This window comes from Strigops habroptila, chromosome Z (assembly GCF_004027225.2).
Source record: "Strigops habroptila isolate Jane chromosome Z, bStrHab1.2.pri, whole genome shotgun sequence".
Classification (NCBI taxonomy): Eukaryota; Metazoa; Chordata; class Aves; order Psittaciformes; family Psittacidae; genus Strigops; species Strigops habroptila.
In genome coordinates this window covers 37,473,380-37,545,468 of record NC_044302.2, presented here as the reverse complement: position 1 = coordinate 37,545,468, position 72,089 = coordinate 37,473,380, and the positions used below count along the sequence as shown (strand labels likewise).

The window sequence follows — 72,089 nt, the reverse complement described above, 5'->3', positions numbered from 1 at the left end:
ACTCATGACTAATACGCAGCACATAAGTGACAAAAAAACCCAAAGAGTAGTATAAATGCAATGCAGTAAATCAAGACCAGATATAATACGTAATAAATCAATCAAAACTGCCAAAAATTACTAAATATAGTGAATTTAATTAAAGCCTCTGCTGTGTCTCTTGACAATTCAAGTATAATCATTAGCATAGGACTCCTGCTTTTTTTTTTCCCCTCTTATTTAAGCCATAGCTTGGCCTGCTTTCCTTTCATCATCAAGAAAGATCCATAAAAAGTGACAGGAAGAACAGAGAGCAAATACTATGGAAGAGGATGCCATGTCCCAGCTGTACTCAAGCTGTGGAAAACACTAATTCTGAAAAGGGTAACATAAAGTCAGACTCATCCTCTGCAGATAATTGGTAAAACTTATCTGTTGAGTAATATGTATATTTATGTTTTTAATCCTCTATGTCCATCTATTGTTCAGAGGCACTATCCAGGCCTAATCCACACCATATACTGGTGCACACCTGCCAGTCCCAAGCGGCAGTAATGCCCCACTCTGCAGCATGGCTTTAGTGAAACCCCTGGCACAGATGCAACGGAGTTGAAAGAGGAGAGCTTTTGCCAAATTAGCACCCGTTGTTCACAAAACCACGGGAACACGCTCTCAGAAAAAGGCAGTAGTGCACTTTGTGTCTGCTCCTAAAGCAGGCACACACAGATTAGGACTGTGCATGTGGTTAATGCAGGCTCTGTGGCGCAGTCAATGAAGTGAAGTATACAAGTCAGCGTTTTGCCAAGAGCTGCTGTGCTAAACCACTGTCACCACCTACTTCAGCCAGCAAGTCACGCTGTGTGGAGCACCTGCAGAAGCATGTATTCCCAGAACTGAAGAATCGTGCATTCTTCTCCTGTAATAAAATGTGAAGATGTCTCCAATTTACAGACTCATCCACCTGAAAGGGTAGCCAAGTTTTCAGACTCCTTCCTAGGAAAGTTGGTGGAAAAAAAGTTAATTTCCATTTTTAAAACTCAAATCTGGTTTCCAGACAGATACTACAATTGCTGCCTCCCCCGCTTCCCCCACATACACACACACATTCTTTTCCAAAAAACATTTTCATCCCATGAGTAGCATTTCACCTACTAGTTACCACTGTGTATGCTTGACCACATGTTAAGATGGTGCTTCTTGTATTAAGGTATTTTGCCTTGACTTATTGAGACATTCTAAATTAATCTGCTTTATGTCTGTCCTTAATAGAACAGAAATCTGCTACAAAACATCTTTCTCAACTGACTGCCTCAGGTGCTCTGCACAGATTCATGATTTAACAGCTCCTCCAAACAGACACGCATATAGCTTGTTTAATAGGCTTGTTCAACCCTTTGGCTTCTGTGAGGTGTAAGTGCATTATGGGGGTTTGTTTGTCTGGCTATCTTTTTATACAGCTTTCCAAATAATTGTCATAAATATCCCTACTTCCTTAACCCATTAATGAAATGTAGTAAATACCTAGTCTACCACTTCTATTGATTAAACAGTTGCTTAGGAAACACATAACCATTGCCACCCAATGCTACATGCTGTGGTTTTGCCTTCACAAAAAGAATGGAGATAGATATAAAAGAAAAACAAAAGAAAAACTCATATAAGTCACACAAGAATTTCTTTTGTCACTGCTAATGATTTTTCTTTGTCATGAGTTTTCTGAGGAAGGGCTTAATGGGAAACACATGGATTCATTATTAGCGAAAATCAACCTCACTTGACACACAATCATTTATTTGCTTTCTAGAAAAAGGTATTTATGCAGAAAAATTACACTCTGAGAGTTTTAATAGCCATCTTGCAATCCTTGTAATTGTAAACTGGATCCTGCAGTAAAAACAATCAACACAAGAGTGTTTTAGGAGCAAGATGAATGGAGATTACTCACACAAGAAGGGCTGGCAGCTATCAGATCAGATTTTCTTTTTCTCCCTTTCTTTTCATAAGTTAGGTAAAACCAAATAACTATTAAGTAGACTAAACATTTTCATTTATAATAGGAAACACTTAAAAGAATAATAGTTTCCCCATTAAAAAAAAACCCAAATGTATGGTAACTGCACAAAGTTCCTGAAAATCAAAAAAAAAAAATCCTATGAAAAGCTAGTAAAATATTAAAAATTTATTCTTTCAGAGCTTCATCTATTTCACATTCCCCTTAACTATTTTAGCATTATTTTATGAATATTTAACATTATAAAAACATTCTTTCTGTGATCCTGTTGAAATATTCAGCATAAAGAAAAATGTCATTTACACCAGATGATTAATGTCCAAGATTCCTAAATCAACAAGCCCAGAGACCAAGGAAGGTGGGTAAAAGTGAGTTGCAGCCTAGAGTCTGAAACAGGGTTGTTTTGTCCTTGAGAACAGCAGCACCAGGCACCCGATAAGGATGCTAGCTGTATTACATTTGAAAAGAGGAGGCATGTGTTGTGGCACTTTGTGGGGGAAGATGCGTGCGCAACATGATTCAGCATCACAGTGGCAGCAGTGCAAGGGAGTGAATCTGCTAGCTGAGCTGAACAAAAATGAACAATAGTAAAACAAATAACTCTTTTTGCAAAGGCAGGAGCAACTTGAATCAAACAAACCGAGTAGAATTAGAGCTGCGAGTGAAATATGCTGTTTAAAAAGACCATTCCTCTCTGGAGTTGGTCGTGGCCTCCCTTCTCACACTGCTGTACCATTACCTGGTTTGCTGGAAAGTAGAGTGTATTACATGCAGCTGTTGACAACAGCAGACAACACTAAATGCCCCCAATTATTTCATTGTTTATGAAACACTTGCTGGGTGCAGTCAGTGGCTTCATGATGAAAAAGCTCCAACAATGAGGCCCTGCCAGATTTCTGGCAGAGACACATCCAAACACATAAAAACAAGCTTAAACACTATCGTTTATACATAATTCTTTTTTGGCATGTGTCCTCAGTTACCACAATTTCCAGGCAGAAAACGCTTACTTCTACTTTTGTTCAATCTGAAATAATCTAGCCAAACGTGTATCTAATTCCCCTCCTCCCCCAGAAGAGAAACAGCCTTGTCAAGGGCTGTATGTATGTGAGTTTGAGAAATGAAGGTTTCCATTCACAACACAGCTACCCCAACTGGAGCAGCTCCTCTTGCTGCCAGATGCCTGCAGTCACAGCCCCACAGCTGCCCACAAGAGTCACAGGAGGCCAGGTCTTGACTTCTCAACTAGACATAGCCTTGACTCTCCTCTGACCACTGATCCTCTCCTTTTACAGAAACTCCTGTAAAGCATGTGCAGAACAGTGAGCCGCTTCTGTGCCAAGAGATGGAGTCGGTGCAGATGGGGGTGGAGCACAGCGCAGAGCCATGAGCACTTTGCAAAGGTACTCTTTGGAGCTGATTTATGGCTGGAAAGCCCTCTTGGTGCAAATAGTTCGTAAAGCATATGACCTAAGTACTTGCCCACAGGGCCACAATAATATTTATGTAACATGAATTAATGTGTTTCAACCTCTAATTCAATCTGGCTAGTGAATTCTTCTGGTTTTGGCAGATTCTGACCTCTGCAAAAAAGTACTGTGCTTACAATGATGACTCACAATTCTGGCTGCACTGTATTTTAGAGTCACATGCATCCTTATGAACAAAGGGTGCTATTCGTTGAGCAGCCATAAAAATATACCTCCAGAATATATTTGGATCACTGCTAATTGAAACTTCTTTTTTATAGAAGCTTGATCAAAACCAGCTGTGGTTTTGGAGTCAAGCAGGAACAGATTTATATATTATGTTAGAAACCTGACAATTTAAGCGAAGAGCAGCTGAGCAAACGCCTATAATAGGCTGGAGAGACACATATAACTCATGATGGCTTGAGAATTCCTCAGAAGAAAATCCTTTACTGGATGTGGATTTTTTAAAAGCATTTTTCTTTTCCAATTCTCTCTTCAGTCAAAGGCTATACTTAAGTAGTGCCCCAAATTCAGAGAGACTTCAGGAGTGCTTTTAAGGATGCCACAATCAGAGAACAAAAAAGTCAATCAAATCTCTGAGGACAACACCATTTTCTGTGCCTGTCTCCAACAAGTATGATCAGTAACATGCCTATCTGTATAAAATCAGCTGTGAGATGTACCTGGCCAAATAAAAATGTTGGAGGAAAAAAGCAGGTGGGTAGCAGTCCCGTGGTCTGTATCTTCCACAGCTATCAAGATCACCTGGTACTAGACTGACAGTTCTGTTCAAGTAGTGAAGTCTTACAGAATTCTTAACATCAAATCTATTCTCTTTCACCTATTATTGACTGGTGAGATGATTGTCTCCAAACCTTTCAGATCCAGCTGTGCCTACAGCAACTGCTCGTGAAGATACACACATTCATAATCTTCATGTCTGATTACTGCAGCTCATTAGGCCTGTGAACAAAGCCATATGCTTTGGAAAAGTTCCAGGTGCACCAAGCCATAGCAGCCTGTCTGCTTAGCATCCTATCACTGTGAATACCTGAGCTCCTCTGCGTGCTGATAGGCCTCCCTTCAGAAGCCACATCCAGTTCCAGATTCTTCTCATCACTTTCAAAGTCACCAACACGACCTACTGTGATGGCCCAAGCCGCAACCTGTCCACAAAGACTGAGTGGCAAGAGACTCCAAATGCTGGCTCAGACAGCTTGATTACTATGATGCTGTTTGTGATCTTTGCAAAAGAACAACTTTATAACATATATTGTGAGATTATCAGAAAGTTAATAGTTCCTTTGATTTTAAATGTTCTTGTTTTAGAAACACATAAAAATGTCAAAATGCCAATCATCTAGCGAGAAGAGACGAATCGAATGAAATAGGAGTTCCTTCATCCTGTTGTGAAAAATTTACTTATTCCACTGTCATTCACTGGTTAGTTCAGTTAAAAACAAGGTTGTATCAGGAAAGAAAAAAAAAAAAAGGTGTTCTCAAAATAGGTTGCGATGGGTCTGTTGCATTAGTAATCTCAGAAACCTCAGGTATAACCAGAGCAAACGACTCACAGTATCTTCTCTAAAATCAATGACCTAAGCTATTGGGTTAGTTAAAGCAATGAAGAAAGACCCTAAATGAATCCTTGACTAGCAGCTAGAAAAAGACTGTAGCAGGCAAGGTGCACAGGCAATGATTGATTTCTTTCCTGGTTAGACAAATTAATTTAGTTCAGAAAAACTGAACGCTCTTTTGGGTACATAAAATCATTCTCAGGTGAGAAAGGATGTATATTTTCAGGTGTTCTTTTTGAGTTATGCTTCCAATGTTGTAAATCAGATTGTAACCTCCCGCTCCACTGACACCAGACTTGTTTGGAAGTTGATCTAAAAAAATCAGACGAGTTGAAAAAATTACTCAATTGAAAAGCATAACACAAATAAAACAGCCATTAAGAAGAAAACCTCTCTGGTTGCTTGTAACATAACTAAGTTCTAAGCCCAATAGTGGCAGGGGTCTGTTTCTCATGAAATTTTACTCCAAGGCTGATAGTACCTTGTAAGAGTTTTTTGGGAATATTGTCTGCAGGCAAATTTAATTTTGTGGATGGATTCTGATGCTTTCAGTTACACTAGCAGAAGTAGTAGCATTCAGCTCAAGCAAGAATTTCTTGTATCCCTAATCCTTCACTCAAGGTCTGTCTCTGTATTACACTTACTTGTTCTTAAGCCAATGTTACAATGACATGATGTGGCCTAGTCGCATCGTCTGGAAGTTGTGACTTCTGCCATTTCCAACATCTTACCACACAGCACAGAAGCTCAAAGGCGTTCAAATGCAATCCAAACTTGTCTCTGTTTCTCATAAAATTTCTTGAATAGAATGGAGTGGCAAAGGTAATTGGTAGTTAAATTTCGTAACTTCTACTTCTTTCCCATAAAAACCATAGTTATGGATTTTTTGATTGATTTATTATACTCATTAACACTGGATTTCTTTAGGGAATATTAAGTGTAAGTTTTTGAATGCAGAAACAGACATTCTCAACTGAAACCAAGAATTGATGAAATTGCAGGTGTAATTGTCAGCATTATTATGGAGGCTGAAAATTTCATGATACTCATAACTAGTTCCATGTAAATATTGCATGAATGAAGCACAATGTAGTTCTTGTTTCAAAATAAACATGTCCTCAGGCAGGAGGATGAATGTTGAATTTTCATGGTTACAGTGGCTATACATTTCTAACGTCAGACATAGGTAATGAGTGAAGCAGTCACTATGACAGATTAAAATATGATGCTTTGCATCCCTTAAAGACACAGAATTTAAAACATGTGATGAGTGTCTCAATTTTTAAAAGCAATTTTTAACTTATACCATTAAGAAATGTAGAAATTAAGTTGGTTTGTGAGGCTTTTAAAAATCTTTACACATCAAGTTAATGGCATGTCAGGATTGAAAGGGAAAAGTGTCAGACTGATTTGATAAAAAAGATATCAGAAGTGCATTTATTGAGAAATGTATAAAGAATTATTTTATTTTATTTTATTTTATTTTATTTTATTTTATTTTATTTTATTTTATTTTATGTTAGGAGGGAAGAGGTAGAAGCAGGGTAGACAGAAGTTGTAAGGTGTGTAAATTACATTTATTTTGTGCTATAATCCACTGATGTTGCACTCACATGAAATATATGTATATGTTTCATATACATAAACATCTATATGTTGAAAGGGAAGATCCTATGCACTTAATTATTTGGAACCTCTTTTGATCTGACTAGAGCTTTTCTAGTTTCATAACCTAACATGCCAGCCTCTGGGGTAAAAACATGAAGGAAGAATCAAAATACAGTCCTTGAATTTTCAGTGAAGCAAATGGAAGAAAACCTATTATAAGGGATCACTACTTTTTACATCTTACATTACTCCCACATAATCCAGAGAGATAAGTACTCATTTACGAAATAACAGATCTTTTTACTGACAAATTTGCCTGCAAACTTGGGGACAAGAAGAGTTGGAAAAAAAAAACCAAACCAACCTTTGACTGGAACAGACTGAAGGCTGGACATTCACTGCTTTGTAAAGGGCTTCCAGCAGAATGCTAAACAACTTTAAATGCCCAAGGTAAGGAACCAAAGGTACAGCCCCAAAGCGTATGTTGCCCAGAACTACTTCCAGGCCTGGTGGACCAAAATAAGAATTATGCAGGTCCTCTTTTCAAGTTTGGCTTTCCGTCTTACCATTTGGCAGGAAGGCTAGGTAGACTATTCTCAGCAAATATCTCTGGGGTGCCAAAGCCTGTCTCTGCAGATTTGGATTTGTGGGGCAAGTCTGAGTGTTGCGATATTCTTCTCAAATGCTTCACTGAGATGCTGCACACACCTCAGAAGCTCTGTGGTGCCAGAAGGCATCCTGGACTCATCACTTATGCTCAAGTGACGCTACACAGAAAGATTCCTCACTTCATGGTATAGGCGAGTTATGGGACTTTTTCTTCCCTTACATTTTCTATTAAATAGTTTGATAACAGCTGATAGATTTTCTTGACAAATATACATAAGATCTACTTATTTATACCTGCTTTAGTAGTTTAGCAGATTGCCTGTTAATGGTACTTGAAGGTGACACTACCAGCTTTTTCCCTTTTTTTTTAACAGTGTTGAAAAACAGCTGACCTAGGCTGACAAAGACAAAGGACAAATGTTTCATTTTAAACCCATCAGTGAAAAGGCACCTGCCTTTCACAGAGCACACACATATCTCTTTTTTTCAGTAACATGGATTTTAATTGTCAGTTTCTCTCCCCACCCACTTCAGTAAAAGCAGGTCTAAAGGTACCTTCACAGAAGTAGATGGTACTTGAAAGCAAATCTGTGAGCATGAAGAGCCTGGTTGGGCGAACAAGCAGAGACGGAGACATCGTAAGTCAACCATGCCAGATAAACAGAACTACCAACACGGACCCAGCAGAATGTCAGTTAGTTTTCATATACAGCCTCTGCCTCTGCCTGAACACCCAGAGGGTAGAGTACAAAATTTAGGGATTGTTTGGCAGATGGAAAATGCCTGGAGAATGCCACCTGTACAGAGCAGCAGCTCTTTTTCCTTCATGCCATGTGTCATGTTTTTTGTCCCCTCCCTGCCCTACCACCCAAACAGGCAGCTTCCTGTAATGCAGAAGAAACAATTTGCTGGTATAAACAGCTCTGAAAATGGACTTTTAGCAACATAAACTCCAATCAGGCTAGGGTAGCATAGCTTGTAGTCATTGTCCCTCACAGTAAATGCAGGAAATCCATTATTCTCACTGGGTGCTGAAAGATAGTCTTCAGACCTGCATTACTGCATTTTTAAAGAAATTCTTTCCCACTACAAAATAAATTAAATTATGTTTAATTTAAATCCTGTGGTCTTTTCTGTGTTCTCACCTCACTAATTAATAGAAACCCTTTTAATTTTAACCTTATTAGTGAGTGATGAAAACAGAGACTTTCAGCAACTTTATTGCCACTGTATATACCAAGATCTTCACATTCTTTTCTGCCAACCTTTGGTGAGGGCTAGAAGCACCCATGTTTATGCTAGAAGAGCACACCACATGTTTACACTTGCTTCCACGGGAAGGGCTGAAAGCCAGATTCCTGGGACTGCTCATCATCCAAGGTCCCCATACCTGAGCTCCAGCACCCTCAGCACCCTCTGGAGCAAGGTTCAAGCACAAGCATCAGACCTCACAGAAACAACATCTGAGGCTGGTTACATCTCGTGGCTTTACCAGGGGCTCAGTGAGAAGGCTGTCATCCAGGACAGTGTTTTCCAGTCACTGTTTTGCCTGACTTAAATCAGGGTCATGGGTACACAACTGCCAGGATATCCTCCATGCCTTCAAGCTGCTGGCTCAATGTGATATACTGCCAGAGTTTTCTCTAATCACAAGCAATAAACACTGCACAAGATGCCCATGCTTCCTCAAGGTTCTTCATGTCTTTTTGTGAATGCCAGCTTTTTGCCGAAGTGACTGTATTCAGGATAGAGAAATATAAATTATTAAACATTAATAACACACATTAAAATTAGAAAGTAAAACATTTTCATAATAATATGAAAGACCTGACAGATTTTTTATGCATAATTTGAAAATTATTATTTTAAAACTCTTTATTTATCAAGATACATATGTTTATGTCTCAACTTCCTGATTATCCATGAACAGAGAAAAGTTTACTCTTCCTATTAAAAAACCCTTTTATTGGTGAAAGACTTCAGCCATTTTTGTGACATAATTTATTTCTCATAAGTTCTTTTTATCTACTATATTTCCCATATACTTTTATACATACATATTCCTTGATGGAATATAGGAATAGGAATATATATGTATTCCTTTATCTACTATATTTCTCATATATTTCTACTATATATTTTGGGAAATATCTACTATATTTCCCAAATCTGTTTGAAGTTCAGACAGCTCTAGACAGATGAAGTCACTGCTATGTATTAAAAAAACCCCAACTTTGAAATATAATCAATAGTTTCTGCATGGTTGAACAAGAGAATCCCTAAAGAGGAAACACAATTCCTCTGTGTTCTCCTGAATTATACTTTTATCTGCCTTTGTGACCAGTTTCAAAGTTTGCATCTTTGACTATGGGCAACTGAAACAATATTTCATGTAAAAAGTAAATCATCTGAAATAACATAAATAATTTCATCCCATATTGCTCAACAAATCATTTTCATGAAATGTAAACAATACACCTACTTTAGAAAAAAAAGTGCCTTCATAGATGATGTGGAGGCTTCTGGAAATTTAGGTCATTGGATATTTTCAGAGGTTTACTATAGGTCTTTACTACCCATGCTAACATAGCATTACCTCATCATCATCATGAATGCTATAACAAATTAATGTAGCCTATCCCGTATTGCTGCATCTCATACAAATTATTAACAGTATTTCCCTTTGTATTGCACATAGAAAGTACTTTTTTGTTTTGTTCTTGTATTTATTTGTATTAAAATGGGTTATTATTAGAAAACTTTCAAACAGGAGGCAGTTATTTGAAGGTAGTTAAAGATAACCATTTTTCAGGATGTAATCCTGCTTCAGCAGTGTCGGTGGTAAAGCTGTCAGGCACTTTATGGCAGTAGGACTCAGCTGTGACGAATCAAAGAAACTCCGAAGAAAGAGCACTCTGGACTTACATGGACAGGGCAGAATATGGCCTTTTGTGTTTAGATAATGACGTTGTGTTACAGCACAAGCTTTCACAATTGTAATTTCTATGCATACAGAACTACAAGTTGTTACCCACATGCACTGTGTAAAGATGTTCTAAAACCCAATAAATCTACCCACAACAAACAGTTTGTAGTATACCTCTCTCTATAAGACTGGTCTCTTCTTCCAGCAAAGGACACCAGCCATGCATTCCTACCAAGAGTGAACATGGTGGGTTATGTCATAGTGAAGCAGGGGAGATGCTCCTTTCCTCAGCACAGAGTGCTCCAAGAGAAGCTGTGCATTGTATGACAGAGATCACCACAAAAGTAGTTTGGTTTCCTGCTGGCTGACCAAGCTGATTCAAGACAAGTGACCCTTTGAAACCCCATCGAAAAACTTCTCCATGCAAGTTCTCTGAAGAGATATTGACCTACCATGGTCCTCTTTCACTCAGAGCCTACTCATTGCTGTACATGCCGAGCTTCCTGACCCCCTTTCAGCCTCATTCCAAGCAGCACATGCTGACCTCTTGCTTCATGTTCTTGCCAGCATCAGTGCTCTTCTGCCATTTCTGCTGCGTTTCCTTTAGACGTATAATAACATCTGACTGTAATAGAGCTTTTGTGGGTTTTCTAACTATTTGAAAGGCAGAATGTATTCCTGAAGTGTTTGTACTCCTTTATTTCTGTAAGGAAGCAAAACCTAAGCGGTGTGCTGCAGGTACGAATTGAGAAGACCCAGCAACCAAACTTTCTTGTGTGTTAAATCAGAGGTCTCAGGCTGTAAATGTTTGTCTTGATAAACATGGTCTGATTAGGGAATGCAGTTTGACTTCATCCACTGAGAATGTTGCTGAAGTTCAAGAATTCATGAGTTAAGAACTCCTAGCTTGCCCTACTACCTGGAAAGAATCATAACACCATTCCGCATTTCTCTGTCCTCTGCCAAAGTATTGGGCTAAGATTTTCACAACTTTTAAGGTAAGTTCTCTCTCCACCATCACTAGCAACCATGCCATTTTTCCTGTTTAGAGGTACATGAACGAAGCCTGCTTGGAGGCTTGGACGAAGCATTTTAATAGCAAGGTAACGTGGTAACATTAATGAAAGCTATACTGGAGCATGAATGGGAGAAAGTAATTCCTCCCTGCCTTTGGGAGACTTTCAACTAGCCTTCCCTGCAGTGTGGAGTTACAGACAGGCTTTCCAAGTAATTTTTACTTCTTAAAGTATCCAGATATAACACCTATTCCAAGCTACTTTATGGTCAAAAGAAAAAATCTATTTGAAAAAACAAGAAGGGGAAATGTGCAAATATTTAATTTATAAGGTTAGAGCTGATATAATAGGATGAGTTGTGTTAGTCTCATTAACAAAGAGAACTTTCTTTCTCCAAGCCAGCTGGAATAATAAAGGCAATTGTATGACAGTTTAAATGAAACTGAGCCATTTTATGTGTATTTTATTTCTTTCTCTAATACTTAATAGTCACAAGAATAATATCCCCCCTTGGTAAAAAAAAAATAACAAAAAAAATCAACAAACCAACCACCAACAATAAAAAAACCTGCAAAAGAAACTTGCATATCATATGTAGTCCTGACAAAAATGTCAATAAGGCTAAGTACTGCAGCTCAGGAGAATGGACATGCTTAAAGAAATTATTTATGTTTATGTGTTTAAAGCATTTACGGATTTTTTTTCTTTGTCACTGAAAACCAAGGAGACAAAAGGTAGGATATTAATTTGTTGTATCTTTCCTGAGTGTAATGTGGGTAATTATAATTAGTGAGGTTTTTATTTTTATGTAATAGTGTCATATACTGTTTAAAATGAGTGTTGTTTAGATCAAATACAAAGTATGACAAAGCTGAACTGTGTTAACATATTCACATACTACCACAGGCAGTTTCCAGAAATGTGTTTTCCATACAAAAATTTCCCTTTACTTCAAAAGGGTCGGGTAGTCTTCTACAGATGAGACACTGAATTTTTCTCTTGATTGTAAATGGTGCAGTTTCAAGGGCATGATGTAACATTGAGCATTTCATATCATTAAACCAAGTATGAACCTGTCATTGTTTAACCCCAACTGACATCAAGTACCACACAGCTGCTCGTTCATTTCTCTCCCCTCTCCCCCAGAACCAGCACACAACAAAAATACCACCCCCCCCCCCCCAGATTTGTGCATAGTTGTAAATTTGGAATTCAGCAAGTTTCATTAAAGAGGTCTTCAAAGTTCAGAAATCTACATATCCTTTCAGAAGAGTTATGGATGATTCCTGATCCTGTGTCAGAACTCATCTTAATATTTGAACGCAAAACAAAGAACAGGAAGTTTTGTTGCTTTTCAGCTAAAAGCTTTACAAAAATTTTTTGCAAAAAATTGAGTATCTGTTCTTGTAGTTTATTTATAGAGTAATTTCTCCAAGTAATTATTAACTTCTAAGTGGTTCATAAAATATACTGTGTTTAATATATGAAATCAGACTTGTTTTGAATATTTTCTTTTGGATGTACTATTCGCACAGATTATTTCATCTCCCTGACTGAATTAATATGATTCTTAAAATTATATTTGTATTTTGCATCCTTACTGTATTGAAAATAAAACTATTCTTCGGTAATATTTATTAATTTTTATTTTGTCACAGTATCTTCTTTACTGTTTCATCTAGGTTAGAGATATCATTAGAATAACTTTGCATTTGGTAATATGCTAACACTTCTTCCTGAATCAAATTAAGCTTGAAAGTATGAATACATACAAAGAAAGTATATATAGTCAACAAACACACTTAAAAGAATGAACAATGTCTCATGCAAACTATATTATGATGATATAGCTATGCAAACAGAGAAAGAATGTAAAAGATGTTCTGTACATGGGGATGAATGTGAAATAATGATCAGAGAAAGAAACAGTCATTAAAGTGAAGATGAAGTATTGGTGATTTCCCTGATTATCATATATGTCATAAATATGTAATAAGACAATCACAAAGTCCTTTAAAAATTACTTTATTCTGTTAAACAAGATGGGCAACACCTTTAAGATGTTTTTTAAATATTTTTTTTTTTTAAATAAAGAAAAAATAACTGCACAGAAGGAGTAACAAAAACTATGCAAAAGGCCTAAAAATCAAGAACCCCTTTGTGCTGATCAAACTTTGTTAATGTGAAGTGTTTATTGATGGTGCTGAATAAAAAAGAATCATCACTGAATCCAATTTCCCAAAAGGTCAACGTTTTAGTTTATCTATCATCTCCTTTAGAAAATTATGGGTCTGACATTAGATGCAAACCAAAAGATGTTGCTCTTATACCTTTGGGACTATTCACAGTTAAAGTTTTTGTTTCAGCCTATTTCTAATATTTATGTAGTCTACATTGTAACCATGGCAAACTCTTAGGAAAAGTAGACCTTTTACTCTGTTCAACTTAATATATTCAGAGAAGCAGAAAGACATATCCAAGTTCAGTTGAATGAACTGTTAGTTTGTAAATTATGGATGTGAAAAATAGTGTAGTTCTACTTTATAATGATTTGAAGATGTTAGTCTATAACACTTGAAGCTGTTACTTTATAAAATTTTCTTATTATTCATCTTACTATAGCCATTTTGTTGTTGTTTTTTTGTTTTTTTTTTTTTATTTTCTAACCTAGTTTTTAAAAAAAACAACCAACCAACCAAAAACAACCACAACAAAACTTTATGTAATTTGGCCTACCAAATACCATTAGTCTATGAAAAGATTTTAGATTAATTAAAAAACAAGGAAGATTATGAATTCTGTTGATATTAGAGTCAGAAAATTGGAAAGCAACAGAATTTGAACATTATGGTTCTTAACTTTAGTCTTAGGGACTTAGTTGAAGGTTTACTAGTGTCCCTTCAAAATCTTACAAAATTTGAAAAGGAAAGGCTGAGAAAATGCATACTTATGAAGATATACCTTTAAAGAAAAAAAACTACTTTCAGAAGTAGAAGATATTGCAGTAACACAGTTTAAGGCTATTTAATGGACCTAAACGTAAAGATTCAGTAAAATGAAATAAATAGCACAGATTGTATTAGGTTAGAAACACCCAATGTTAGAACTCAAACATGTGAATGTGCAAAATATTGAGTCTTTCAGGCTCAAGGCAAACCCCAAGATCAACCAACCAAAACAGCACACCACAACTGAAGACAGTTCCAAAACATCACCTGCAACAGAATACAGGTGCATCTGGGGTACCTCACTAGAGGATGCTGGCCATCATGCCCAGCCTCATGCCCAGAAGCAGCTTTGGATCTGGATGTGGTTCAGGACCCAGCTGCGAGGGAGACATCCTTGTTCATGTGGCACCATCAAACTGAGACCTCCTGAGGTCTGGCGCTGGGACTCATGTGGACTTCATCAAGCACATCCTTCCAAAACAGTGGGAGGCTATCTGGTGTGGGACCTGGGAGGGAGCAGTCTTGATTTTTGACACTGTTTCCAACCTGCATGAGAATAAAATCCTGCTGTCCTCTGTGGTAGTTCCTAAGGTCAATCTTCATTTGGAAAAAGGAGTGGACTAAAGACATTAATCTAGGGGATGTAACTGTAATGGGCTACATTGTACAAATTAGACTATACCAAAAGATAAAGATTTTCTTGGTTTAGATGCAGGATTTACAGTGAAGGAGAGGCGTATTTTTCTACAACACAAATAGGCAAAAGACAAATAAATGCAGTTAATTTTGATAATATGCTTAATACTAAATTTGAAAAGTAATTTTGTGTAGGTGAGTCCCTTCATTAGGAGCTACAAGATGTTGATAGATTTTATCACTTGATCATGTAGGAATATTTAAATATCAAATATATGATATTTAAAGTAAAAATAACTTCCAAGTCTTATGCAAATACTTCTTAACAGAACTCTAAATACCACCACAGTACTGAAACAGTGAAATTCTGCTAGGCAAGCTGCAAATACCAAATTGAAACAGAACGGGATCTCAACAATTTATTTTCACTTGGCTAAAACCTCCACTGGAGAGTGTTAGTCATGTCACATGTTAAATAAACAAATGTTAACTGGCAGGATTTGAAATTAAACCTGCTTCATAATGATCACTGTCTCACTAGAAAGGAAGAATGAAATATACATTTTTTTTGCTTTAATTTTCCATCAGGATATGTAAAGGATCTCTTCTATCATTTTCAAACAAAGTTAGCTTTCCATTTAAACTTATTTTAACATTTCGGCATTTCTTACAGCAGTACACAACCTTGTTTCCTTAGAATGCAATTAATACAGGGAAAGAGCTTTTCTAATGGCACTATGTTTCTTGTTCTTCAGTATATTACTTCCTGCATCTTAATCCTATCTAAATTAGATATTTCTTTTAAACTGCACTAGTGCACCTGTACACCTAAAAGGACAGTCACATCAGATCTTGGTTAGTGATTAGGCAATAAATTAAAAAAAAATTAACGTTTATTTTTCAATACTAAAGTCAACAACATTGTCTCAACTTTAAGAACAGTGTGGCTAAAGTCAGAATGCTGATTGAGATTCAGGATTTTTACTTCAGCTTTGTAGACTTTGATCAAATCAGTTGTTTATAACCCAGTATTGTGGTTTCATCTGAGATAGAGTTAATTTTCTTCCTAGTAACTGGTATAGTGCTGTGTTTTGACTTTAGTCTGAGAATAATTTTGATAACACACCGATGTTTTAGTTGTTGCTAAAAACAATCAGTATTCTAATGGCTGGGGAGATTCCTATGGATCAGTTTTGCACTGGTGACTCCAATTAGCAGCATCATTGTCTATATTTGCTGCAGATTTTACTTTAATTTAATAATACCTCCTAACTCACTCCCTATAGCTAGTGAAAGTAGAAATAGAGATGAATATAGGCCATAATTGTATGTATGCCCCAACAGAATCTTTCTTACGCAGTAAGTTACCCCAGCAACTTACTTTACAGTGTTCTCAAGTTGAGTGCTTATTCTACATAGAAATATTAGTGCATAGAAATATAAGTGCATTAGGGAAAGGCACTGCCTGAGCGGAGAGGTTTCTCAGCAGGCAGCTCTGCAGTTTTGTTTGCAACTTAGGGGTGGGGCTGGCTCCTGGTGCCTATCAATCACTTTTACCTGCTAAGGTCAGTTCCAAATTGTCTGGTGATTAAATAAGCTAAGCTTAAAAATAGCGCAGAGGCTTCATCTGACTAAAATTGCTTGGTGAAATGGAAAAACTAGGTGGTTACAATTTGCATTTCATGCAAGTTTTGTACACAAGGAGTTTCAAAGGAACTGCAGGAACTGAAACAAAACCTGAACAGGAGTATCACGAATGTAGGTGAAAGAAGTATTACCTCTTCTTTTATGGAAGAAATTTTCCAGTAATTAGGAAGGAAATCAGTGAAGCTGAAAAGTAACCAAAAATCTAGATAAGTCTACCTCTTATCTTCCAGGGTGTCAGAAGCAGTGGCTTAGGATGTGCACGTATCATATAGCAAAGGCTGGAGGATAGAAGATAGAGTACAGGATGCTAATGCAGTGATCAGTTTTATGAAACATTCTATGTGTCAGGTAAATTTAACCCCTCCATTAAGCCTTGCATATTTTCTCTGAAATATTGCAGTGGGTGTAATTACAATATTCAAGGACAGTGATTAGGTAAAAATCTTTTTCTTAAAATTTAAAAATAACACAAGAAGAACAGGTAAAATGTCTACAAGATCACCTAGCAATTGAATGAAGTTAATCCATATCAGCAAAGACTTGTTTTGCAAGACTGGAAAAGTAGTATCATTCAACTGAGTAGAAACAACAGGCAATGCAACACCAGAAATCAGGTCATATAAGTATCATGGTCAGACCAAGATTGATGAATGATTTTTAAGGCAAATCAAAACATGACGGTTTGGGAAAAAAAAAGAAAAAAAAAAAGGAATTCAGAGGTAAAAGCCACGACGTAAGGCTGAAAACAAATATAATCTCCAGGCTGTCTAAAGCCTGTCTCAAAAAGACTATTGTTCAAAAAATCCTCAGTGCTAATGGGCTGAAAATGAGGCCCAATTTGAGGGAGTGGAAAACTGGCTGTTAAAGTCAGTTTTGAAAATCTTGGCCCAAACCTTTTTTCTGTTTTTATGATATGATGACCTAAAAAGAGTCCAAACACTGAAATAAAAGATTTAGCTATTTTACACATGCAGTTTTGCAAAATGGGATGAAGCATGGACTATATAACATTACCTGATGAGGTTCAATTATATTCACTAGAATATCATAGTAGAGACACTTGCAGTTTCTGTTTTTCAAGACCGCACTGACTTCCTCATTTAAGGTTCTTTGAAGCATATTACAGTCAGTTTCTATTACATCTAACTAGAGCTGACAACTCTAGCACTAAAGATACTGGCATGCGCTAGTCACAGGGTTTTTTTGTGTGTAAGGACAATTTTCAAGCAATCAAAAGTTTAACAGAACAGATGTCTGAATTTCTGTGGTATATTGAAGATCATAGGTGTTATTCACTGAGGAGATACAATTCATATCTCATCCATTTTTGCCAATTTTACTTGTAAATTTCTATAGCCAATTTAGACTGCCAACCACCTCCACTTCCAAAAGAAAATCTTCTCTGTAAAAAGGCAGAAGTATATCATGTGCTATTGTATAAAACATAACAAAGCCATGATGAAATTAAATGAAGCCATGGGACCAGAAATGTTAGAAAAGTAAACTGAAAAGCCAGTTCTGCTTGAATAAATCCTAGGCCTGGAAGATCAGTTTCCAGGCAAAATGCGATGTAAAAAAAAAAGTAGGCATAAATGAAAACTACCATAAACAGCATAAACATGTCAGTATAACTTCCTACAAGGACTGTTGCAAGGATTGGTTTTTCTAATATAATCACTTAACTGATGCAAACATTGGTATGGGATCACATCATGGTATCACATCACATTTCACAGACTCCTCTTTCTATGCTGATAATACCTTACAGTTTTAAACACACAGGCACTGCAGCCTCTGTCTTTAAAGACTCTCAAATTCTTAACAAGGTATATTAATACCTTGTTATAGAAGGTATCCTAATACCTGCATCCTGCAATACGAGTAAGGTATCAAAACTTGCTAGAGTCCACTTATACTGGCATCTTGCATGAGAAAATGTGCAATGTTGATAATAAGTGCTAAAATTGTCTTTGAGCACAGTCGCATCCAGTGCTGAATTTTATCTGATCATGTTAAGCTGCAGGTTTCTCAGCAAAGAACACTTCTGGGTGCACGGCTATCTATGAGCCGTGGTTAGTAAGAATAAAATGGGGAAAAGAGACACAGTCCCAGGCTATATACCCTTCTAAGTTTAAATCAGAAAAGAAAAGCAAAATTAGCAGCAGACTTTATCACATTGCAGCTGATAACTTTAAGCCTGAAAGAGTTTGGGAAAATTACCAGCATTAGCCAGCTTAAATCCTTTAGCAAAATTTTAATACACCCCCTCCTCTCTCCAAATTGCACAAACCCTCTTGTTTCAAAGGCAAGTAGCTACAATACAGCATTTGTATGTTAACAGAGAACAAGCTTAAACTATAACGTACTTTAAAATAAATGAATAAGGAATATTATCAATAGGGTCCTCATATATGAGGAACAATTCCTTCCCCAAAGGGTGCTCAGGCATCGGAACAGGCTGCCCAGGGCAGCGCTGGAGTCACCGTCCCTGCATGTGTTCACATACCGTGTAGACGAGGCCTCAGTGCCCCGAGTTAGCTGTGGCCTTGGCAGTGCTGGGGAATGGTTGGACTTGATGATCTTAAAGGTCTTTTCCAATCTGGTTGACTCTATTCTATATGTTGAACAAATTTATCCCATATGAATTGCAGAACTCTGAAATGTTCAATTGGCAATGAGTAACTCTAAAATGATTATGATATCATGCTGTAAACTAGCTGATGGGTCCTAATGAGTGAAAAAGTTCACTGGAGATATATCGTAGAATCATAGAAAGGTTTGGGTTGGAAAGGTCCTTAAGATCACCTTAAGTTCCAAACCCCCTCCTATGGGCACGAACGCCTCACACTAGACCATGTTGCCCAAGGCTCTGTCCAACCTGGCCTTGAACACTACCAGGGATGGAGCGTTTACCACTTCTTTGAGCAGCCTGTTCCAGTGCCTCACCAGCCCACATATTAAGAAAATCAACTGAGAATGTGGCACCTAAATCAGTTTTGAAGTAGTGCTTTTCAGAAATGTGGTACTATTAGGAGGAAATCACATTTTTTAAATAGTTTGCAAGTTAGTTTTGTTTGGGTTTTTTTGTTGTTGTTGTTGTTGTTGGTTATTGTTTTGTTTTGTTATGTTTTGTTTTGTTTTGTTTTGTTTTGTTTTTTAAGCAATCTACTTGCCTTATAAACATTCTGGTACTGCAGGGCTCCCCTGGGAAGCAGGGTCAGTGGCACTGGAGAGGAGGGGACAGACAAACCGCTGGGTAAGATGGAAGCATGCAGGTTCATGAACACACTTACTCTGCAGAGTACTGCCAGTAGGAGGCTGGTCCCTTCCTCTGACCCTCATCCAGCCCTCTGGAATAGGGCATAGGTTTTCTCCTCCCTGGGGGGCTGAAGGCATTTAACAAACCAAACCCTGAAGCTTGCAACAGGGTTGAGCTGGTCAGGTTCAGAACTGGTCACACGATCACTGCTGCATCCATAGGAGGAAAAGAACATTGCTACAGGACCAAATTAACAGCTCTAGTCACATTAAAAAGGTCACCCAATGACCAGTGACAACATCATTACCCTCTTTAAATAGAAGAAATATCCATTCAGTGGACAGGATGCTTGAAGACTGGCACCCAGCGTTGGGCAGCCTCACTTACTACCGTCCTTCTATTCTTGCAAAAGACTCCAGTATTTTGTTCAATGGGATTTGCCAGCCCTGTGTCACACAGCTGTTTTTAAGCAGTTGCCAGGGTCCAACTGGAGAAAACCCTAGTGTTGGACCTGTTTCGTTCGTAATCTCAAGAGTGAAATTAAACCAAATATGAGGTCAAGTACTGTAATTGATCAATTGCTTTATTACAAAAAGACAATTATTATAAAAAAGGAAATTATTGTAAAAGAAAGAGACAGCGATAGGACAGATCAGAAAAAAGATAGAAATGAAGCAAGAATTCGGAGTGCAGAGAGAGAGAGACTGCCACCACCGTGGATCCAGCTGTGTCCCAGGGGTCTATAGTCGTCACCAGAGGCGGTGGGAGTCCTTCAGGGCCCGTAGTCAGTACTGGAGCAGACTGTCCCCAGGAGTCTGTAGTAGTCATCGTTGGAGGTGGGTGTCCTCGAAGAGGGTGTCCTCGAACAGGGTGTCCTCGTGGAGGTGTCCTTGTGGAGGTGTCCTTCATGGCGATTACTTTTCCCCCTTTTATAATGAGTTGGGAGGAGTACTTCTGTTCTTCATGTCACATACTGCACGTTCGTGGTGGACCAGTTTCGCTGGCCTTGCAGCCAGCTTTTCAACTGCACGTCTGCAGCAATTCTTGGGATAATGGGCAGCAATTCTTCACACCAATCCTTGAGATAATGGACAGAAGAGTCTTATCTCAGCTCTTTCCATGCATCTCTCAGGCAATGGACCCTGGAGTTCCATTTCAGTTTCCCACACTCTTCTCTAAGGCAGTGAGGTCTTATCTCAACTCCTCCCACCCATCTCTCAGACAATGGATGGTGGCATCCCATCTCAGCTTCTCATACCAGTCTTTGAGACAATGGACGGTGGAGTCTAATTTCAGATCAGTTGCTCACAACAGTCATTGTGAAACAAAGATGCAGTCACTCTGCCACCTTTATAAACTGAAGGCAGAGGTAATGTATGCCTAGAGTGCTCAAGAGTTTTTATTCTTTGCTTCACAGGAATTCCTGCAAATATACACATGCCTTATTCCTCCATCTTAAGCATCTGTTCAAGATTAATTGTTGTGCTAATACTCACTATCCCCTATTTTGCAAAAGTCACAACTCCCCAGAACAGTATATTTAGAATAAGCCTTTAAAAATATTCTGTGAAAATTTCCCCCTGAATCCAGTATAATTTTCATCAAGCAGCACTCCAAGTATTAGAGAAAGGCAAACAAATGCTCACACTCTAACTTATGGTCTAAGAAAATGCTGAACCTATTGATAGATGTAATGACAAATCCAGCTTTAAATAAGTGGAACATCCCAGATAATCATGTTAAACTTCTTGTTTATTCTGGTAGGCAATAATAGGATTTAAAGACAGAGTGCTGCTGAAACTGTAAAACACACTTCAGTGCCAGGGGAAGAAAATGTCATTACTACTCAATGTAAATCAAGGGAGATTATTTAATTAGGATCACTTCATCCTTTAAGCAAATAAAAGAACCTGAGTCTGCTTCCTTCTGCCTTAATTCTTTCTGCCTCCCACCATAAATTCTTTGAAACATTTTGATCAAAAACCTGGCTTAAATCCACATTATACGCTTTCACAACACTTGGTTTACACTTACTAGGTATTTCTAAGCTTCTTCTTAACAAAATAAGGGACAATCATTTCTGTCCATATCTTCCAGAAATTGGTTCATTGTTAGCATTTAATCTTTCTTTCTCTTCTTTCCTATCTATCTTCTCTATGGCCAATTATCTTGGTTTCTGCCCTGTTATTTCTTTTTCTAATCATAGCATTTTACGGCCTTGCTCTCAGGGCTATATTCCACACTAAGATCTTATTATATCTTCACACTGCAGATATAGGAGCTCTTCAGAGTAGGTGCTGTGTTTTACCTATTACAGTAAATTCAGTGCCTACTACTTTACACCTTTTGTCCTGTAAATGCTTTGTCTTAAATGGCTGCAATCCTTATAAGTTTTTTTATTCTTTAATGTCTTATGAGTAACACAATTATTACAAATATTTTATTACAGATAAAGATATTTATGTATTAGTGATTATCAGAAAATTCTCACTGGACCTTCAAAGAATTCCTATCTCAACATGCAGACACAGGATTTCTGCAAGTCTTTTCATTTCTGCCTCATTGTAATTATTTATTTTCCTTTTACTCTTTTGCTTTCATGCTTAAGTTCTGATCAATTCTGAGTGGTTGCTTTCATAATACTCTTTTCTCTCCTTTTATTTTCTAGAAAAGAAAAGAAATAATCCCAGAGGACAAAATGTCTTTTCATGTGTTCTACATTACAGAATAAAAGACCATTGCTTTGGTATGTATGAACATCTCTGTTGTACATCTGTGTTGAACACATGACAGAATTTGGGTTGGGAAAAAAAGACAGGTCCAGGTTTCGTGCAGTATTAGTAAAACATTCAGTTTGATTTTACCAAAAGGGTGATTTTTCATAAGTATTGCAGTAACAGCACAGTCACTGCCACCAGTTAGCTTCTCCAGCTCCAGGAAACTATGAATACATTGAATTGTTGCACCAATTTCCTGTTTGGGTTTTGTTTTTTTTTTAATAATATTTCATAATATAATTGAAGTTAATATGACAAAGATGTTGGTTTTGTGGCTAGGTGGTACAGAACAGTGCATCCTAGGTCTATTTTGTAAGTGACTGCTAAACGCTTTTGTGGCCAAGATAAAAAATATTGCCCAGATTTATATGGGAAAAATTCTTATTTAGAAAAACTCTTCTCGAACAATACCTGTCAACAAATGGACAGGTGGCCTGTACCACCAGGATTAGCAGTCAGAAGACACCCTTACTTTTCTGTATAAACACATAGTGAGCAAGACCAGTTATGCAGTTTAATCTTTCGCTCACTGCTGCACACATCCACTCACAGGCAGATGCTTTGTAGTGTGATCCAAATGGACAGCGGATGTGGAGCGCCACGGATAGTGGGCAGATCTGTTGCAGACTGGGCAGTCTGTTGCACACTGGGCCGCTTTCAAAAACTCGGGACACAGATGAAGGCTGAAAGTCCATGTACAAATTACAATACTCAGTGCAGAAGCCTAGTGTGAAGATTAATTTTTGCAATATTTTTGTCTCTATAAGAGGTTAGAGTTACTACAAGAACACCAGTGTTTAAGTGCTTTCATATTTTGTTTTGCCAACTGGTTAGTTCAGAAAGAGCCATTATTTAGTATCTGTTTAATCTAGGTGGAGTTGACACACTTTTACTAGGTTATGCCTAATGTAATCTAGTTTGACAGGCCTTTGCTAAGCACAAAATTATAGCAGAACTTCTTGAGTAATCTCTACACTGGGAACCTCACTTCCAAGGTGGGTGTTGAGAGTACCTATAGTAGAGAGAGATCCTTTGGGACTTGCACTAAACCTGTGATATTTATTTGTATACAAAAGGAAAAAGTGAAAGTTTGGGATGACAATGGTAGTGCCCAAAACTAATTTCATATGCAAGGAGACAACAAGAATCTGTCAAGAAGTCAAGACTATCTTGGGTTTTGGTTGGGCTTTGAATTATCTTGGGTTGGGCTTTGAATTTATTTTATTCTGATATGCTATTCCAGGAGCTTTGCCAGTGTTCCAAGGATGCTTGAAGAGTATATTGTTTCTGGGTAGCACCTTTTCTGCCAGCCCATGCCACCTTGTACCTCTTCAGCATCCTGAACAAAGGGGGAGTGCAGATCCCTTTGGGGCAGTTCCTCCTCCTGTCTCCTAGAAGCTGGGGCAACAGATGATCAATTATTGCACTGTTTGTGCCAGCATTTCTCTTAAGTTCAGTGTATTCTCACCTTTATGCCGTAGTATTTGACATCAACAAATTGAAGGGCATCAGAGAATATAGAAAAAAAAAAAAATAAGTTCAATATCTAGAGCATAATAATTTTGTTGAAAATGCTAACAGGGAAAACCCTACTTTTAAAGTAAGCTTTCAAATGGAGATGAGTCTTGTAAAAGAACATTAGAGACCAGTGACAGCTGCTTGCTCTTGAGTCATCCCTGTGAAAGTATTGTTTAATTATGGATCAAGTTCAGCCTTTAGCTCCTAGACCAGTGTTGATTATCCTTTCCATTTTCTTCTGTGAGATCATGTTTAGCAGGGGTGATGCACAGGTAAAATTTTATATTATTTATCTGCCTATATTTTCTAGACAACATAAAAAACTATAAAAGGAAGGAAGAAGAAACAGAAAACAAATAAACAAACAAACCTTTGGAGTGCTTTGAAGGAATCAAAAAGATAGAATAGCAAGAACTGGGTCTAAAACAATAAAGTACAACTCTCTGCAGGCAAGAGATCTGAGAAATACAGACAATGCCCATTTTTCTTAGGCACCTAAATTAAAAAAAATATATAATTTTTGTCAAAAATAGATTAAACAGAATTCTTGTAATCCTAATGCTTTTATTGTTAACCCAAAGCAGTCTGTGTCTGAATTGACAAATTCTATCTGTTTTTTGCTTTTATTTTTAACAGACAGTGTAACCTAAAGGGCGGTTTGCTCTTTTGTTTGTCTTAGTAATGTCTCCTGTGTGGTGTATTTGAACCTAACAGGGTTATTTGCCATAAGAAAGAAACTTGTCCATACAGGGCATTCAGAACATTGTTACTTCTTAAACTGCCAATGGAATAGTGAAAACAAAGAGAGTTTGCAATGTAAGACTATAAGAATACTAAAGAAATAAAGAAATATAAGAAGTTAATGGGTTTCAATGTGGTATATCAGGATTGCTCCTGTGCACAACATCTGCTGGATAAAGACAATGCAAGTGCTAAAAGTAATACTGTGCACTTACCTCTGACTTCATTGATTGACTTTACCTCACTTTCAGTCTTTGTATCCTCTGTGAGAGTGTGGTTCAGCATGATTTTTGCAGGTGTGTTGGTTTCCTGTGAGATAAACTATTTTTAACAATGCTTTAACCCAACCAAATTTTAATTACTACAATTGAAAGAAAAGAACAAGTTAGGAACAGTTTCTGCATCTTAACTACAAGTAAGAGGTACATTTTTTATAGACTTACTTGAGTCAAAGCCAGTAAGGCATGATTAAGACTCATCTTGGCCTAAACAAGTTCAGCAGTATACTGAGAGCAACAGAGTAAAAGCTGAGTACAGGTCACTAAAGCTGCCGAGCAAATGTATCCAGAAATACATCTTAAAGAGTTCGTGTACTTCTCTGTCATCCCGCAAAACATTGGTGAGAAATGAAGCTAAACAGCAAGATGGACTTATCAAACACTAGTCGTTATCTGTACAGGACAACAGGAGCTGTGTCTTTCCTATTGCAAGGTGTTATTCTTTATCTCCCTGTTGGTCCCATGTGTGGTTGTATAAGGTTGAACACTCCTGAGAGCTGGGATGAAAACACAACCAAAATGCCCAGCATGTGCAGCATCCACTGTACAGTGTACATATTCATGATAAAGCATTCATTAGTAAAGCAAGAATTCTTCATTACAATGATTACCACAGTATAACACAGTCAGTCTCTGCTGCAAATCCTGAGGAAAAGCTTGCAGAAGGACCAACTTTTTTAACCTGGAATGACATAACGGTATAATATAAAGAAGCCCATTAATCTACTCTAAACAGCAGCAGCTTCTGTCTTCATCTGTCACCTGTGTCTGCCAATGCACAGTGTGAATGTGGCAGATACCATCAGAGCCTGAGAGCAGAAATGAATGCTTGAAGACCTGCCTTCAGTTTCAAAAAGTGAACTTCCAGACATTAACAACACATAGTATACTTTGCAAATCTCTCCAACACAGAAAATGTTTTTCTTCAGTACAGGAGAAGAGCTATACCATGTTTTGTTGTCAACAATAGCAGCAACAGTTCTGCAAATTTTTTCCTGTTCTGCTGTTGCATAAAAAAGTGTGACTACACCAGCCTTGTAACCACCACCCTAGTAGAGATAAATCCAGAGGCAAAATTTTCACTACAACTTATAAATCACTTCTGTAACATGCTTATTTTGGGGTGTCTCTGCCAGATGTAGTTACAGACTGCTTCCTCCACCTGACCGCCACCAGGCATATATCAGCTTCTGTGAAATGCATGTATCTTAGATTAGATTATTGACAGCTTGATCAGTTATTATGTCCTACGCAAAACACAGTGACCTCAGCAGAAGTACATAAACTGAGATAGTTCTTACCGGAAGCTTAAGGGTCTGAATAAGTGTTACAACTTTCACTATAGAGGTGTACTCAGTTTTCTCAATATTTGACAGACAGCAGCTAGTTAAACATTTTGCCCTTCTGACAGGCATTTAGTTGCTAAACTGATTGCCGTTTAGGTTACGTTTATTCTGAAATCCAGAAGTGTGACTGTAGACATATTTAACTTACTTTTTAGAGGAAAAAAAAGTGATAAATATGACATCACGGTGCTTCAAAGGTAATCCTGAAAATTACACACTTGAAAGTCAAAGTTTAGGCCATTAAAGTTAATTTCCAGAAAGGTGAAAAGAAAATAATTATCGCTGGGATTGATATGACATACTGGGAAATAATCAACATCACTTTTGTATATGGAAGTCATAGCTAATAAAGCTATTAGATTTATCTGAAGAAATCTCCTAGTACATATGGGTAAGTATGAGCTAGCTGATACCATGTAGTTGAACTTTCAAAAAAGCTTTTTAGCCTTTCTTGTCTTCAACGCTTGGTTCCAAAGGTGTAACAAGATAGCAAAGAAGACAAGGGCAAGAAATAATAATGTATTAAAATAGGGAATAAAATATAGAAAGAAATGGTCATTTTTATCAGGAGGGAGGGTGCCACAAGATTGCCACTGAGATCTATGCATTTTACATATTTATAAGTAACCAGGAAAAGAAGATAATTAGGTAGGTGATAAAACTTGTTTACAACATTGAAGGCATGAAAGAGATTTCATATAAAAAGAAAAGATGTGCCAGGATGCTTTGTCTTGAAAAGAATGTGACTGAAGGGATACAGCTACAGTTAATACAATTGCATATAGGGAACGATTCCAACAAAGTTATCAAGAAGCAGGTTTAACAATCATCCAAAGAGGAGTGCATTCACTTCAAAGACTTCCAATGAACATGCTCGAGGTTTGCCTGAAAAATCAAGATTCTTATGTGCAAGTTCAGTCAAAATTGTAGAAAAATGTTCCTTAAGTGAGGAAGCCAGAAAGAAAATCTAAGGGTTTGTTCACCTGATTATGTACATAAGAAAAGGAAGCTGCAGTTACCACGGGGAGTGCTGCAAGGCCTCTGTGGTTTCCACAAATGGATAGCTGTTGTCCCAGAGGAGTAGCTCTGGCAAAGTACACTTATGGGACTGGTTGCATAGGCACTTCCCCCAAGCACTTAGCTTTGCATCCTGCCCTGTACTATGAAAGAGCAGGGATAGATATGTGCTTTGAGGGATTGCCTGCTAGCTGGGCTGAGACATGTTTGGCATTGTTATTTACCCAAATAATGTTTCCAGCACCAGCTCCCACAGCTCAGCTTCCACCAGCTGAATTTAAAAAGTGAATCAAGCCTATAAAGTCCCTCCAATATGACTGGAAAAAGAGTAAGAAAGAGGATTAAATACCTAATAGATGCCATGGAGAAATATAAACTCAGGTCTGGGGAAACTTGTTGCAGCTCATGGGGATATTTCGTATTAATGTGTCCTTAATGTCTTCTTTTGTAGTTCAGTACTGTAAAAGAACAGAACTGCTCTCCTGTTGAACAGTATCTACAGAATAACAAAATGTAAATGTTTCTGTATATACTACACATGGGCCATCTGTAAGTCATATCATCTTTTTCCTTTCCTTAATATTGCAGACTCTACTAAGAAAGAGTAAGAGCTCAGTATTTCCTTTTTGGCCTTCCTTGGAGCTAGCCAGCTGCCTCATGGAACTATCAATCAGCAGGGTTTATTTTTCCTGGCTTGGATGCAAACCTCCAGTTATTAATATGATAGTGAGCTCTGCTAGCTGACAATTTAAGATAAAGTAAATTTGAAGTGACATAAAGGAGCATGTGGGTGTTAAAGTGCGTCACTGAGGTTCTTTTCTGACATCCTGAAAAGTCTCATCTATACGGCCGACACTAGCAACCTTTACCAGTGACCCTGTGCTATTAAAGGGTAGGCACTCTTATTGATTTGTAAAAGTGACAGATGTGGCATGTGGTTGTAAATTAGCCATGTGAAGTCAGTCTCCCGAGATTTCCAAGTGCGTTTTTTCCTTCGCAATGATTTGTGTTCTTCCATTTGCCACGCTGCATGACATGAAAGACTTTTCTCTTAACTCTTTTTCCCCAGTTATCTTGTTGTACTTCACTGTTTTCTGATATTTTTTTTCTTTCTCCTACTTTCTCTAAGCTATCGTGACTCATAGAGATAAACTTCAGCTCAATTTTTTCTTAACATGCTTTGTTTTTTCTCAGCACAGTATTTTCAAAGAAGGTTAGCAAAGTTATATCAGGATAAGCTGAAATATCTTTCGAACTCTTAAGCCCTAGCATTTATTTACAAATGAGTATATATGTATGTATGTATAAATATGTTCATTAATTTTGTGTCTAACAGAATGTCTGTTCTGGTGAAGACTTAATATGAAGGCTTTGTCAACAACTGAACTATAGCCGCTGCTCACATACACTGCAGATACAGACTGTGTGAGCTTTCAAGTGTCTTCGTCCTTTACATAGAAACCCAGCTGTAACAGAATTGATCAACTTGAGACAGGGCCACGTCATCTTATGCAGCAACAATTGCCTAATGCAAAGGTTTGTAAGAGGAAATAAATATAATTTTCTAGGCTCAATCACATGATTTGCTTCAGTCTTCTAACAGGTATCTAAAGTGATCCCATAAAATTAAGACATCTGGGTGACCTGGAACTACCACATGGTCCTCCCCACCAGGCAGACATTACATGGAGCACACAATCTGCCTTCTCTGTTTAGTTTGCTTGAGAATGCTTTGTGTGGAAATTTAATCATGGCTTTGTAATGCTGATTTTAGATATTCACTTCCACTGTAATTTGTCTGCTACAGTAAATGAAAATTCTGTTTATATTAAGATTAGCTAGATAATCAACCTTCTAATAACTAAATTTAGTTATTATTTAGTTAGATAAATACTTATCACAAAACATATCTATGTACCACTGCTACGAAACCAAACCCAAAAGAAAACATGTCAAGACAAATTATTCCCTGGACTAAATGTCACCAACTGAAAAAGCACCATGACAAAATGTGCAGGTTAAAAGGTCATGACCCCATAAAACTACTATTCTAGCTCCTTATCCTAAATCACTTCCAATTATGTATGGTAAAGACTTTCCATTTTGAAGCAGAAAATACTATTTCTGAGAACTCCAAGCTGGGCATTCAGCATGGATCCAGAGGTGAAAGGTTCAGAGTTTTAGCTGCTATGCTACCAAATGTCTGTCTTCTTGTCTATTGTCTTTCCTTTTCAAGTTGTGGGCAACAGATATTTCTAGTGAGTATGCGCTTCATGGGGGGGGGCTTGTGCAGCAATCATGGTAGACTCTGAAGCCATCTTCCAGGCGCTTTAGGTTTCTACCAGTTCATAACACTGTCATTCTTATTTCGAGCTGTAGCTAAATGCATATAAGCACCCCTTTGGGACAGTGCTCTTTGAGGCTGAGATAGTGGTCCCTGAAGCTGACTTTGAGGGTAAAAAAAAGAAGCTCCTGTTGAATTGAAAAACATTTTTCCATGCAAGCACCATGTGATCACTATTAAATCCTAGTGCACTGAGATCACTCCAGTGCCTGCCCAGATCCCTTCAACACTATTGCATGCAACTCCATCATAAATGTTGCTGAGGCAAGCCCACTTGCTGAAGGGAAATGATTGCAGAAATGATAGGACTCTTTGGTGTTAAAGTCTAGTACCAAGCTATGCTACCATAATCTTCACAGTAGAAACCACTGTCTCATCAAGCTGCCAAATCTCAGGTCACAGTGTTAACAATTCATGTGTTCAGAACTGCTGCTTGGAGTTGTTTTGGAAGGCTAAATTAGCACTGTAAGTGGCTGGAAAAGGTTTAAGATTTTTTGGTGGTGGGATTTTTTTCTCCTAGTAGCCTCTAAATGTTTTATAATTGTTCATTTTAAACCTATTTCCTGGTCATTCATTCTCAAGATAGTCATTCCCACCCTTTAGTAAAGTTCAAAATTGAATGTTACTATGGAAACTGCTGCAGATGTAACAGCTGCAATTCACAAGAAAGAGAGAGGAAAATGGATCAAGAAGTGTCACTTGCATTATGCAAAATTTCATAGCTATGTATGAATTGCATGCTGTGAATAAGGTCCTTTGTGAACCCAAAAGTTAGAAACGTCACTTGAGCACTAGAGGAAATGATTCCTAAGTCGGTCAATGAATTGCTTTCAAAATCCCTATGTGGAAAAAAGAACTATTTATAATTTATCTTTTTTAAGTCCATCTGTCTTTTCATACCAGAAAAATGTATTTCTTTTTTCTCTTTTAAATACTCGTAGCTTGTAACCTGATTTTTTGTTGGAAAACAGAAAAGTTAATCCTAGATTTCTTTAGGTCTTAAGCTGCTTTAAACTCAACAGACATGCCAGCAGTGGTTGTTACAAAGTTGTCAGTTATGTCTTTTATTTGCATATTTGAAGGTATTTTCCCCTGCTCTGTGGAACGTACCTGTGTACTCAGCAAAAGAAAACAGGGCTATGAAAACTCAAAAGAATAGAAATAATTTAGCAAACAAAAGCTGTGCAGTCATGTATCCGGCCTGTTTCTCTTACCAGCTACAGTATTTTTATACCCCCATAAATTCCTGTCTGCAGGCAGGTTTCTGAAGACATGGCCTGGAAAGCCTGAAAGAGTGAGAGAAAATCAGGCCTTTTGTCTAATGTTCATCAATTATTAAGGAGCAAAATTATGCGACATTTTTCTTTCAATTATGCTGTTTAACAAGGCTTGGGAGTTAATACTGACCAGAAGACGTTTTATCCGAGATATGCTGTAAAATACTCTGCTCTCTGTAGAATAGATTTCCCTTGGCTCTCAATTAATGACTGTAGTCATGCAGCTGCACTAAACTGACTAATCTCACTTGACTGGAGCTGAAAACACCTCTGTGTTTTTAAAAGATTTTTGCTCTTTAAGTATTTAGAGATCTGTTTGTGCTGGACACATGGTAATAAAAATTTATCAAATCTGTCAGAAGACTTGGCTCCTAAATACAATTCTTCAAAGAGAGAAGTGTGTAAAAAACAAAAGGCATGCTACTTTATCATTACTGTGGGGACTGTGTGATCTTGTGCCTGACAAAGATCTGTTTAAGATGTATGAGTGGTGGTGAGAGTCTGTATCCAACACCATCCTTATTGTTTTTCATCCAGCAGTTTATTCTTCAGTCTGAAAACTTATTCTTGCCTTTTGCCCTTGACTTCACAGTTCTGCACAAGTGACTAAGTGCATTCCCAAGCTGTGCATTTTACACACTCTGAACAACAAGCAACCATTTAAATATTATGACATCCACTGAGGCATGCATCAGATGTGAAGTGGAAATGCTTAACAAGTATATTTTTAACAAAGTCTTATTTCCACATGAAGCTCTGCCTGGCATCACAGTTTCTGAAAAACTGTAGTGACTCACTCACAGGAAAAATCAAAGCAAATGCAAGTACAGTTTCTGGATTTGATAAACACCTGCCCTCTTTACAGCTCTGTTATTTGACATTTGCTAACTTGACCTTAAATTGTGGGCCTTCTTTGAGAAAAAGCTTCATTCCTTCACTTCAAAACTTATTTCTTGCATCACTGTACTTATCTAACTGATTTTGCTGTCTTTTCTTCGCCCCCAGGAGCAGCAAAACATGTAGCATAAAAGTTGCAAAGCCTTCCACTTGCATGTCGTTTCCTGTTGTTCACTTACACAAACTGAAGACAGCACACTTTCACTCACAGATTTCAGATCAGCACTGAAAAATCAATTCTGACACCAGCCAACCTAGAATTTCTTGATGTTCTGGTAAACAGAAAGGTTACAGTTTTAGGAAGCCTTAAAATCTGTGAAGACAATATGCCTGTAACTCTGCTAAAAACGTTTATCTTTTGGGGATACAGTCCAACCAATCCAAAAAGACTTCAGAAAAATCTCTAGTCTCTATTACTTTTTCTTTTTTCTCCTATTCTTTCATCACTTGGAGTCCTTAATAGCCAGTGATTGCTTTAAAACTCTGCTTTAACTTAGAGCCATGATACTTCATACATATTGAATAAATCCCAGGTTTCAGTAGTGGAATTGAGGAACTAGAGGGATTGATATGATTCAGCCATGCCAGAGAGACTTCATTCCATGCAATTTTGGTGTCCCGTTATCAAACTGATTCAAATTTATTTAGAGTATGTACAACAGAATAAGAAACTGAGATGGCAGGAAGAGCTATTTGCTCCAAAGGGCTGATGCTTCATACAGCGTCTGAAATTTCCCACATTAGCAATTTGTGCTTGTTGTTTGCTCTCATATTTTGTCATGGACTGCATCCCACCTCCTGCCCTTCAAGCAGAGAGGCACTTACCTGCATGCAGAATTGTTGAATTCCTGTAGTTGCTTAATGCTGGCTGTTGCCTCAGATGGCAGAACCGAGTTCTGCAACCATGTGTCCTGCAGAGGTGCAGCAAAGAGCTTGCAGCCAAAGAAAGAGGCAGCCAGGAGGACAGCTTTCAGCCATGTTTTTGCTGGTCCAGGGACTGGAGAGGTCCTCAGCATATCTGCAATAGCACTAGGAGTATGTCAATCTTCCAACACACTATAAATACCATGGTCTACTCTGCTGCTTATCAGAGGCAGCATGGCCCTCTCTGCTTACTGCCTGACTCTGAGGAAGCCCTTTTCATTAGATCTTGCCTGCTGCAAAGAACTCTTGAAATCCAGAAAAAGGATTTTAGGATTTTTTATGGTGTTCTGGCCCTTTCATTCTTAAGAAAAGGGACAAAAAAAAAAAAATAAAAAAAAAAAATATATATATATAAAAATACATATTTGGAAAGTAAAATCCTTAGAAATGAAAGCCAGGTTCTATTTCCTCTTTCTTAACTGAAATCACAATGTGTCCCTATCTTTCTCCAGCCAGAGGAATTTATTAGCAGCTCACACTATGGCAGATGATCTATCAGCAGACAAGGCTATGTGAAATCATCTCACTCCCTCCACAAATATGTCATACATTAAGTCTTCCTTGGAGTATCAGGAACGCTGTTTTCTTTCTCTAGGAAAGAATGATTTCCATTTTTTCAGTCCCGTAGTGAATTAGAAATACATAGAATCATTTCAACCAACTGGTCTAGATAATGACCTTTTCTTCACTTTTACTGATATCTTCCTTCAAAATACAAAATTAAAACGTGGCCACAATTCCTCTCAAGTGTCTGATCACAACTGTAGAGCATAATCTTTCACACAGAAGTGGCTTTTCAAACATTTGTATGGTTCAACGTGAAAAATTTCCGTTATCCCAGAGGAATTTTATGGAAGAGTGAAATCTCAGGCGCATGAAATCACTAAAAATGGAACGACAATTTTCCCCCCAGTAAATTTTCCACATAAAAATATCTCCTCTCATTTAAAGGCCTCTATTAAAAGCAAAATGCGATAAAGACAGACATAAACCCATGTGTAATAGTTATAGTTTAGGCATTTAACATACCTTGTATTTATGAATTGTTGAGCTATTTTATTTTGTAATAAATGGTGAATAAGTGATTTATCTCCACGTTTCCAGTAATTTGTTTCACATTCTGTGTACTTGCTATTTTATTTCCTTTTCAAAGAAAACTCAGTGAGGAATTGATTGACATACTTTGGCTATGACTGTGCACAAATTTAGTTAGGATGGAATTTCAGAGACCACACTTTTTGTTATGAAAAGGCCATGTTTCTATTTGAAAAATAACATACACTACTGTAGATGTGCCTTTTTTCGTTAAGACCATTCTTTTCTGTATCATTACCATTTATTGGTGAAAAGCACTCTCCAGCACCTGCAAAATTTGCTTATCCTCACAGATGGAACTAGAAATACTCATGCTTCCGCATATGGTGTGACAGCCAGGAAAAATGGAGGTTTGCGCAGCGAGCTCAGCTGAGTTACATATCTGTATCTGTCCTGTGAAATACATTTGAAAATGGAAAACAATGACTATTTATTTTAATCATGCTGGCTTTAGGATGGCCTTACTGCTGATTAATCTCCTCTTGTTCTCCTTTGTATCAAGGATAAGCTGAAAATGTTACTGAAAGTTGTTACTGAAACTATATCACTATCAAAAGCACCTAAATAATTTCCATGTACACAAAATAACTGTGAGTTGCAAGGCTCATATACATATCCAGTAAATGAAATATGTAACTCACCAGAAACAATCACAAAAGAAATTTCTGAGCATCCAGGAAGAATGGAATCTGAAACTAAAAACAATGCTTTGATATTCAACTGATCTACTCTTTACAATACCAAGAGCTCTTTGATCATCCTCTAGACTTTATCTCAGTATATTAAACTCCATAAATAGAAATAAATGAAAAAAATTAAGGCCACATATGTGGCCTTTATTATGCAACTCACTCAAGCGAGTGAGCAGAATGTCATTCAACTGGGAAATATGGTAACATGTGACGTACCCAACTTAAAGAGCATAATTGGCGAAATCTAATGTTATTATCAAGGAAAGGGGCATAAGAAGCACTGATGAGAGAATTCAAATTTAGCAGCAAAGGTTGAAGCGTATCTGGCCTCTGAAATCACTTGATGCCTTACTTAGTGTCATAGGAAGTAAGAGTTCTCTAAAGCAATCAGCTCAGTGACTCTCAGTTCTTTATAAAGACCTCCCATGAAACAGTTGATCATGTGACAGACACTCCAGCAAATGTCTATCTTCAAAAGAAATAAAATAAAAGTTTGGAGAACACGTATTTTTAAAGGCAGTAGTCTGGCTCTTTCAATTACAAGGCAACCTGTTACTACATCTCCCCTGAAGCTGGGGTTGTAGTGGAAGAGTAAATAAACCATGTAAAAGAGGAAGAGTTAGTTGCCAGCCTTTGGAGGTGGGAAAACGACAAGAGAGGAAACTGAGCCTTGTAATGGCAACAGACCAACACGGGTCTTGGAAAGGTCTACTGGCTGTTGGAAACCTAAAGCTTAGGCTGACCAAAGAGTTGTGCTATGGTTCTGTTCAGTAATGGCTGCCTGTTCAGTAATGGCTGCCCTTTTGTTTTCACCTGAGAAAGAAATGAATCTTACAATGTTTCCTGCCTTCCTCCTCCTCTCCTCCATTGCCAAGGTTTATGTTACCAGAAGGTGAAGCTCTTATGCCAGAATTATCCTAAGAGTGGGTTCATGTGCAGGGGAAGTGATGTACCTTGCTGTGAGCAGAAGGTGCTTTTGCTTCTTCTGCCAGAAATCCATCAAGCAAGTCAGATGTTTTTGAGTAGTGTTGCGCTTTGGTGAACGCATAGAGGTGGAGCTGATGAATGGAGCTTTTCATGCTGTCAGTTTGAAAAACTCTGCAAGGTCCTTTTCATGCAGGCGGTTCCTTTAGGAAGGCTTCTTCATCAATGGCAACACAGATGCTATCATCAACATATCAAATGGACTGAAAACAATGGCTTTGGAGCATTTTCCAGAGCTTCTTTGGAAAAGTGAGGGTTACAAATTCATCAGTTTCACCAGAGGTCTCCTCTGAATGAATGGGATGGATTCTGTTGGTGCTGTGGTCCTCACTGCATGCTTGCAAATGCTTTTCATCCCTGATGGATGCTAGATCAGCATCACATGGTGCTTTTTTGCCCATCCTAGAGGGACAAGAGAAGTTGAGTCTGTTGACTCAAGGAACTTACCAGAAGCAGAAGCAGATGATGTTTCTGCTGGAAATGGCTTCCTTTCACACTCTTTTGTCAGGAGCAGATCAAAGTGGTGACTAGCTGTAGACATTTCCCTGGGCAGCTGGGCTGGGTCATGCCAGACTGCAAGCACCATCAAACTGGCACCAGCTGGCTTGGGGTGTGAAGGGGAAGCTCCCAAATGTCTTCCCAGTTCCTCCCCATTTCTTGTCTAGCCTAGGAAGGACTCTGTGATTTCAGTAGCACTCTCTTAGTCCTCAGAAGTCCCTGTAGCCAGGTGATGTTCCCAGATCTCAGCAGTCTCTCCATGGCTGCTTTACAGGACTGACTGGAAGTAAAACACCAAGTACATTTTGCAAACGACACAAATGGGAGATATACAGCTGCTCCTGTTTCTTTGAATGGGTACCTATGCTTTTATATCATATTTTAAATCTAGAAAGTGATAAACAAAATCAATAATTTTTTGTCAGCCTTCTAAGGCAACACTCTCTCTACTCCTTTGAATATTTTTTCTGTAAAGGGCAAGTTTGGTGTAGAGCCAGCAGGAATCAGCACTTCTGATAGGGGCTGTACAGCCTGGAGAAGAGAAGGCTGCTTGGAGACATTATAGTAGCCTTCTAGTACCTAATGGGGGCCTACAAAGGTGCTGGAGAGAACTCTTCATCAGGGACTGTAATGACAGAACAAGAGGTAATGGGTTTAAACTTAAACAGGGAAGATTTAAGTTAAATATAAGGAAGAAATTCTTTACTGTGAGGGTGCTGAGGCACTGGAACAGGTTGCCCCAGGAAGCTGTGAATGACCCCTGACAGTGTTCAAGACCAGGTTGGACAGGGCTTTGAGCAACCTGGTCTAGTGTGAGGTGCCCCTGCCTGTGGCAGGGGCTTGGAACTAGATGATCTTAAGGTCCTTTCAAACCTAATCATTCTATGATTCTATGATTCTGTTCCCTTCCTCATTTGCATCAAGCCCAGGGAGGTTTATGAAAGCTTGGCCTAAGTATGAGGGCAATACAGAGGAGGACAATAAGCCATGGGAACCTGTGGACAGAGCTAAATGGCAGACGTTAGAACAGAGCAAGGAAGGTCTTCTCCAAGTGCTGGAGCATCCCTGAAGGCCTGGCCCAGGCAGGCGCAAGCTGCAAATCAGGTGGCCTTTGCTGCTACCCTGCAGTCCTGTTCAAGTCAATAGCTTCGGAAAGAAGGGCTCTGTGTGGGCTGAGAAAGCGTGGGTGGTCGAGCCAAGATGAGAAAGCTAGAGACACATTTGTAACAGCTGCTGCAAGAGTAACTGGTACAAGAACTGTACAAAAAGAATAGCTAATACCAAAACCAAATACAAGCAACTTGCTGGTGTATTGGCTTTGCTAAAGTTCATCATGTAAACATAACCATGTAAAAACAGTGCTGAGGCACAAGATTTTGGTTGTGGTCTGGGAGAATGTGTCTTCTCTGGCACATCTTTCCTGTGGTGGCTCACCTCACAAGAAAGTAATTCTTCATGTACTGGAGCATAATGAGACAAATACAATGAGTACGTAAGAAACATCTGTACTTTCAAACAGATGTGCAGCCAACCCCACAGTCTGCATCATTTGTTCTAGTACTTGTTACTTCCAATTTTCAGCAGTGTTCTAGGCATCTTCCAGCACTTCTATCACTATTAATTACAAAACCTGAAAAGAAGCTGATGGAGATTTATCGTTAAAGTTAATGAAATGTTGTATACATCACTCTCAGTAAAGCAGTGTTTCTTGATATTCAGAGGGGAATAGTCTGTACCCATGGCCACCTCTCCCTTTGGCACTGGGCACCGCTGAAAAGAGCCTGGCTCTGTCCTCTTTGCACCCTTGCTGCAAGTATGCACATACACTGATGGGATCCCCTGAGATTAACTGTCCCAGCTCTTTCAGCCTTTTTGTTATGAAAAGATGCTCCTGTCCCTTCATCATCTTTGTGCTCTCTCTAGCATGTCCATGGCTCTTGGGAACTGGGAAGCCTAGCACTACACACAAAACTCCAGGTAAGGCCTCACCAGTGCTGAGTAAAGGGGAAGGATCACCTCCCGCTCTCTGATGCCAATACATTGCTTAATGCAGCCCAGGATACCATTTGCCGCCTCTGCAACAAGGGCACATTGCTGGCTTATGTTCAGCTTGGTGTTCACCAGGACCCCAGGGCCTTTTCTGTCAAGCTGCTTTCTAGTTGGGCAGCCTCCAGCATGTTCTGGTGCCTGGGGCTGTTTCTCCCCCTGAGCTGCAGGACTTTTTACTTTTCCTTTTTAAAATTCATGAGGTTCCTTTCAGACCCTTTCTTCAGCCTTTTCTCCTGACACTAAGTTCTAGTACTACAACATTTTTGAATTGAACCGAAATCAGAAGAGTTTTGTTAAACTCAGTATCTCAGCTGTAGAAAGTACAGCATTATTTGATTTTAAAGGATCATAAACATGTTACAGCTTGTCTTTGTAGGATTTTTATTATAATTGTGTAGAATACTTTCATTAGTCATAACATTTTATTTATGCCCTATGATAACTTTAAAGCAAACACCATGATATTGTTAATATTCAGCAAACAAATAATTGTTATTCTTAAGAGGTATATATCTGACATATAATATTTTTTTCACCTAGAAAAGTCACCAAGTTGATCTGAAAAGCTTTTAAGCATTTTGAAGTCATCCTTAACCTATATGTTCGCCAGTATTGTACAAGGGCTTCTTTTCAATTTGCAGTTGCACTGGGGAAGAAGTGTTTCAATTCCTGATTTAGATTGTGGTCTCCCAGAGGTTCCAGGGTTTCTGGCTTAAAGATAAAGCTTCATGCTTTATGTTTCCTTGCAGCAGAGCAGTAATACACACCACACACTGTGCATCCTGAGCACTATTTCCTGAGAGAACGAGTCAAGCTAATATAGATTTTCAGCTTCTTTTTGTTGCACAAACTATATAGTGCTCTCAGGCAATGCTTGCAGTAGTGTGAGGTAATGTACTAGAATGGCTACATAGAAATATCTGAATATTTGGCACCTGGTATTACAGCATAAAGCCATGCTTGCATTCAAACAAATCCTGTGTTCTCTAGCATAACCTACAAAACACTGGGTGCAGGATTAAATAAAGCCTCTCATATGAGGAACCACCACTGTGTAAATTCAACTGCAAATGAACATGGGTCTGAAGTAATATTTGAACCTTAATAAATCTTTCACTATTTCAGTGTATCTTGGGCTCATTGTTTCAAACAACAGGCTAGAACATATTCCATTTGAGAGGCAGGGAGCCAGGACAGACAGTTCCAAGCAGACCAATCTGCTCAGGGTTCATTTGGAAACTCTATCCAAGCACTGACCCACTTGAATTACTTGTATGTTAAGCCTCACTTAATAAAATGCATGATATGGAAATTATCATCACATATTTTTTGCCATATTTGAAAATCCACAGTGATGACAGTACAAGCAAGCCTAAAGCTATTTATCCCCCTCACTAATTTATAATTACAAATTTACAGTAGCAAGCACAGAAATATTAACCTTGCTCCTATATTTAGACCTAGAGAAGATCTACATTTAATGTGTCTTTGCTTTCCCACACCCCCACCACATGACGGGTAGGTTAGCTGAAATATGCTTTTTTTCCTTCTTTTCTCCTTTGCTTTTCATAGGCCTGCTAGGTTCTCTTTTTTGTGTGTCAGTTCAGGCTACAACACTGCAGTTTGAGTTTATCTTGGCTGTAAAACACAACAGTAATTTATATGCTCCCTTACTTGGCGCTCCTCTGAGGCATTGCCAGCTGTCTAGCCAGCAGTTTAAAGAAAGAGCTGTAATGAGCACAAGTGTGCAGGGGGTGAGGGGAAGGCACACACAGCACACAGCCGTGTTCCTGTTTCCTTAGCTGGTGGTGGTTACGTTTAAATAGTACTACAGCAAACTGTCAGCATGACAAGATTTTCTGCACAGGCACTGCACACCTCCTCCAATATATTTCTCATTCCTTTCTTTCATTCCTCAGTAAAGAATAGATTTACAGGATGAGACAAAGCCCCGAGCAGCTGTTATGTGATACAGAACGTGAGTTACTAGTGTAAAAGCTTTCCCCCTCCTGTCTTTTTCCCCTTTATCAAGAGTAAGCTCTTTGAGCAGGCAGACAAAGCCTGATGGTGATCTTGATGTACTTGACATGGGCTTTGATATTAGCTTGCTTGAGCTCCAGTTTTTGATGTAATACAGTTGTGAATTTTATTTCTTCCATGGCTGTGCAGTATGCTTATTTAAACTTTACCATCACTGTAGTGTTAAAAAAAAAAAAAAAAGGAAAAAAGTATTTTGCCTATAAGTCACTTCTGTCAAGGACTTTCTCTAAAACATTGTCATATGTATATGTAAAGCAAAAATCACATTTTCACACAGTCTCTGTATGCTGAAGAAACCCTTCAAATAGCCTCAATACTTTCCTTAAAGTCCATTGAAATACAGAAGGTTAGACTCTGATCCCAGTGAGATCAGCCTGAATCCAGAAAAACCCCATGTCATCCCACAAGGATCAGTAGAATTCATTTAGCATAACACTGATGCAACAGATGAAAACCTGGCTCAGTGCAATCCTTCCACTTACACAGCAAAATGCTTTCTTTTCTTATAAACTTTCTGCAAAATCAAACCTCCTTAATTTTAACTGGAGGTTTTGGGCTTTTCAACACACCAGCAGAAAAATATGGCTTTGATTCTTATGATAGTCTTAAATAAGTTGAGAGTTATGATCACTTGCATTGCAGAAATCCAGCTCTCCCTCAGGTACTACCAATATTGCAAACCCCAAATTGACCTTGAGTTAGAGTTTCCCTATGCAATACAGCAGGACAAAAACTAAGACTTCTTTAAAAAGGCAAAGCCCTGGAAAATGGTGGAATCGCCTTACTTGTGGCAGAGCACAGGCTATGGGACAATTATTTCTCATATGATGTTTTTAGTTATGGTTCCCACACACAAGGTACCTTGTAAAGGGAAACTCACCCTCAGTCACCTTACTCAACCTGTCTGAACACACTGATATATAAGTGTTTTGGAGTATATAAACCCACAATAATGAACAACTGATCTAGGCTTATCTAAGCTTCATTAATCAGAGGAATTATATATAGATAATCCACAAGTCCATATATATTTTAAAGCACAATTTAGAGTGAGATCCCATCTGGAAGGTTTGAATCCTATGCAGTTTATTTTAATAAATCCTGGCTAAGTAGTTAAATGTAATAAAGCCCTCCCTCAAGGTGCAATTTTCACTATGATTCAATAAAAATAAACCTACAAATGCATGATCTCTTCTTTCATGGAGCCCATGAACAGGTTTGTTTAATCATAAAACAAAGTGTCCTAAAGGGGTCAGAAATATAGGCAGGAAGTAACAAAATGAAACTCAATGTGAAAAACGCAAGTTAATGTGTCTGAGGGAAAATAAATTGAAACAGATATTCAACAGGAGAGAAGCATTTGCAAAACAGTAGAGGTAAAGAAAACCTCAGTAAAACTACTAGAAAACTCAAAATTAGCAAAGAACTAGTAATAGAAAAGTTAGCAAAAGAGACCAATACATTTTATGAAACAATATGAAAAAGCCATCATTTCACATACCTAAGAGGTGACAGTATAGCAGTGATCTAACTGAACTCAAGCATCAATACTGATTTGTTAGAAACTCAGATAAAAAGAAAGTTGCTAACATGTCAGAAAAAGTTCAGAGAACTTCCGTAAGTAAAGGGTTGAGTAGCATGGTCAAAACCATAGGTCCTGAGCTTTCTTCTATGGAAAACAATTTCAGTATTTCCACATACTTAAAATGCAGCAAGACCAGCTAAATACCAATTAATGAATACTATGATTAACTGCAGGATGTAGGCACAAGGGAGACATCAGAATTATTCAGGTCAAGGACTGAATATGAGTGATCCTCCAAGTCCCTCTTTCTCTTCATCACCCACAGAAGGAAACAAGCTTGGAGACTACATGGTGGTCTGCAGCGTGGAGCTGCATAGGGTTCTTGGTCCAAGAAGGTATAAGTGTGAGTCAGAATATGGAAGAAAGCCAAAACAAATGTAGATTGAATATCAGAAAAAAACATCCCTGCTCTGAAATCTAAGTCTAGCCTCCCTGAAGACTTCGAAGAAAGTACCACCATCTGTTAGATCATTTAAAGCAAAAGAGTATAACACACTACAAAACACATATTTTAGCAATTTAGATGATTGTTCTCTCTCTACATGTGGTGTCTACCTCTCTACGAGTGGTGTCCCTCAGGGATCAGTGTTGGGACCGGCCCTGTTCAACATCTTTGTCGGTGACATGGACAGTGGGATTGAGTGCGTCCTCAGCAAGTTTGCCGACGACACCAAGCTGTGTGGTTCGGTTGATACGCTGGAGGGAAGGGATGCCATCCAGAGGGACCTTGACATGCTTGTGAGGTGGGCCGATGCCAACCTTAGGAAGTTTAACCAAGCCAAGTGTAAGGTCCTACACCTGGGCCGGGGCAATCCCAGGCACAGCTACAGGTTGGGCAGAGAAGAGATTCAGAGCAGCCCTGCAGAGAAGGACTTGGGGGTGTTGGTTGACGAGAAGCTTAACATGAGCCGGCAGTGTGCGCTTGCAGCCCAGAAAGCCAACTGTATCCTGAGCTGCATCAAAAGAAGCGTGACCAGCAGGTCAAAGGAGGTGATCCTGCCCCTCTACTCTGCTCTTGTGAGACCTCACTTGGAGTACTGCGTACAGTTCTGGTGTCCTCAACATAGAAAGGACATGGAGCTGTTGGAGTGAGTCCAGAGGAGGGCCATGAGGATGATAAGAGGGCTGGAGCACCTCCCGTATGAAGACAGGCTGAGAGAGTTGGGGCTGTTCATCCTGGAGAAGAGAAGGCTGTATGGAGACCTCATAGCAGCTTTCCAGTACCTGAAGGGGGTCTATAAGGATGCTGGGGAAGGACTCTTCCTTAGGGACTGTAGTGGTAGGACAGGGGGTAAGGGGTTCAAACTTAAACAGGGGAAGTTTAGATTAGATATAAGGAAGAAGTTCTTTACAGTGAGGGTGGTGAAGCACTGGAATGGGTTGCCCAGGGAGGTTGTGGATGCTCCGTTCCTGTCGGTGTTCAAGGCCAGGCTGGACAGAGCCTTGGACCACGTGGTTTAGGGCAAGGTGTCCCTGCCCATGACAGGGGGGTTGTAGATGATCTTAAGGTCCTTTCCAACCCTTACTATTCTATGATTCTATGATTCTATGTCTCTTACCAAAAGTGTTTTTTACGTTGTTACCTGATGCATTTGTGTGGCACAAGCTGTGCCCATGCAGTGTCTTGCTTTGGACTTCTCTTGGACTTCCAAGACAGGCTGGTAGTCAAATTCCTGCACATTTTCTTCAACAAAATCATTGGGTTACTCCTTCTGTCCGTGGACTTATCCACAGACGTCACTTCCAGTAAGCTGCAGTGCCCCCTTCCCAGACTGGCACGAATGGGAGAAACCAATCCCAGGAGAAATTAACCAATCCCTCTCTGCTGAGGCAACTGCCTCATTCAGCAGTATAACATGGAAGAAACTTCACACAGAAGAATGACAGACCATATTTTGGACTCAGAATTTAGGAGTACATGCATCCTGGGTAGGCTAAAAGAGTCTGGACTTCCACAAGCTGCTAGAAGCAATCACATACTCTAAGGCTAATTTAGGTACTTGCATTTCATCTGAAACCTTTTAACTTGCTGCTTTATTTATGGGAAGATGTCAGTGTGAAAATGAAGAAAAATGTCTTTCCTTCTATCTTTCCCACAGTTAAGGTTTTATTTTCCTTGCGTAATCATTTTCTTCCTTGTCACCAGAAAGCAACAAAAGACAGGACATAGCACTTACTAGGACAGTGCACAAAAGGAGGAGCCATGCGATTAAAAGGCTGTCGTGCAGATATAGCAGGTTCATTAACATTTTGTCCCTTGTTTCCAAAAATTCAACAAGCAAAGACAGGATTGAGTTTCAAAAAAAGAATAACAGTTTTTTCCCATCAATTTCATTGCCTAGCTTTTCTCTACCTGCATTCAGATCCCATTGATTTCTTAAATTTGACATCTCTATGGGCTTCCTCAATCCAAAGAAATTGTGACCAAATTGCTGGAAACACTGCTGGCTGCTTTGGATGGATTCAGAGGTACCTCAAACCTTGCTTCATCCTTACAGTTTTTGCCTGTCTGGTTTTCAGTGAAGGAATAACATAATAGCAGTGCCAACTGCTTGCTATCCAAAAATCTAACATTATTCCAGGAAAATAATGCATTATATTCTTTCTCCTATTTTACATGTTTTTCTCTTTTGAACCAGGAACGAGTAGGTTAAATAAGCATTTAAGTTACCTTTGTTGCTATGACCATAATTCATTGAACAGGAAGGTAGCAATTCTAGTAATGACAAGAGCTTTTTTTCTCATGTTCTTGGCCAATACCAGGCATAAATCACTGTCTTCCTTGGAAAGATCTTGCTCATATACGAAGATTTTTATTCAGTCAATTAACAAATTTTAGCTTTCAAGTACTAATGATGCATTGCAAGAGTTTTAAATACCTACTTTTTAATAATCAATATATTTTAAGAAATTAAAGGAAAAACTGCTGAGAAAGCTCTTCTTTTTTTTTTTCTGATCATCAATCTGATTGGAAGGTTGTTGCTGGTTTTGATTTTTTCTTTTTACAAGGAAACTGATTTATAGAAAAGATGACAGTGAGCAAAGAAAGTAATGACACACAGAGTCTTTGAAAGAAAGTGTCTTTCATGCCCTACAAGTACATAGTCAAAATGAGTAATTGGATAAAGAGCAGATGTCAAAACTAGAAACACCAAAGCCATGATGGCAGGCAGAGAACAAAAGAGGTAGAGGTATTTTTAAAAGCATCAGCCACTTTTCAGATGGCCACCTGCTAAGTAAGCTCCTGTCCCCTGATAGTTGAAACAATCCACACAAAGACTCCTGACTGGTTTCTGAAACAAAAAACAACAAAAGATGCAGAACTGCCATTAGACATCCCTGATTGGAAGCAGATTGTGGCCCTGCTCTCCTCTTCCCCCGCACTGGATCTTGCATCTTCTGCTGTGAGTCTGCCCTTCTTGACTCCTTCTCTTCAGGACAGCTTTCATGAACACTGGGAAACCTGCCCTTGTTCCCAGTCCACTGCTGAACTGAGAGCAGTTTTGGTCTTTCTCGAGTCCATACAGCCTTTTCCAGTAGAAGCTGGGACCCTTGCATGGCAAATTTAAGCTACTGCCAACAGGCTTGCTTTTCTCATTTACCTTTGATGTAATTCCAAGCCTATTGATACCTGCGGATTAAAATTTAATTCTTGAAAACTGCTACAAAAGCACATTTCAGACTCCTCTGCTCTCAACAGAGCACCCTTCTTCCACCAGATTTACACAAACGTTTAGTTTAAAAATTGGGAAGGCAACAAACATGGGAGTTAAGCCTGTCTACTCAGTTACTGCTCCAGAGGCAAACAAAAGGAAGGAAGTGAACAAATCAGGGGGAGGGAGAGACAGATTAAGTTACCAGAGACTCTGACCTTGAAAGCTCAAGAGTTTAAATCAGGGAAAGCAGAGGCACTAGTTAGTTGGAAATTCCTTTGAGTTCCTTTAATCCCTTAGGTCAATGTAAAGGCAAATGATCTGACCATTCTGCATCTGCAAGTGATTGAAGGCAAATAAGGAGCATTGTGTGATTTCCAGTTCAAGAAGTATATAGTATACACAGCTTTTATGAAAGCAAATACAGCAAATCTCAATTGACCTAGGCTGACTAGTAAACCCTGAGATGCCTCTAACATCTGGGAATCCAATGCTGGTACAGACTCCAAAGAACAAGAAAAAAAAAAAAAAAAGAAGAAGAAAGAAAAAAAAAACACAAAACAAAACAACCAATCAACCAAAACTTACAAGTCTCTAAAGTGAAGAAGGGCAAAAAAAGAAAATAACTTACCGCAAGGAATGTTTTTCTCTGAAAGACCGTAGTCCACAAATCATCTTCAACATTTAGTCTGCTATTGTGTAGATAGAAAAAAAGCCTAAAATTACACCATACTGGGCCTCTCACATTAAGCTTTCTGCTAACGTCTGTAACTGGAAACAGTCTTCCAAGGGTTTTTTATGAAATGACACCATATAATAAGAGCCTGGCTACAGAGGAAAGCTTTATTGGTCCTTCTAATAAATATTATTAGTGCGTAGCACTGGAAAGGATCCCATTTGGGCTTGTAATGTGCAGTGATTAAGGGATAGACCATGCCTGTAAAGCAATAGCTTGGCCATGTGTTTCGATTAACACAAAGACATGCTCCCCAGAGATACCATTCAGTGGCCTATCTTCTCCAGACTTGCTACCCATTTCTCTGTCACTCCTTTTATACCCCCACAGGCACCACTCATGGCAGCCCCACAGTGATGATCTTCCCTCCCATTCCCCACTCTGCCCAGTCTGATGAGATTCATTTCCTAAGACCTGGGGCTCAGGAAATCTCCAACTGAGATTAACCTTTATTGAAAGGGTCAGAGAAAAGACTTTTCTTTCCTCTTCACTATCTAAATCTCTATCAACATACTGAAAATAAAATGCATACTTGCAAACTAGCACAGAGTAAGGAAGGATCAGCCAGTTGCTGGAATACACGTGGATGTACACAATCCTCACAAATTATTTTTTAATGCTTGATAAGTAATATTAAACCAAGCTCATTTCAAAAAACATTTGACTCCTTCAGGTTGCCAGTTTGACCTCAGTCCCCTACAAACTTCTGAAATACACCAGGTCTGACTGCAAAAGGTTCACTCCTCCTTGCTGTCTATTATCTCCTTCTTTTAGCTACATTTTCAGACTGAGAAATTAGGAAGTCTTTTTCCCCTGACTGTATTTAGTTACAAAATATTTTTCCTTGCACATATTTGTATGTGTGCTTTGCTCTCACCTAGCACATTGTGGAGCATCATCATTCAAATGCATGAGCTCTGTATGCTGACTGAGGCTGGACAAAGTTTGGTTGTGTTGCACAGCAGAAGAAATTTGAAAAACATTTACATTTTAATTAATTAATAATAACTTTCTGTGCTTTCTCTATTTTCTATCGGTATGGCTCTTTGAATCTTTAACAATTTGAAGAAAGAGGAATTTTATAACAAAGTTTTTCTGCAACAAGATTGGCTGGCCCTCTCTTTTAAACACATAATTCCTAATTCTTTAAGTGAAGTGTTGAATTCTTAAGAAATCTTTTAGTTACTCTGGGGATAAATTTCTCCATTCATTTCTTGCAAGTTGAATGATTTTGGCACGAGAGTAAGAGTAATAGAAATAATAACAGAAATGATAGGAAAAGGATTTGCAACATTAATTTTAAATGTTGCATTCCAAAATCTGCTGAATTCTTTTTCCTGGTATTCCAAAAGCTCAGAACTATCCCCTTACTCCTTCATGCTGCTTTGTCTCCTACAAATATGCTGACAACATCCTTCCAAACTGTTCCAAAGGAAACAAAACAGCATGTCTGCAAAGCTAAGCCTTTTTTTAAAACTGGCTCCTAGCATGTAGCAAGATGATATGCAGGAAGAAACCCCTCTGAAATCATGTTGAAACAAGAGAATTCACATTCAAAGGGAAAAAACAACATAGAACTCCACAAAATTAGTAGGTAAAAACGTGTAATTTGCAGTTAGGCAGTTCTAAGTGCCAGTAATGCTCCATACAAGATGTTATCTTCTTGTTGTGGTCACAGACATACTATAAGGAAAAAAAAAAAAAAGACATGTTTCTGTACTAAATGGATCTTAACCTTAAATTTTTTCCTCAACAAGCAAAATTCTCTTTTTTGCAAAACACTTGAATAAATGTGAAGGTTAATTAGTATAATATAATTGTCATATCAATTACAAGAGATAACTTATCAACATGGGAATAAAAAATTAAAGATATGCTTAGTACAGAGGTATGTCTAGAAATATAACGCAATCTATTTTCAGGAAGTACTTACTGAAAGGAGTGCTAATATGTGAAGAAAAACTGAAGCTTTAAATATCCCACAGATTTTTGTCTCTCTCTCTTCCTGTACTTGGAAACACTGAACATGGGGGTCAGCAATGAGCCAGCTCCTGCAGGTGCATGAAATCAGAAACTAAGTATGTGAAGGGGGGAGCAGAAAAAAAATCCAAGAAACCCAGAAAAAAAGAAAAGAATAATTATGTCAGCATACCAAACTCCTCGTTCTATGAGCAGATGGACACAAAGAAGGAGGTGTTTTGCAACTGGACATTCTTTAGATGACGATGGGAAAAGTCTGAAATTGCAACAGAGCTCAACAAAAAGCCAAGCAAAGCAAAAGCCACTGGAAGAGATGTTACAGGCAGCAAAGACTGCAATGTGCTCCTTTCTTAAGTTGGTTGATAACAAAATGGAGTGCATATGTAAAATTCAGAAAGCACACAAATAGTTTTACTATTGCCAAAGGTCAGTCCTGAAACTATCTTAAAAAAAAAATTCAGGATCAAGAGCCTGTAAAAAATGTCTGTGTGGCATGACTGACTCCGGCAGTAATGAAGCTACTTTTCACCCATATTTAGTGATTGAAGTAGTCATTGGAAATCATAGAAAATAGTTAAAAAGGAAGCATGACTGTGGAGGCTTAGCTTGGTTGTATCCTTAGCCATGTGGCCTAGCAAGGTTCTAACTTGTAAATCCTTTTCTTTATCCTTTGTATTTTATTCTGGATTTTAATGCTTGTCCACTAAACTGAAGACCTCTGTATCATCGTTTTTGTACATCATCAGGGGAATATTTTTCCGTCCTTGGTTAATGTGCGTCTCCACCTTGTAGCTTGCACAATTTACCTACATGTTTCTTGATCAGTGGGCAGCTGGGCACAAATACCTGCTAGATACACTTCTTACTCATAAAAGGTGTCTGCAAGCTCTACTTCCCGTGAAAAAGTACTTTTTCTTTTTGTATTCCATATCAATTTTATTCTTAAATGTTTGACTACATATGTGTGCTGATGTTCATCTTCCTAGGAACACAGGTAACAGAATCAATTTATAATATTCGTAATTTTCTGCAGGATGTTGTATCAACTGTTTATTTTGAACTCTGTTCCATCACCCTGTTCCAACACACTCTTTCACACAACAAAATTTCCTCATTTTGGAATAATTTTCTTTAATTATTTATTCATTCTTTATTAATTATTGATAAAATTTGACCAAAGATTCTATTATTTTATTGGATAGACCCATGATTATACACAGCATCAAAAGCAACCTTAAAAACATTGATTTAATATTAGCTTTCTTCCAGTTCTGTGGAATACCCCATCTTTCAAAAAATACGGAAAATGAGTGTTAATGGATCAGAGAAGTCACCAGCTAAAAAGTCACCACTGTAAAGATGGCTTCTTTGCAGCAATCTTCTTTTGAATATTTAAAAAACTATTTTAATAATTTAAACCTGATGATCTAACTGTTTAACATCATCCAGAGTTACTTATAGAATAGCAAAAAATATCATTACCACCACTGCTACCATCAGATATACAACACTTGGTCGCAATATAAGAACATTCCTTATAGCAGCCTTCCAGTACCTAAAGGATATCTACAAGAAAATTAGAGACGAACAGTTTACAAGGGCCTGTAGGGACAGGACAAGGAAAAATGGCTTTAAACTGACAGAGAGGAGGTTTAGATTAAATATACAGAAGATCTTCCCCATGAGGGTGTTGAGACACTTGCACAGGTTGCCCAGAGAAGTTGTGGCTGCTCCTGCCCTGGCAGTACATATATATATTTCTGTAACATGATCCATTTATCACTCATATTTTTCCTCTTTAAGACACACAGGTGTTTCATTTAAAAAAAAAAAAAAGCCAACAAAACTCACATTTGGTTATCATTTTGTTTGCACAAGAAAATTGCAGCCAACAGTTGAACTAGTATTATTTTTAAGCATCTGTGATCTCTATTTGTTAAGCTGAAGACTAAGTTCCAATGAATTGAATGCAACTATTTTTAGGTTAGCAAATTGTCATTAATAAGTTTTAGACCTTTCGGGGATGTTTCTATTCTGGCAGCATGAGACCCTAATTGTCAATCAAACTGAATTTTCACCCCAATAATGAAGGTTGATTTTTTCCCTACATATTTAGATAGACAACTGAAATGCTGCCGTCTTGCTCTTCAGTGTAATTTAGTGGCTTGTAGCATACCTTCTGGTGCATGTTCTCCAGTGCTCTGTCATGACTTTTTTCCATAGCTATTCAGCATCATCTGTGACAAAACGAGCAGGGCTATTTCTGACAGATGGCTGTTGGCTTTCCCTTCTTCCCAATCTAGCTAGAGTGGCCAGACCCCCTGGTCTCTGTCCTGCATCATGCTTCAGAATCAACAGGATTAAACTTTTCTGAGAACATGTAGGGTATTCAGAGTACACAGTCACACATTTTTAGTTTCATTTCTTTCTAGTTTCATGTCTTCTTAACCTAGTACAATTGGTTTCTCTTCCAACAAACATTGAGGATCATATAACCTGACTAAAGCCCTTCTTCCCACAGAATACCCTAAAAAATCAAACCCTTATACTACACATCTTACACCCAGTCTCTAGTTCATTTCTTTTCATATCTGAACATGAAAGATCTCAGTTATGGTAACTAAGACTTTCTTTTGCTTCTGGATCCTTTAGTATCATACAGCCAAGAAATAGATAAGAAATAGATTAAAAATAAGAAAAAAAAAAGCTAAAAGTACAATATTATCTTTGGGACACTTTATGACTTCTCTGTTTTGACTTCACTCCTGATGCTCACCCCTACAAAAGCAAATCAAATTATTGTCAAGTTTTAAAAATCTCCCCGATATACAGCCGTCCTATTTAGCACAGCAGTGATCGCAGTTACATCTTGATATTTTATGTGAACAAGCCAGATACCATGTACTGGCAGTGAGGAACTACTGCTAGAAAACAGAGAGTCATAGTTCTTTAATGAAGGACTCTTGTATCAACAAAGCATGAACTTATCCAGACTGAAAAAAGAATGCCTTACAATAGTGTTTGCATGTAAAAAAGATTTTGCAGCATGCCCAAGGACAGATAATTATTTGCACAAAGACTAATGACAAATTCTTAGAGAGACCCTCCAAAATGGTTATTCAATAGCATATGTGACTGACGTGAATGTGATATAACAAAGAACCTGAATGCTAACAATACTGCCAAGAATGCCTCTAAACAGATCAAAAGTGACAATGAGGGTCAGAGCAAGGGTGAAGGAGTCAGAGGCTCAGATGGGATTTTCATTAATCCTTCCATCAAGGGTTAAAGCATCAGACCAGGACAGATTCATCCTACAGATGAAAGTAGGGCTGCACAGATGGTTCACCAGAAGGGCTTTAGTTTCCTTGACTTTGGGAAGATGCTCTATAAACCATCGGTGGAGGGTGATTTTTTTGTCATGAAAAGGGTTTACACATCTTTGCATGACATGCACTGGCTTTACAGAAGAGACTCTTCAGCTGCAACCAACTGGGAACAAAAAAGTGCAACAATCTGGGTGAAGTCCTTTAAAGCAACAAGGATAAAATTAGTCATAGCAGCATCATAGAAAGGAAATAAGTTCAGTGAACTGACTCGCTGTTATATGTTTATGATTTTGTGCACAGGCACAAGAAGATTGTGAAACAATCAAGAAGAGACGTAAGTATTCATTCAAAACTAAACCAATGATTTGACTGACCTAACAGATGTTTCTTAGGAAGAGTGATGTGATTAGAAGGAAAGATTTAGAAAATACTGACATGCATCTCAAGAAACAAGCAAGTCCAAGCATTGGCGGAACACAGACCTTCTGGCAATCTCTGATAATGATTAAATCAGAACATGGGAACCCGGCAGTTGACACGTTTAGACAAATGAAATGCAGGATTTCAAAAAAGGCAAAGCGAGGGGTGGGGAGGAGAGGGAAGGGGAGGGGAAGAGAGGGAAGAGAAAAAGGGAAGGGAAGGGAAGAGAAAAAGAGATTAATAGTCGTTGTCAAGGATTTGTCAGGAGAAAATTATGTAAAACCAATCTATTTTTATTTTTTTTTTTTTTTGTGACAGAGTAACATACCTGATGGATACCTCAAAAGCAGAAAATGTCATCTTTTTAATTAAGTAAGGCCTTTGACTCTGTCTCATATAACATGCTCATAAGCAAGTTAACAAAACATGTAGAGAAGAAATTGCTTAAGGTAGGTGCAAAAATTATTAGAAAGCTGTGTTCAGACAGTAATTGTAGTTCTCTGTCTTACAGAAGGAATTTACCAAAGCTGAAGGTATATATTCTGGTCCTGTATTATTAACATTTTTATGAATGATTTAAATAAGAAAATATGTTTACTAAATTTAACTTATACTCAGCAAGCTGGTAGAGGCTACATGCATTCTTAGGACAGGACTGAAATTCGAAAGGATCCTCACAAACTGAATGGAAAAAAAAGAGGAAGAAGGATGGAAAAAATTAAGGAAGCTTTAGAAGGGTTAAGTAGGAAGAGTCACCTGAATATAGAGAAAATGAAAACCCTCCTGGGCAGCAGTCCTACTGGCTAGTCTGGAGGCTATAGTGAAATCATAAGGTGGACTTCAGTCAATAAAGTTGCAAAAAAACCCAAGCAGAATTTAGAGATACATGACAGAAGTATAATTTATAACTATAGAATTAATTTATCACCTTCTACCTCTATGCCATTATTGATGCACAGTGTAACATGATCTGTTTTAGGCAACAGAGATTCACAGAATAATTTAGGCTGGAAAGGACCTGTCAAGGTCATCTAGTTCGATACTCAATACAACAGTAGCTTTCAAGCTCAATCAGATTGCTTATCATCCTGATCAGATGAGTTTTGAAAATCTCCAAGGATGGAGGTTTCACAGCCTCCCAGAGCCCCTGTATCAGTGCTTGAACACTCTTATTCCTGGTATTCAGTTAAAATTTCAACTGTTGCTACCTGTGTTCACTCACAACCTCAGAATAATTTGGCTCTGTCTTCTCTATACAGTGTTAGGTCATTAACTAATAACAGCTATTTAGCTGAAGACAGATACTAGTTCCAATCTTCTCTGGGCTAAACAAACCCAGTTCCCTCAGCCTTCCCTTATGGGTGTGTATTTATGTTGGGGGAGTGGATTGAGGTGGGCTGTGGGCATAAGAAAATCTACAGAAACACCTTAAAAGAAAAATTTCAAAAAGTCCAGAGGAGAGCAATTGAGAATAATCATATGTCTAGAAAATGTGACCTGTGGGAAAAGATTGAAAGAACCAGTATTGTTTAGCTGAAAGATAAAACTCATAGGGGAACCTGGTAGCAGTGTTCAAATACATAAAAAAGGTAGAAAAAGGGAGAGAATACCATGTTCTCTACATCAATGGCACTTAGAACAAAAGGCAATGGATTTAAATTGCATAAGGGAGCACAAAATTAGATTAGGAAAAACCTCCTAATAGTAGGGAAGATGAAGTACTAGAACAGGTTGTCTAAGCAGATTGTCAGATATTCACCACTGGAGAGTTTTCGAAATAGATTGGTATAGTTTGTCATGACATGGGCACAGAACAGACTAATATTCAAGTCCTATTTACTGTGCTTTTATACACATAGCTGATTGAAGAATAGTTTTGCAGTCCAGAAATATGGCAACTGAACAAGAATAAAGGATCCTCAATCTGATAAAAAGCATTAATCAAAGCAATTGTGTGCCAGCTTCAAGGCAGAGACTAGAAATAATTTGAAGGGAAATAAAACATCAAGGTTTACTTTCTATCTTTATGAAAAATATAGTACATTTATGATAAAGGTCTCACTTCCATCATTCTATCAGAAACTGGCAGATACTGTAGGAGGAGCTGCATCTGCTTCCTCAGTTCACCGATGCTATTAAGATGAAATGAGTGTACAGAAGAGGATCATACGTATTTGCGTGTATGCATACTGCAGAAATAGAGAGATTTCAGTGAGAAAACCGGAAACTCTCACAGAAAAGATGCCAAGTTCATTCTGGAGTAGTATTTTCTTATGTGAATGCTACAGACTCTATACAGGGGACAAACTTGATCAAAGACATCAGCCAGATAGAGAGCAACTAAGATTCATGTGGGAGACTGTGAAAAAAGCAGAAATCCAGTCATGTTACCCTGCAATGATAACACATCAACCAACTGAAGAGAAAATATCCACTGCAAAAGTAAGAGTTAAACTTGCTGGGATTTTCTTAAAGCCATAGGAGGCTTTAATAGGCTAGTACATCATTTGCACATATGACAGGTATGTAAGACTAACATCTACCTCCAGAAATATTGCAAATTGCAGAGATGGAAGGAATACCAAGACCAAAAAAAAAAAAAGATAAAAAGGTGGGGAAGAACGAAAAAGATGTGGAGAGAAAGAGAGAGATGCATGACCAGAACTACAATCCAGGTACCTTAACAAACTTAACAAACTTTTTCTGTCTGAGCACATCTGTGTGCTCAGAAGACAACGTCTTGTCCTGAGAAGATTACTCCTGGTGAGACATATGTATTTCAGCAAACACCTGCATTTATCCAGTACAAATACATGACAGAAACTGGTGCTATAGTAGACACTGACTTCTCAATTTGTAGAGAATCATTCACATCCTCAGGGAAGAAAAAACAGTAAACACCAGAGGTATAAGAACAATCACTATTGCAGCAAAACTAAAGCCAAGGCAATCTCCTGTCACAGGAGTTATAACTGCCCCACCTGCAATGATCACTGAGTGCTTTACTCTATAGATCCATGTGCATTACAATAGCCTCTCAAAATCCGGAAGGAAAATATCCTCTTTCTCAGAAAGGATTACTTAGCAACACATTTTTACAAAATGCAGACTAAAATATGCATGGGTATCTTTCATCATACATAGTTATATATGTTGGATAAGATTCAACATGTGTTTAACAGACACCCACAGATGACCGTCACCTAAACTGTAAGGATTCAGAGGCGTCCCCTGCTCAACTGTCATTGCTGAGAGGGGAGGCCTCTCAGCCTTCATGCCAAATCCGTGCCCTATGCAAGCACTGTCTAGAGGTTTCAAAAGAGTTTTCAAAGTTTGTCAAGGTCATAAGACCTGCCCCATAAAACTCAGTGTGTTTTCAATAATTTTGTCTTTCGGAGATATGAGAGTCACTGTACAGTAAAAAAAAAGCCATTAAAAATTTTGTCTTCATGGGCCAACATTAAACACCTAATTTTAAGGTAATTGCTGTTTCCCTTTGTTAGACAGTTTCAACTGAAGTCCCAATGAAACACAAGAAACTGCTTTTCCTTCTGTCAGAGTCCCTTGAGAAAAGGCCTTACAAGAATTTTTTAAAATTTTTCTTTCCTTCACAGAAGAATCAAACCAAAGGAGAGCAACATTACTTCAGTTACAATAGAGATGATTTACTGTTTATTTATTTTAGACAGATACTTATTGGTCATCTACACTAACTCAAAATCTGAGAACTTTGAATTTTAACACATGTATTTAGGTTAGAACAAGACAGTGACATACAGCATCAGTTTAAAGTATACATTAAAAAAAAAAAGTATAAACACCAGAATTTGGCACATCTCAGCTTCAACTATTCAAATCTTCATAACATGAGCGCTGTGTCAGCCACTGTTTAATTTGGTTTTAAGAAAATATCATTATATTTTTTCAAGTTTCAGGAAAAAGCAAAACAGTTGGAGATATTCAAGAGCTGTCTGGATACAAACCTGAGCCATGTGTTCTAGGAGAACCTGCTCGAGCAGAGAGGTTAGATTCTGTAATTTTAGTTGTTTAATAATCAACATGTTGTCTCACATGTATCACATAGTGATATTACATGCTTTTAAAGTGTTAGTATATGCTTCAAGATCAGGCACTGTCACTGTCTTCTCCCATTGTCTTCCCCCTCCTACATCTGGTAAATATAACCATTCCAACCCACTGATCCTACAATTCTTACACTCTTAGTTTTCTATATAACTTAGTGACCTGAATACAAAAATACAACTATTCTTAGGTTCCTGGATAGGAGACTAAAATCTTTCTTTGAGTTTCAACTAAAAAAGTTCAGCCTCTGTTTTCTTGTCTGCATTCTCCCGATACCATGAAATGGTTTGCACATTGCGTTTCATAGACTATAAGGGTAGATGAGGTATCCCAGCACAGATGGAAATAAAAATATCTTTGAGACTTTTCTGTATTTAAATTTATACATAAAAACAGCATAGGAAATTATGTAATTAATATGCTTCATTCTATTACACCTTTAAATTATGCTTATTGTTTTAAGTGTAATAAGTATACTTACTTTTTTGTTTGTTTGTAATTGGACTTCAAATTATATCAAAATATAGTATTTAATGATTCGATTTAAAAAACTTCACTAAATCACAGTGATTTTTGCTTTCACTTTGTATCCTAACTTTAACATGCTGTTTGGGACAATAAAAAAAAAAAAAAAAAAAGGAATGGAAAGGTCCAAGCAGTCCAAGTAAAATACTGTGAAAACCCAAACATGGAAAATACATTTATATACCTGTTGTGAATGACCAATCTGTGGAGAAAAGTTGGATACCATACAGAGTAAGAAATAGGGTAGACAGAGGTGGTGTGTGAAAGGTAACAATGGTTAAAATTAAAATGGTTAAAATTAAAACCCATGACTTCTGGTTAGTGAAGCAGAACCTCATTAGCGACCAATCAGGCAGCACAGCATTAAGAAGCCATTGATCAAAAGAACATAAAGGTGTTGCTTGTCAGTATGCTTATTGCAGATATGGGCTGATGTGAGAAGATCTGGTGGCTCACTCTCAGCTGAGTTACATTGCACCTCGTTAATGGTGTGTCTATTCTGTTTTATTCTCCTCAGCAAAACCCTAAAAAATAGGACATGAAAGCATGATATACATTTGCAGGGGAGAAAAAGAAAGAGACTATAACAAAAGATACTTTTTAATTAATGGAAAGGATGTGGTCATTTGGAAAGAATTTGTGTTTATGACAAATAAAACTTTGGCCACTTCTGCATTAAGCATCTAAAAAGGTTATCACATAAAAAAAAATGTCACAGTGATGTCTGTCAATAAACTAACTGAACTGATAGCAAACCAAACACTTCTTTGGATACCAGTGTGCCAAGATGATGAGCTCTTCTGCAATAAAGGTGCATTAAATGGCATATATCTTACATAAAGCTTGCAAAGTTAAGTGTTCTGCTTAAGCAGGCATATAAAAACATATTATTGAAAGCAGACACTTGTATTTGACAGTAATCAATAAAGATTTTTGTCCAATGGCATATTCTTTTGTTGCTATTATAAAGAGGAGTCAGTATCAGCAAACTGAAATTTCTCATCTCTGTAAAGAGTAGAGGTAGTTGGCAGCATACTATGAGTTTTTTTCTGCTGTAGAACTTCAGTTAACAGTAGTGGGGAAAAAAAAAAGTGCCAGATTTTGATGTTTATTCCTGTATAAATTTGGAAAGATGATTGGTCTAGGCTTTAAATACTGCAGGTGACTCATTAAGGATACAATACGTTTAAGCTCCAATTAATTTGCTTAAAATAAACATTTAAGAGTTACTAACAGGGCGAAATATTTTCATCTTCACAGACTGCTATTAATTAACGAAACCATTAAAAGATATTCTAGGACTGAACATGTGTTTTCAAGAATTATTATTATTTCAATCTTAAGGAAGACTGTGCAAGGTTGTTTGAATACCTTTTCCCTTTGTTTTGTTACCTTGCAGTAGCCAGAGTACAAGAAATCGTATTCGAGCTAACCAAAAATAGTAAGAAAAAAAAAAAAAAGAAAACATTTTCTTTCCCTTAAAAAAACCCCCCACAAAACCGCCAAACAACTGTTTCCTGCAACTTCCTATCAAAATGCCCTGTATGACCTCTTTGGCTTTCGGCATGAGTGTGGCCTTGTTCCCTTTTAACAGTCAGCTAGGTAATGAGTTCATTGTTATGGAAATAAGCTCATTGCTGGTAATATGCTTTGACTTCGGTGGCTTTACAGAGTACATCTTAAATTTAAAAAAAAGGTTTATTTATAAGAAGGAAAAAAACAAAAAGAAAAGAAGAATTAGCAACTATTTCATCAGATTTTTGATCTAGTGACCTCATATAAAGATGGAGTTATAAAGCATGCCTAAAATGCAGAAATCAAACAGATTGATAAAAGGTTTTCATATTGAGATGTTTGATTCAGGCATCTTGTGTCACTATACAGGATTTATTAATTCCTGCTTTAAACTAACATTTTCAGGTCATGTGAGGCATTTCTATGTAACTTTTTCTTCCTTTATAGAGGAAAAGAGGTGATTTCTGGATTTAATTTATGTTAAATTCAAAGATGTTAATAAGACCTGCTCCTACCAGGCAACACTTTTCTCTTTGTTCTAAACAGCCCATGATAAGCTATCCTCACAAAATGTGGAGGTGGCTGGGTAAGTCCTTTTTGACTCAATCCTTCTGATTGGTTTCACCTGAGATAGGAGCGTGATTGACATTGCTAAAACAGTGTCAGAACAAGTGCTAGGGAATGCCATGCTGGCAGATTACAGAGGTTGAGATAAGAGTAAAAGATTCAGCATCAACTTAGCATCATGTCTGATCAGAAATCCATGAAAAGGCACCCTGATAGGAACATCTTATCTGGTTATACAATAACTTTTCAACCAGCAGTTAAAACTTGCTATTTTTTAAACATACAATATTCTGGCTCTGTTATGTTTGCTAGTAGTCTAGCAAATTTATTGGCAATAATATTAACTAAAAATATGGTAAATTAATTAGAATAATTCATTTTCAGGGGCCCAAGAATAAACTTATTATTCATCTAAACGGGCTTCCAACTTGAAAAACCCATGAACTTTGTGCAAAACATAACTTATGTTTCACTGTCTTGGAAATGGATCCATGTCTTACAACCAGGTCATTTTAGTATGATGAGACAAAACCAAACCTCATCCTGTAGAGATAACAGAAAAGCTCATCAGAGCTAGATCAACGAAGGCCCATATCATTTGTAAAAACACATATAACAAGCTCAGAATATTTATTTAAAGTAATTTGAGTTAAAACTACTGATTTCTGCCTGAAGATGCTGGCCTAAATTTGATCCCACTACAGCTCCTTGAAAACCGAGCTACATTGCACAGAATTAGTTCTACACATTGCTTTCATAATGACTGTGAGAAACTTTACTACAAGCATGTTTTTTCTTTCATTACATTAACATTTATATATATGTATTTTTTCATATATACCTCAGTATTTCTGTGACAGATGACTGGGAACAGTCAAGTCTGCAGTAGCAGGGTTCAACAACAAGAAAAAATGCTTTGGCCTTGTTCTACCAGCACTGCAGACTGGCCTGTGACAGCTACAGAGGAATGGCTGGTGTCGTGCTTCATCCCTCCGAAATGCTGGGATGTTTATTCTCATGCGGGTCTTCTGTTTGGTTGGTTGGTTCTCTCAGGTGATTATGTGTGGCGAATGGAGAAAGTATAAGAGAAGGCAGAGGAAAAAACACAGTACTACACTACCAGGGTCTGTAAAATGCCCACCTAGGAAACTACAAGACTTCAGAATCTGTCAAGGGTTTAGGGAATAAAAAATAATTTGATTACAGGTGCTGAAGTAGCATTCATTTTATTCTTATTAGCTGAGAAATGTCTCTAGGGATTGCATGCTAATCTTCTCAAAAGCAGATAAATGGCTCTATTAAAAGAGGTGTACTTTATTCATAGCTCTATAGCATCAGACCATTTTAGAAACCCAGAGAAACTGTAAATAGAAAACAAGAGAGAGGAAACATCTTCCTCAAACCTTGTATAGATGACTATAGTTGTCTTTAGTGACTTGTAATACTGAAAGGAAGTTTATACATAGAAAGAATATTGAGATATTGTGGCAATATATTTCCCTTTATTTACTTTAACATTCAGACATACTGAAAAATGCAATATGAAATATCTTTTTTTTTTTTTTGGGATTAAAAGGAATCAAAACTCAATGTCTGTAAATGAAAAAAAGGATATTTCTTTGTAGTTACATATGGTGAATTGCATAACTTAGATTTTCTCTAATCAACCAAACTAACACTTTTTGGATTTTTTTCTTACTTAAAATATTAAAAAACCCCAAACTTGTAAAAACCATAGGCACAATTTTGTACTAGCATACAGTATACAAAAGCTATATGCTGCACCCCAGTAGACAAAGTAAAGTACAACATTTAGAACACAGAGCACTGACTCTTCAGTACATTTGCACTTGTTAGATTGATTTGAACTTGGACAATAAGGCATAACACTCTGGCCAAGGTAGTGCCTTTAGACATGCATGTGCAACTTCCATGAAAGTTAATGAAAACAAAGCACAGACATCTAAAGTTAAAACTGGGTTTTAAAGGCCAGATGTAAACCTCATTGAAGCCAGTGGAAGTCTTGACTTAACTGAGCTTTGGATCAGGGCCAAGAGTTTACTTTTTAAACATTTCTCCAAGCAATGTTCAGGGTACAAAATAAGCATTTCTGTACTATTTTTTCTAACAAGCAATTACAAATGTAAACTGAGAAGATATCATTATTGAGATGGAAGCAGCTTTGCATGGAATTTCATTTCCTTTAAGGAAATACAGGCTTGGTTCTGCAGAAAATGTTATTTCATTAGTTTCAAATACCAGCCATACACAAAACACTATCTGTTGGCTGAAGAAACTGAGCCAAGAACGTAGATCAAGGAGAGATCTATTGAAGCTGTTATTTCACAGACTCACAAAATGGTAAGTGGAAGAGTGCCAAAACCACAAAGCTGCAATCAGGCTATGAACTTCTCTGAAGTTCAAGGTCACTTCAGCTGGGAGGTTCAACTAAGCCCAGCCCTGCAAGAAGCTCATTTATTTCTCACACAACATTTGGAGGCCTAGTGCAAGCAATTTGCCATTTTAGGGACCTAATTGTAAGCACTGGTCCTTGAGTGACAGCATGGATTGAGCACAGTGACTGGGAAATCTATGGCTACCACCACACATCTTGTGTGTCTGTGGACGGTTGCGATTACATGTGTCAGCACAGCTGCATATTCTTTTTTTAAATACTTCCCTGTCTGCTGCCAGTGACTGTAAATTTAATGAGAGCACCTGCTGCCCTCTTGCCTAGTTAATTCATAGTGATCTGCCTGAACTAAAGGAAATTTCAAAAAAACCTCTGTTCTTCAGTAATAAATTACCAGTCTATATCACGGCCTAAAGGGTCTTTGATTCATGTAATATTACACTTACACTAAGCTCTGCTGGCAACAGGCACATTTAGTTTCCCTAAGTAAACTGGGGGGAAGGGGAAAGGAGAAGGAGGGAAGAGAGAGGAAAGGAAGGCAAGTGGCTGATGAGATTAAATAAAAGGAGAAGATCAATGGCTTGAATATTGACAGCTGAGGGAGGTCTTTGTCCTTGACCTCTTACCCTGAGGCATTTATTCACTATGGGTAAAAACCTGGCTACTAAAAAAGTTACAGTCTTCATCGACAAGCTACAGTGTGGGGTATTTTAAAACCTTTTTCTCAACAAAAATGTAATGACTTCTTTACTCTGAATTTCAGATTTAGCTCATGTATATCAGTAAAACGAATGTTGTACCAGTTAGACAGCAACATTGCAGATGGAATATAGCAATGCCAGCACCAATTATATTTGCATAATTATTATGCAAATATTATTATGCATTTCCTTAAAACAGAAACAATAAATCAGCTAGCTTCTGAGAAAATAATTCTGGAAGAAAGAATTTATTGGGGTGGAGGAAGAAAGACAGGCAGTTGAAGTGAATATAAAGTAAGGAGCATTGCAAAAGGAAATAGACCAACTATATTTCCCTGGAAAACCATGTGATGCAAATGAAAAGTTACAGCCACATTAAAAAAACCTGAAACCCAAAACATAAGAAGTATCCAAAAAAAGATTTATGTGAAAGTAGAAACTGTGGAAGCACAAAGCATTACAAATAGAATACTGTATATCCCACAGTTTCTGAATCCCTCAAAAGTTGTGTTTGAGGGATTGGGAGGTTCTGACTTCCACACTTTGACTAATTTATGACATATGCATAAGGCATTTTGTTTCATAACTGGTAGGTAATATACGGCTCCTGTACTCTATACTCACAGCAAGAAGTATCTCCACACCTGGTAACTAAATATGCGTGCATATGCCTTAACTTTAAACATACACAGAAGGATTTTCAGGACTGACTGGAACCCAACTGAATGATCTGAAATAAGCACTGAGTATGGAACTATGCCAGGTACAGAAAGGTGGTAGAAAGAGAGACAAATTAAAAAAAAAATGTGTAAAAGGAAACAGTAGAAAAATCATTCAGTGACTTACTTTTAATTGCCTCAGGCTCATCTTTTCTGCAATACAAACATCCATCATAAAAAGAAAACCCAAAGAAGCAGTTTATCCTTCGAACAAATTGTTAATCCTAAATTAATCATATACTTAGATGATGTTATGTTGTATGCAGCTTGAAAGATATCTGAACATAAACTTCATGCCTGTTTCTGCATCTGTTTTCAAGTATCTTTGTATAATAATAAGGCTTAAAAAGTTTTCCTGAATAAAAGTTATAAAACAAAAAACCCAAAATAGCATGAAACTCACAATTACATCACAAGAATTGGCAACACTACATTTTTTACCTTCTGCTGTTCATAGGTGCTTTCATTATTATAATGTATGAATAAAACATTACCTATCTGGGCTGGTAACATGCCAAATTTACTTCACACTCAGAACACAGGGATGCAAACATCCACAGCAGAACATTGTCTCATTTTTCATATTACTCAAACATCTCTTTCTCTTGACACAGAATGACGTGTTGTGTACATACACAGAATAAAATGCGCATAAATATTGTGAGATTTTCAAGCTACTCTAAGCCATGCCTTGCACCAGTCCCAAATTTAAGAGCCTGACAGTTGTGGGTTGGGGTTTTTTTGGGGCGTTTTGGGTTTTTTTTTAAGAGATCTGGGATTTTTCTTTCTAATGAGGCTTGCTATAGTATTCACTCTCTCTTCAAACCAGAACTGATAGGGCATTGCACATAGCCACAGGAGGGTGAGAGAGCTCAGACATGCCCTACCATCACTGTCCAGAAGAGTGTAATGAAATTACAGGAGCAGACGGATGTGTAACAGGTAATTAGAAAGTGCACTAAATATAATCTAGTACCCACAGATATTATCAGTACCCACAGATACTATCATGCACAACATTGTAAGTAGATGAGGGTTTAGATGTTAAAAACTTCCCTTTTACTTCAAGTAAAAGACTGAAAACCCTCTCTTACTTGTTTCAGGTACCAGTAGCAGCTTTGAGTGCCCTTGGCCCCTTTTCATGAGCAAGTGAATTGCCACACACACTTCTCAACTGGTATGACATCAGATCCCTTTCCCTTGTATTGCGTTAAAAATATCACTGATTTTAAGGGGATCCTTCCTGAAGTAAATTGAAAATGTGAGTATCAGTACTGGTCTCAGAGACAGCAAAATGTGACCATGAACACAAATAAAGAAGATAGATACCTTTTTTGAGAGCTGCACCCATACATCCACCTGTAAATATCACATGTGGAGAAAAAACACCTGGACACACAGAAATGAAATGTTAGGTAGATCAGATCTCGGTGTAGATACAAGCTTCCACAAAATATGAGGCAGAGCTTGATAAAAAGTGGTCTACTCTCTCCTCTTTACACTGACCTCTCCTATTATATCACGTCTGTTCCGCATCTTATTTTGCAACCACTCTTATATCACGGATGTAGCATTCCAGTGTTTGTGTTCTTTTATTTGGCTCAGTGATACTAGCTGGGTAAAGCTCTTCTGTGTAGGAGATGACGGTTTTCTTGAAGTCGTCTCAAGACCGTCTTCCTTTTTGTCCAAATTGTCTTACTTCAGCACATTGCCCTATATGCAACTGAATCCCTGTCTGAAAGGCAGCCCACGTGCACCACAGTGACAAATATTTCTCCAGAGTGAGGGTCCTACTGCCAGACTTCAGCAACATTTATGAGGATGAGGTAAAACAGGGACTGTTATGGAGAGAGTGAACATTAAAAGAAACTTAAATCTCTCTTTGCTGTCACTGTTGTTCCCCTATTGTGTTCACCATATAATATAGGCTTTACATGGTACTATTTTCCAAAGTACTAAACTTCTGGCATTTTTCCTGTTAAATAAAACATGCTGCAATAGTTGTCATAAAGTTACTGACCAGAGCCTAATCTGCTTTCTGTACACAGGCAGTCCTTTCTCATTGTTACTAGGTGACTAGATTTTATGTATACACTTTTTCTCTTTCAATGAATAAAGTCCCAAAAGGCTAGGTAGTTGCACACTCTGTAATTCAGCTAAATAGCAGATTGCAGAATTTATAGCTTGGTTCCTGCGTGGTACAGTCATATGGTGCATATAGAATCAGGCTGAAAACTTGAGAGATTCTCAAGAGAGATCTAGCCTGGCTGACTCCATTAAAGAGACTCCCTTTAAATATGTAATAAACTCATTTAGATTACATAAAAGCTATCTGAAGCTATTAAAATTTTGCCTTGACTGCTGGATGAAGCCTGATTTCTGTGCTTCCCAGCTATAGATTTCTATTGATTTGTACATACCTTCTTAAAATTTTTCACTAGGAACTTGATTAACATTCACTCCCTACTCAAAACCGGTGGTAGCTGCATCACATTTATACAACTGCCACCATTCACTCTAAATGGAACTCTGCAAACCATTAGTTAAGTAATCAAATTAGAAGCTAGAAACCAATAATTAATTACACATCTAAACATTGAGCCAATTAATAAGAACCTAATACAAAGAAAGAAAAGAATACTAAGACAAATGATACACAAAAGCAAAACTCTCATTAGGAAAACAATTTATATCAACATCAGCATGTATTTACTACACATGGAAACACACAAAAAATACCTTTGTTGCAACACATGGCAAAGGTTACTTCACTGTCAGAGGAAAATTAAAAGATCACTGCTCTTTCACAATATTCCTTTTCTACTAACACATTGCAGTATATAGTATATAATACAAACCTCACTTCCCAGCGGTTTCAAGAGGTAGAAGCTATCCCTCTTTAAATGAATGAAAATAACCAGGTTACTGAATTGAACCAGATTATTCAATTGAATCAGATTATCAATTAAAGTGAAAAATATCTCAACACAGGGAAATAATATAAAAAAGTTCAACCTCAAAATTTTCAGCATGGGAACTCAGTCGTTAGAGGACTAAAGCTGACTTAACATCTTTTGCCACAGTAGATTTGCATGTGAAACCTACACCCAAGCACATGTACACATACACACATATACACATATACAAATTCTATTTCCCTTTCTGGTGGAAGCTGCTGTCTTATGATGTATGTTCTATTTACATCACAAAGACTGATGCATACAGCAGTTGTTCTCCGTGTCACCAGACAAGCCCCGTCTTCATTTTTCAGTGTATTTCAGACAGTCAGGGGTTTAACTCCTGTTCTGAAAGAAACTGTAGTCAAAACAAAATTGGTCATACCTTCTTCCCTCTTGAACTGCCACTGGCATCTCTCCAAAGCATACATTCCCAGTCTGAAAATTTACGCTGTAAATTGTTATGTAAACCAAGTCTGTCATGTAAATTGCTGCAGCATGTACTTCCTGCATTTGTGGCCTTTTGCTCTTAGAGATGTAAGCAACACTCAGCCACCCTGAAGAAATTAATAGCTGTCCAAGGTTCAGCAGTAGCAGTCATTTTTCTCCTTCTTAGTAGCTGGTGCAGTGCTGTGTTTTTGACTTTAAGCCTGGGAACAATGCTGATAACACCAATGTTTTTAGCTGTTGCTAAGTAATGTTTACTCTGACCAAGGACTTTCTCAGTCTCATGCTCTGCCAGGGAGGAGGGGAAGCCGGGAGGAAACAGAGACAGGACACCTGACCCAAACTAGCCAAAGGAGTATTCCATACCACGGCATGTCATGCTCAGTATATAAGCTGGGGGGAGTTACCCGGAAGGCCCACATCGCTGCTCGGGTCGGGCTGGATATCGGTTGGCACGTGGTGAGCAATTGTATTCTCTCCCCTTGTTATTTCCCGTATCATTATTACTATTGGTGGTAGCAGTAGTGGTTTTGTATTATACCTTAGTTACTGGACTGCTCTTATCTCAACCTGTGAGAGTTACATTCTTTCGATTCTCCTCCCCATCCCTCTGGGAGCGGAGGAAGGAAGAAGCAGGGGAGTGAGCGAGCGGCTGTGTGGTTCTGAGTTACCGGCTGGGCTCAAACCACGACAGTTCTTTGTGGCACCCAAAATGGGGCACGAAGGGTTGAGATAGCAACAGATCTGACCAGAGTGTATCTAATCATTTTTGTGATAAGCATTCATTGTTTTGGATTAATGGCCACTCTTCACAATGTTGATTTATTTTCTCTCAGACTTGTTGCGCTTGATCTCAGAGTTTCAGCATGTCGTACCTTGCTTACAGCCAGTATTTGCTGTTTTAGTGTTTATCAGCTGGGGGGTCTGGGCGAAGGTTCTTCCTTCCCTGCACTTCATGGTAATGACTTGTAATACAATAGACTCATTGACCGTGAAACTGGTCTGGCTTGCGTTCCCAGCGTGGTCATCACCTCTATACTTTGGGAGTTATATAATGAAATATTTTAGCAATTACATATCTATTTTTTTCTCCTCGGGGGGTCAACCTGCAAAGGAGGCATTCCCTTACACCCCCGCTCCCCCACCAGGCTACTTACAGCAGCATTTGAGAGTTCTGAAGGTTTTGGATGGCCTTTGAATACCCTTGAGACCTGCCTGCTGATTGTGCTGGGGATCAGAACGTTGGCACACGTACAGAGTGTGTTTTGCTTACAGCCACACCACCCTGGGAACACCCTATTTCATCTGATCTGGAAAGTTAAGCAGTCTGGTTCAAGTCTGGTCTAAGGTTAGATGATGATATAGGAGGACCACCAAGAGATTTTCCCTGAGGCTGGACAGTCGTGAGCGGCAGGGTGTGTGGGATAGTATGGGCAAGTATCTAGGCCAGTGGGCCCCTCCAGTGCTTTGGAACTTCACCACTGAACAAGTGCAACATTCGGAAAAACTAGTAAAACACTTACACGAGGTGTGCTGTAATTCTGTTTATACCAGAGAGGGACAACTCGCTGCAACGTGCTGGTGCTTGGCCTACGCCTACAGAGCCCTGCTCAACATTATTCAGCACCTTCAAAGGGAAAAAGGTGTCTCTGGGTCTGATGGCAAAGCAACAGACGATGCAGCTACTCCAACTCCAAGCACAGCAGCTACACCAACCCCAGCGACAAGCACGGCAGCTGCCCAAACCCTGATCACAAGAGACAATGCAGCTACTCAAACTCCACATACAGCAGCTACACCAACCCCAGTGACAACCACAGCAGCTACTCAAACCCCGACAGCAACAGATAACGCATCTGTTGGTGTTACTCAACCCCCAAGCACAGCAGCTGCACAAACCCCAGCAACAGGCACTGCAGCCGCTCCAAGCACAGTGATCAACACTGCAGCTAAACCAAATGGCTAATTAGTGCCAATATCGGTTGCCCCTGTAAGCAAGGGGAAAAGCAAAAAGTAGGCATGAAGAGCAACCCATGAAGTAAGGAAAGATGAAGACTCAATGCGCTTACTACAGGGGACAGAATCTGAACAAGAGTTATTACTACTTGAATCAGAGGAAGATGATGAAGAAGAAGAGGCGACTTCTTGACCCCGGACCTCAACCGAGCTGCAGAAAATGTGAAAAGATTTCACCCGTCTTCCAGCAGAGCACATCGTCACCTGGTTGTTCTGATGCTGGGACAATGGAGCCAATCGCCACAAACTAGAAGGTAGGGAAGCCAAGCAGCTAGGATCACTTGCTAGGGAAGGAAGAATTGACAAAGCGATTCCAAAAGAGAAGCGAGACCTCAGCCTTTGAAGGCAGCTCTTGGCAGCTGCGAAGGAAAGGTTTCCCTATAAGGATGATGTTATGAGTCACTCAGCCAACTGGACCACAGGAGAGAAAGGCATTCAGTCCCTGAGGGAATCAGCCATTCTAGAGATGATCTATTGTAGGCCGGATGCCAGGAACACATCCGTAGATCCAGGTGAAGTTGAATGTACACTACCCATGTGGCGGAAACTTACACAGAGTGCACCATCATCATGTGTCCACTCATTAGCATCAATGACCTAGAATGATGTAGCACCACCAACAGTGGATGAAGTGACTCGTCAACTCTGAGAGTTCGAAGACAATCTCACCCCTTCCATAATGCCAGCTGTGGAAAAACTGTCCCAGGAGTTCAAACAATTGAGAGATGATATACCCGATCTATCCAGCTCCCCACACGTACCAACCCATGTCTCAACTATTAACAGAAGGCTCCCTACTGATCGAGAGAGAAGATATAGGATGTACACGCCATGGGACACCCTCTGGTTTTAGCTGCAGGATCACGGAGAAGACATGAGCAAATGGAACGGAAAACCTACCTCAGTTCTGGAGCAACGGCTACGTGAACTGAAGAGGAGAACAACGGTCAAGGATGATCCTCCCATGAAAGTTGCTGCTCCAGTCCCTGGTGAGCAGTTTCCCAGATGGAGTGAAAGAGCTGATTTTACTCCAGCTCCTGTGATAAAGGATACTAATCCTTTTCTACAAGATGTAAGTGGGCAATCTTATGATCACTATTAGAGGGGCCCTGCCTCCAGCCAGGTGGAGGAGAGGGGTAATTGGGTTTACTGGGCTGTGTGGATCCGATTCCCTGACACATCAGTCCCACAGAAGTATAAGGCTCTAGTAGATACCGGTGCACAGTGTACCCTGATGCCATCAAAGTATCAAGGGGTGGAACCCAGTTATATTTCTGGAGTGACAGGAGGATCCCAAGAGTTGACTGTGCTGGAGTCTGAAATCAGCCTGACAGGGAGGAAGTGGCAAAATCACCCCATTGTGACTGGTCCAGGGGCTCCATGCATCCTTGGCATAGACTATCTCAGGAGAGGGTACTTCAAAGTGCCAAAAGGGTATCAGTGGGCTTTTGGTACATGACCCGGAAGAAGAATGATTTCAAATGGGGCCCTGAGCAACAACAAGCCTTTGAACAAATTAAACGACAAATAGTTCATGCAGTAGCCCTTGGACCAGTCCAGACTGGGCCAAGTGTGAAAAATGTGCTCTACATCACAGCCGGGGAGAGTGGTCCCACCTGGAGCCTCTGGCAGAAAGCTCCAGGGGAGACTCGAGGTCGACCCCTTGGCTTTTGGAGTCGGGGATATGAAGGATCCAAGACCAGCTACCCTCCCACTGAAAAAGAGATACTGGCAGCCTATGAAGGGGTTCGAGCTGCCTCAGAAGTGATTGGCACTGAAGCACAGCTTCTCCTGGCACCTTGGATGCCTGTGCTGGGCTGGATGTTGAAAGGCAGGGTCTCCTCTACACATCATGCAACTGATGCTACATGGAGTAAGTGGGCTGCACTAATTACACAACGAGCTCGAACAGGAAATCCCAGTCATCCAGGAATTCTAGAAGTCATCATGGACTGGCCAGAGGGCAAAGATTTTGGGATGTCACCAGAGGAGGAGGTGACGTGTGCTGAAGAGGCCCCACCATATAATGAACTGTCAGAGAGTGAAAAGCAATATGCCTTGTTTACTGATGGGTCCTGCCATATTGTGGGAAAGCGTCAGAGATGGAAGGCAGCTGTGTGGAGTCCCCTGCAACAAGTTGCAGAAACTGCTGACGGAGAGGGTGAATGGAGTCAGTTTGCAGAGGTGAAAGCCATCCAGCTGGCCTTGGACATTGCTGAACGAGAAAAATAGCCAGTACTTTATCTCTATACTGACTCATGGATGGTGGCATATGCCCTGTGGGGGTGGTTACAACAATGGCAGCAGAGCAACTGGCAACGCAGAGGTAAACCCATCTGGGCTGCTGCATTGTGGCAAGATATCGCTGCTCGGGTGCAGAACCTGGTGGTGAAGGTACACCACGTAGATGCTCAGGTACCCAAGAGTCCAGACACTGAAGAACACCAGAACAACCAGCAAGTGGATAAAGCTGCTAAGACTGAAGTGGCTCAGATGGACTTAGATTGGCAACATGAGGGTGAATTATTTGTAGTCCGGTGGGCCCATGACACCTCAGTCCATCAAAGCAGAGATGCACCATACAGATGGGCTCATGATCGAGGGCTGGACTTCACAATAGACACTATTGCCCAGGTTATTCACAAATGTGAAACATGTGCTGCAATTAAGTAAGCCAAGCGGTTAAAGCCTCTCTGGTATGGAGGATATTCATCCCAATCAGAACTCTTACATACTGTAGAAGGGGATAAAGTTCCTGTGGTGCACATAAAGAATTTGTTGGGGAAGACAGTCTGGGTTATTCCTGCTTCAGGTAAAGGTAAACTCACTCGTGGGGTTGCTTTTGCTCAGGGACCTGGATATACTTGGTGGGTAATGCAGAAAGATGGGGAAGTCCGGTGTGTACGTCAAGGGGATTTAATTTTGGGGGAAAACAGCCAATGAACTCAATTGTATGCTGTTGCCTGCTCTATAACACTTTCATAGCCCACCAGCTAGATATCTTCAGGTTGCCAGCAACTGACCCTGACTTCCCTCTGGTTATCACCCCAACAAAGAATGAATTTTGAGGAAACCAGACGAGCTCAGCAGTGACCAGACGAGTTTGGCGGTGTCATCAGTAGGCAACAACCCAACACTACACACCGTTCGTCCTGCCCTGAAAGACTGTTACAAGAGGTGGAGCCTGACATCAGGGACTGGATGAATTTAGCAACTTTATATGGATTGGCCCATGGTCTAATGAATGATATCTCTCTCTTTGTGTGTGGGTATGGGTGTATATACATATATATGAGACAAAAGCGATGGTATATTTTAAAATATGGGATCTGAGCATGACATGAATGGTATGGAATAAGGGGTGGGTACTGTCCTAGGTTCAGCTATAGCAGTCATTTTTCTCTTTCTTGGTAGCTGATGCAGTGCTGTGGTTTTGACTTTAAGCCTGGGAACAACGCTGATAACACCAATGTTTTTGTCTATTGCTAAGTAATGTTTACTCTGACCAAGGACTTTCTCAGTCTCATGCTCTGCCAGGGAGGAGGGGAAGCCGGGAGGAAACAGAGACAGGACACCTGACCCAAACTAGCCAAAGGAGTATTCCATACCACGGCATGTCATGCTCAGTATATAAGCTGGGGGGAGTTACCCGGAAGGCCCACATCGCTGCTCGGGTCGGGCTGGATATCAGTTGGCACATGGTGAGCAATTGTATCCTCTCCCTTTGTTATTTCCCTTATCATTATTATTATTGGTGGTAGCAGTAGTGGTTTTATATTATACCTTAGTTACTGGACTGCTCTTATCTCAACCTGTGAGAGTTACATTCTTTCGATTCTCCTCCCCACCCCTCCGGGAGCGGGGGGAGGAAGAATGGGGGGAGTGAGCCAGCGGTTGCGTGGTTCCGAGTTATGGGCTGGGCTTAAACCACGATAATAACTAAAGGGCTGCTCAACAGGCCGGAGAAAAGGGATATGGCCTAGCTCTCTGTAAAGAAATAATGCATCTACTGGAGAATCAAAAATCCTCACTGATCCTTGTAGTTCATAATACAAGTCTTTATTCCATGTCCTTCCATCTCGTCCTAATATTTTCTGCCAGAATCAGAATATGCATACACTACATTTTATTTAATTTAAAAGATACTTTCTAAATTTAAACTTAAAAAGTTTAACTTTAAAACCTTTATTGTCTTTTAAATTTTCCTTTTTCAATCTTTTTAAGTAATTTCCACAGACCAGAGGTTTGACCTGTAACGAAAGTTGACTATTTAGTGAG

General features: G+C 38.7%; 1 long non-coding RNA gene across 1 annotated transcript; it reads right to left on the bottom strand.

Moving 5' to 3' along the window:
- Window positions 1-20,276: 20,276 nt before the first annotated feature.
- LOC115601010 lies at window positions 20,277-48,190 on the bottom strand. The gene is made up of 4 exons (XR_003989216.1): window positions 48,073-48,190; window positions 46,035-46,095; window positions 24,940-25,033; window positions 20,277-21,111 (listed from the first exon to the last, which is right to left on the bottom strand). It is a non-coding gene; the product is annotated as an uncharacterized LOC115601010 (long non-coding RNA).
- Window positions 48,191-72,089: the final 23,899 nt, after the last annotated feature.